This window comes from Salvia hispanica, chromosome 4, assembly GCF_029641045.1.
Source record: "Salvia hispanica isolate PSC_SH4W2 chromosome 4, Shi_PSC_v1, whole genome shotgun sequence".
In the NCBI taxonomy this organism is placed as follows: Eukaryota; Viridiplantae; Streptophyta; class Magnoliopsida; order Lamiales; family Lamiaceae; genus Salvia; species Salvia hispanica.
The window spans coordinates 18,204,037-18,273,526 of record NC_142695.1 but is presented as its reverse complement, the minus strand read 5'-3'; the positions used below and the strand labels follow the sequence as shown (position 1 = coordinate 18,273,526).

At 38.9% G+C, this 69,490-nt stretch overlaps 5 protein-coding genes and 1 non-coding gene across 8 annotated transcripts; 2 read left to right on the top strand and 4 right to left on the bottom strand.

The window, feature by feature from the left end:
• Positions 1-10,175: 10,175 nt before the first annotated feature.
• On the bottom strand, positions 10,176-12,602 carry LOC148927402 (2-oxoglutarate-dependent dioxygenase 19-like). Its single transcript, XM_089069919.1, has 3 exons — positions 12,152-12,602; positions 11,354-11,681; positions 10,176-10,600 (listed from the first exon to the last, which is right to left on the bottom strand). Exons 1-3 carry the CDS (start codon positions 12,583-12,585, stop codon positions 10,367-10,369), a joined length of 996 nt encoding a protein of 331 aa, XP_088926045.1. The 5' UTR covers positions 12,586-12,602; the 3' UTR covers positions 10,176-10,366.
• A 425-nt stretch (positions 12,603-13,027) lies between these two features.
• On the bottom strand, positions 13,028-16,748 carry LOC148927401 (E3 ubiquitin-protein ligase RING1-like). Of its 3 annotated transcripts, none has more exons than XM_089070005.1 (2): positions 15,650-16,748; positions 13,028-13,322 (listed from the first exon to the last, which is right to left on the bottom strand). In XM_089070005.1, the coding sequence occupies exon 1, from the start codon at positions 16,639-16,641 to the stop codon at positions 15,667-15,669; it is 975 nt and encodes a 324-aa protein (XP_088926131.1). In that variant the 5' UTR covers positions 16,642-16,748; the 3' UTR covers positions 13,028-13,322; positions 15,650-15,666. The 3 variants fall into 3 exon arrangements, with proteins under 3 accessions (XP_088926131.1, XP_088926130.1, XP_088926132.1); XM_089070004.1 differs by lacking the exon at positions 13,028-13,322 and adding an exon at positions 14,161-14,676; XM_089070006.1 differs by lacking the exon at positions 13,028-13,322 and adding an exon at positions 14,161-14,672.
• Positions 16,749-28,103: 11,355 nt separating this feature from the next.
• LOC148927400 (small nucleolar RNA R71) lies at positions 28,104-28,210 on the top strand. Its single transcript, XR_016129727.1, has one exon. It is a non-coding gene; the product is annotated as a small nucleolar RNA R71 (small nucleolar RNA).
• A 10,061-nt stretch (positions 28,211-38,271) lies between these two features.
• On the bottom strand, positions 38,272-39,210 carry LOC148927399 (uncharacterized). Its single transcript, XM_089056576.1, has 2 exons — positions 38,812-39,210; positions 38,272-38,673 (listed from the first exon to the last, which is right to left on the bottom strand). Exons 1-2 carry the CDS (start codon positions 39,208-39,210, stop codon positions 38,272-38,274), a joined length of 801 nt encoding a protein of 266 aa, XP_088912702.1.
• A 14,777-nt stretch (positions 39,211-53,987) lies between these two features.
• Positions 53,988-55,492, top strand: LOC125197464 (uncharacterized). Its single transcript, XM_048096203.2, has 5 exons — positions 53,988-54,243; positions 54,334-54,399; positions 54,767-54,849; positions 54,976-55,178; positions 55,262-55,492. Exons 1-5 carry the CDS (start codon positions 54,050-54,052, stop codon positions 55,352-55,354), a joined length of 639 nt encoding a protein of 212 aa, XP_047952160.1. The 5' UTR covers positions 53,988-54,049; the 3' UTR covers positions 55,355-55,492.
• Positions 55,493-61,579: 6,087 nt separating this feature from the next.
• Positions 61,580-62,139, bottom strand: LOC125197453 (uncharacterized). The gene has a single exon (XM_048096190.2). The coding sequence runs from the start codon at positions 62,077-62,079 to the stop codon at positions 61,705-61,707; it is 375 nt and encodes a 124-aa protein (XP_047952147.1). The 5' UTR covers positions 62,080-62,139; the 3' UTR covers positions 61,580-61,704.
• Positions 62,140-69,490: the final 7,351 nt, after the last annotated feature.

Sequence of the window (69,490 nt, the reverse complement as noted above, 5' to 3'; positions counted from 1 at the left end):
GTTAACTTATTGTTCTTTTCATGACTTTAGGTTATCAACAACTCCGTGCACTAAAATTTTCCATTAACCTCCACTTTTTATAGTGTTTTCCCTTTATAGTAATTTAAAATCTTTATCTCTAAGCTAGCACTAAAATCTTTCTTACTCTTAAATTTTTTTTCAAAGTAAACCGAGGTTCGTGGTTGACCAAGATAGCCACGTGAGCTGCACGTGCAGCATCGCGTGCATGAAGGGTGTGCATTTTTTATGCTGTTAATTAGATCTCTTTTATCTTTAAAATTCTCGAAGGTTGTCCATTGGCAACGAAAATGTATGTTGTCCATTGGCAACGAAAATGTATGTTGTCCAAATAATTGATATACCAAAAGTTTGATATTTTCAGTTATTTTTTGGTAAAATAAGGTGATATTTTTTTCTCACCCCAAAACGGAGGGCCGGGAGTATATATATTTGTGTGTGTGCGCCTGCGAAAACTAGATAAATACTCGAAGAATTTTGGATACAATATATACGCATTCTTATTGGGTAAGACTAGTGTGTATTTGATTTTACGTGAGAAAAAAGAAAAAGGACTAATAACAATAAGTCTAATAAATTAATAGTATAATACTTTCTCCATTTGTTATTATGATACTTTGATTTGGATTAAATTTAAGAAAGGTAAAGGAATGTGGTGGAAAAAATTAATTCAGTGTGATTCTTACTTTGTTATAAATATTAAGTTTTAATAAAATATAAGTAAAGAGTTAGTTAAATATAAGGTGCATCTATAAATATATAAGGGGAGTTTTGGAGATATTTACAAAATTGCAATTATAAATATTATAATAAAATAAAATGAAATAAAGACTTCATAATTATAAATTATAAATTATACTCCCTCCGTCCCGGCTAAGATGACACATTGCTTAGCCGGCACGGGATTTTAGGAGTTATTAGTTAAAGTGTTTAATTGGAGAGAGAGAAGGTGGGTGGAAGTGTTAAAATAGAGAGATAAAGAAAGATGAATATTTTAATAGGAGTGAGAAAAAGTGGTTGAGTGTATTAATTGAAGAGAGAAAGTTACCAAAAAAGGAAATGTGTCATCTTAGTTGGGACAGACTAAAAAGGAAAACGTGTCATCTTAAGCGGGACGGAGGGAGTAGTAATTATATGTAACTTCCATGTAGTTGGTTTAGTGGAGTAGTGGAGCACATGGAATCTTCCTATAAATATTTCCTAAGTTCATGTTGGGTAAAAGAGAAGAAGAAAAGCTCTGAAACTAAAGAAGTCGAAGAAGATAGAGAGACTCCAGAGGTGTGGAGGAAGAAGAGACTCAAAGGCGAACGTATTATTCGTTCTATGTGTTAAAGGTGGCTGAAATTCAAGGGCATGGACCGAATAAGTTGGCCTTGATATTTAGCTAATGTAATTGGTAAGATTATAGTAGTACTAATTAATTTGCAAAAATGCGTTTTACATTTTATTATTTTACATGTACTTAATTTCAAGGTTTAATAACGGCCTTGATATAAATGAATCAAATCTCAGTTAATAATATTAGTATTATACTATTATGCATCATTATTGACAACTCCTATTGTTGCATGATTGAGTCTATTCCATTGTATCAAAAGTTATAAATATTAGATAATAATGTTATGTAGTAGTAATATTTAATGCACAATAATAATGATGATAATTAGTTTTTTTACTTCAATCAAATATGTAATATAAATTTAACCCATATTATTTTATAAATTTCAATATTTAAATCATTTATGAATTTTTAATTACAATTTAGGTAGTGAAAAGGTTTTATTTATTTTTGTGATAATTATGAGAAGTAGAAATGAAACTGTTTTTGTAACTAAATTGATGAGAGGTGTAAGTAAAAAGTTTTTTTCAAGATAAATTGATCACCTATTAAAAGTTTTGAAGTTAAATAGTGGTACTCCACTACTAATCTAACGTTTAGTAATAATTTTGGGAAGTAGAAATGAAAAGGTTTTGGAGGTGAAAAGGTTTTTTTGAGTTCGCGTAATAATGGAGATAAGTGAAAAAGTTCTAGAGAAGGTGATGAAATGAAAAGATTTTGCAAAGAGATCTTAATATTTTTTATAATATTAAAATTCGATCTTTTAAAGTTACATTTTGAGATATTTACTTTTTTTAGAAATAAAATATTATATACTTATTACTATACGTGCTTTTTGCAAGTAGTTTTATTAGGTTACATATTAGAGATGTTTTTCTTATATACTTTTTCTGTCCTAAAAATCTGAATTTTTAAAGCGACATTAGTTTTAATACAAAGTTGATAAAATAAGAAAGTTGAAGAGAAAATATTTTACACACATTTAATCAAAATAAAATGATATATAGATATTATATTTTTTATTTCGCACACATTTTCAAATAGAACCACTAGAAAAAAGTTGATGAGTTATAATTTTTTTATTGCTTACATTAAAATCTTGATATAATTTTGCTATCTTTTGTCAAATGTATTATTGTATATATTTATTATTAATACATTTATAATAAAAGATAAATAAAATAATCATTTACGAATGGAACGTTAATACTGGCAGAGGGAGTATTTCATTGAGAATATAACCAAATAATTAAATCTACACATAAAAGCTTCATGATGATTGATGGATTGGAAACAATGTCCATTTCTCACCAATATTTAGGTCATTTCCTCTTCAGCCTTTACTTATTTTGGATAAATATAGAACCTAGATATATTTTAGTCATTGCATATAAAATTACAATATTGTTAATGAATTAATTATCTATTTTAAAATAAAGTAAACGGGTATGAATATTTTACTGACCCTGCATATATATCTCATTTTTCTAATAAAGTAAAAATATAAAAACTGAAGACTGCCGTCTTCAACGAAATTGTTACTGCAACAGCGTATCTACCATAGAAAACATTGGTTGGTATCACTTTGACCGGCCGCCGTTTGAGGATACATTTTTATTTTACAGTAATAAATAGTAAAAATACTACTGTGATATTGTGGAAATACGTTAGAGGGGTGGGGGATGGGGCCATGGGGGACTTTGAATTTCATAAAATCTAGAACAAGCTCTGAACAATTGTAGAAAGAAATTATATACTAGTAGTAAATTCATCAAACATCAGATGTGGTCATAACTAGTAGCTTGATCTAGAAAGGATGTGTGTGTATTCATACATTTCTACATACATATATAGCGACGACAACAAGAGTAGGCGAGGAGCTATTAGTTAAGAATTTGAATTTACTTAACTATTAATTAGTGTTGAATCAATAATTAGCATCTAATTATTTGGATTATATAATTGATGATTTCAGTATCCAGGGCGTATAGTATTACCCATTAATTTTTGAAAGATTACATAAATTATATTTCAACAATGACAATTATAGTATTTGCCTTCAATTAGATCATTAACAACACCGAGGTTGATCTTATTAAGACCATCCACAATGGCGATTAGCGCACCGGCTAACCGATTCGTGTCACTAGCCGGTCGGCTAGCCAAACTATTGTAATCGGTTAGCGGCTTTTCGGCAAAAAAATCGGCCAGCGCTCGCCGATGCGCTGGCCGTCACTGCAGTCTGGCGAACGGCGAGCGATCGTCCAGTGTTATTTTTTATTTTTTTATTTTTAAATTTTTTTGAAACACTATATATACGCGATTTTAGTTTCATTTTCATTTGCACCACTTGTTTTAACGAGTTTTCTCTCTCTCTAACTTTATGTACAAGAGCAACATCGAGCGATGGACAACAACAACGAGTCCAGTCCGGCGACGAGCGGGTCTCAGACTCCCACGGTACTCGTGGGGTTTGGATGGGGGCAGATGGGCGGTGGGCGGCGGCCAGATGGGTGGGGGGGTACAACATGTACCCTTGGCAACAGTTAATGGGATTGATGTGGGCGGGCAGGCGATGCCGGGCGGGGGGCAGGCCAGCGGCGGGTAGGCAATGCCGGGGTGGGGAGGTATGACGCAGATGACGCTGCAGATGATACAACAGATGATGGGGATGATGCCGGTATGGCAGGGGGGCATGCAGCCCCGGGTGCAGGGTCACCCGGGGGGGGGGGGGACACGGTCTATCGTCCCACACTTGACTTTTTGGCGGCTTCGTCTCACACATCGACCCCAATGGAGACGCAGTTCATTGGGGATGACCGTTTCTCATTACATGAGCTGAGGATCGATATCGGGGAGGCGGACACTGCCGTTCCAGTGGGGGGAGTAGGGGGGTCGGGCCGCGCCGAAGAAGAAGAAGAGCAAGGGGAAGAGCAAGGTGGTCGGCGAGTCGTCGAAGCCGACTTTTGACGACACCGCCACACAGAGGAAGTGGACGGAAGAGGAGTACGTCGCCCTGGCCAAGGCGTGGTTGTCGGTTTGCGACGATCCACTGGTTGCGAACAACCAGCGGATCGTCAACATGTGGGCTAAGATTAGAGCAGCCTACAAGAGGAACTGTCCGCATGGAAAGGACTACACCGGGGAGGAGTGCCGGAAGGGGTGGGAACGCATCAGGGCCGTGGTTGGCCAATTTTCGGGGTTGTACGCCAACGCCCTCCGCATGAGGAGTAGTGGGCAGACTGAGGAGGACTGCCGGAGGATAGCGGAGAGTCTGTTCCCCGTGCCGGGGAAATATAAGGAGTTCACCTACTGGAACTGCTATCTGGTGCTGAAGGACTCAGAGAAGTTCCGGGCGGGGGTCGACGCTGGGTGGCCGAAGAAGCAGAAGCTGAACTATTCCGGCGATTACAGCAGCAGCAACGGCGGTTCCCACGACCTCCCCCCGGATGCTGAGGAGTTTTCGTCCCCTCCATCGTTTGCTCGCCACACTCGCCCGGTTGGCCAAAAGCGGGCGCAATGGGCAGCGAGGGGATCCTCCCCCCTATCGCCCCAGGAGGTCCAGTCGGCACCCCCTCCCCCCCCCACCCGTGTACACCTTATTCTCGCGCCAAAAATTGCGGGAACAGATGTACAAGGTCTTCCAAGATTGGAGGGCCGCAACTGACCCCACGGAGAAGAGGTTTGTTTCTTCACTCGAAGCTCGAAAGCATGCGGGTCGATTTGGATGTCGCGAGGGCACAAATGGGGGGCTCAGATGCGGGCTCAGATGCCACCGATGTGGAGGTCCCGGGTGGTAGGGCAACGGCGGCGAGGACGGCGGCGACGGCAGCGACGGCGATGAGGAGTAGAGAGAGGCGGGGCTCATGTGTGGAAGCCCGGTTTTTTTTTTATTATTATGTACCTTTTTTTATCTATGTACCTTTTTTTATTTAAATGAAATGAATGAATTTTCCCGTATATGTCTCGTAAATTTAATTCCGTAATTTATCGTAAATTTAATTCCGTAAATGTAGTTGTTTTGGAATTATTTTTATTGCGGCTAGCCTGTGGCTTGCCTATTTGCTTAAAATGATAATGTGACAGGTGAAATTTTAGTGTTGATGACGTGGCAGAGAGAGAGAGTGGCTAGCCTAAAGCCAATGTGGATGCTCTAATGACGTCTTTATGTACACAACATCCAAGGAGCTATGGGATGGTATCGCTGGATATTTGACACACGAAATATAGGATCACTCAGGATGAAACATGGATGATAAGTATTAATAGCGTTTCTCACGAAAGGATTATACAAAATACAGACAAGTGCTTCAGCACTACACGACACGATTTCTTTCTCTATCTAACTATGAGCTACGGCTCTTCTAACTCTCTCAATTCTTTTTCTTGATTGATAATACAATCAACAACTACACCCTTATTTATACATATCCAAATATAATAAAATTGTCAATTATTGCTGGCTGCTATACACATCTTCATTACGTGGTTGTTTACACCACTAAGATAAGGAGGTGATGCAGTAGCTTCATCACCAAAGCTTAATTGTGAAGTAATTGAGTTAATAATTTCAACATCCTCCTTAAGCTCAATTCTTCATGGTTTTTATGCCTGAGCATAATTTTAATCTTCTACTTGTATCCTTTCGCCACCAACCTCACCTTGTAACTTTGCAATTCATCATTGACATTTTTCTTTGTTTTGTACAACCATTTCACACCAATTGCTTTTCGGCCTTCTGGCAATGTTGTCAACGACCACGTATCATTCTTCTCAGTCGTGTTGATTTCTTAATTAAGACTTTGAACTTACTTAAACTATTAATTAGTGCCGAATCACTAATTAGCATCTAATTAAATGGTTTATATAATTGATGATTTCAGTATTTTATCAGGGCGTGTAGTTGCCCATTCATTTTGAAAGAGTACCGTTACATATATTGAAGATTTTGTTACATATGATGCTCTATGTTCGTGAACCCTGAGTGTCCACTATAGTTGGTCGGACCAAGCCACAAAGTGTGGTCAGGCCACAAAATCGTGGCCGGGCCACCAACGCCCATGTTTTCCACTATAGTGGACATGCCCAAGCCATACAATCACTTATTTTTTTCCATTTTGTTTATATTTTAATTTTACTCAATAAATATTGTTAGACTATAATAATTAAATAAAATGCATAATTTAATGAAAACTAAATCGAAAACCAAATCTTCGTTGTATTATAGAACGGGGTAAAATTATACAACGAAAATTGTTTTAAAACACTCAAACAAAAACTAAAAAAAACACCGCCATCGCCAACTACTCGGTGTCTTCATCAGAATCCGCCGCTTCTTCACCCGTTGCATCGTCACCGCCAACGCCATCACCGCCACCGCCACCACCACCGCTCTGAGGTCCCGTCGCCGCCGCCGCCGTGTCCTCCCACCCCAACAACGCCCTCAGCCTCACTATAAGACCGTAGTACATCCTCTTGGTAGGCAGGTCGGTTGACTTCGCATATAAGGCCAGAGTGTCCTGGAGTTGCTTCATCATCTGCACCTCCAGGGTGTTGTTCAACGCCGCTCGGGCCGGTCCGGGGGCGGATGCAGACGGGCCCGCAGCAGAGTGTTGGGAGGCAGCGGCGGAGGCGGATCTAGCAGCTCGGATTGCGGACTGTTGACCCAGGGGCCGTGGACGTCGGGATAGTGACGAGGGGGGCTCCTCCATAACCTCGTCGTTGAGGTCGAAGGTCCTTGAACCGCCGCTACTACTGTTGTAGTTGCCGGCCCTACCCCGTCATATACGCCTCGGCCCACAATCAGACGTGTTCTCGCAGATGGCTCTTAATTTTGGGGAGTTCCACAGAACGAGGAATTCTGCCCAGTAGGTAAACTTCTTGCCCTCTTGCACATTGAACAACTGCATCGACAGCGATTTTATGTCGACTTCGCTGCGGCCACTCTCAGCAGTGCGCATTTGGTTCTCGTATATACCAATGAACTTCCGGAGAGCTGTAGTGATCTTGCCGAACTTCTTTCGAATCTGGTCGGGTGTACGGTCGACGCTCCCCGGCGGTCTGAATTCATTGTACACCACCAGGACTTTTCGCCAGAAGCATAAGTCGGTCTGATCTGTGCCAACTATGGCATCTGTCGTCACCGCGTCCCATGACCTAGCAATAGCAACGTACTCATTGTCTGTGTACAGAAACCCTCGTCGACCACCACCGCCATCGCCTTCTCCGCGACCACCGCGACCGCCTTGATGCCCGCCGCCGCCATCGCCTTCTCCGCGACCACCGCGGCCGCCTTGCTGCCCGTCGTCGCCGCCGCCGCCGCTTCGCCCGCCGGTGCCGCTGCCACTTCGCCCGCTGCTTCTTCCACCGCCTCCTCTTCCCGTCTCTACACGACCGGGCGTCGGGGTCTCAGGCGACCCCATCAATTGTTCCCATGTGAATTTATCAGATTCATCAAGTGGAGATTGACTGCACTGGAATGGGGAGGATTGGAATTGGGACAGGAAGTTTATCGCGTCCATGTTGGGTTGGTAGTCGCCCGTCCCCGGTTGGGTACGACCCGTATATCTCTGCTGATAAGCCGGGGACTGACCCTGGTGGTGGAAAGCTCCCATGTCCCGAATCTCCATAGTTGGGATCGCCTCCGCCTTGCATTTCACAAAAATTTAAATTGAAAGGAATAGGGTAAATTGTGTGCGAGAGTAGAGTAAAAATAAGAGTTGAATTTTAGGTATATATAGAAATATTTTCGAAAATTAAAAAAAAAATCAGAAAATAGGGGGGCCGCGGCTCAGCCGCGGCCCGTGGCCACTGCAATAGGACCGTCGCGGCTCACGCCCAAGCGCCGCGGCCTGGCCGCGCGAGTGGCGCTCTCGTGGAATGGGGAGGATTGGAATTGGGACAGGAAGTTTATCGCGTCCATGTTGGGTTGGTAGTCCCGTCCCCGGTTGGGTACGACCCGCATATCTCTGCTGATAAGCCGGGGACTGACCCTGGTTTTGGGGTGTTTGTTGCCACGGCGCCGTCTATGGCGGACTCCACATCTGGGATGGAGGAGGGGTGGGACTTGATCTCCAATGTTGGGGAGGTGGAAAGCTCCCTTGTCCCGAATCTCCATAGTCGGGATCGTCTCCGACTTGCATTTCACAAAAATTTAAATTGAAAGGAATAGGGTAAATTGTGTGTGAGAGTAGAGTAAAAATAAGGGCTGAATTTTAGGTATATATAGAAATATTTTTGAAAATTAAAAAAAAAATCAGAAAATGGGGGAGCCGCTGCAATAGGACCGCTGCGGCTCACGCCCAAGCGCCGCGGCCTAGTCACTATAGGGAGCCGCGGCCGGGCCACGCCCGAGCCACGAGTCGCGGCTCTCCTATAGTGGATGCTCTAAACACCATTTTCGTTTAATCTATGTTTAGTAGTATATTTATTTTGTTTTATATATTTTGTTTGTTTATAGTATCTTAAAAAAATTAATTTGACACTTTTAAATTTAACAAATTATATAAAAATCAAATCTCTAGCTATTTGTAATCATTTAAATATTTAAAATTATACAAAAATTAAATGAGTCGAATTTTGATTTATAAAGATGTATTAAATGGGAGGGTTTTTAGAGATAATGTTTATATAAAGTATGTAGCATAATGATAATTATAAATAATAGGAGTATTTTTTTAGTATTTAAAGGAATAAAATGAATGATCAGAAAATTGAATGAGAAAAAAAAAGAAAAGAAAAAAGAACTTTGCTAAACTCTGCACTTAATCCTAATTAAACATGCTGCATTTTGGCATGCCAACATATTGTCATTTTAATATAAAGTATTTATGTAGCATAATGATAATTCTAATTAGTAGTATTTTTTAGTATTTTTATATTTCAATAATGATAATTATAATTAGTATTTGCGTATTCAACTAGATCATTAACACCACCGAAGTTGATCTTGTTAATGACGTCTTTCAGTACGCAACATCCAAGGAGCTATGGGATGGCCTGACCATCAAAAATTGCATGAAAAAAATTGATTTAATCACTTACTCGCTTGAATAGATGCTTAAGGATCCGTTTGTTATGGGATGGTCTGACCGTCATAAATTGCAAGAAAATTAATTTAATCACTTAATCCCTAATAGATCATTTAGGATTCGTTTGTTTATGCACTCTTCCGCTGCATAATCCCCATCAAACCAATGGCTTTAGATATGGTGTGCTTACTTCGGTGTGGTCAGGTTAAACAACGAAATCAATGTCTTGAACTCATCGCCTCTCTTCAACAAAGGTTGAACTATGCCATGGAAGAGGCCCGACCATCAACTTCACTGTCGATAGCCAATTGTATCGTAAGGGGTACAACTTGGCTAATGACATATACTTGAAGTAACCCATATTTTCGAAGTCGATCACTTTCCCAACGAATGAGACATTTATGCATGCATGCATCATCATGCATAACATGATAATTGAGGATGAAGGTGGATGAGTCACGTTCAACCGACCATGCATCGATATGATTGAAGAAATTTGGTCACGTAACCATTGAAGCTTATTTGTACCTTTTTTTAGTTTGTTTCTTGTTGTATCTTTTTTTAGTTTGTTTCTCGTTGTACCTTTTTTTTTAGTTTATTTCTCGTTGTAGTTTTTTCACATCGTGCTCTTAAATCTGAATTATTTTGCCATTTTGTTTAATTTGTTAACACTATTGCATGTGGATGAGTAACGTTAACACTATTTAATTTGTTAACACTATTAAAAAAATAAAAATAGTGGTGAAAATAGGGATATGTGGATTTAAAAGGCAGAATTTAGAACACTATTGCATGTAATTGGGCTTTAAAATAAAACACCGACGAGGCAGAGGAAAATTGAAGATGGACAGAGTTATAGGACTGCTATTGCTCCAATTTGAGTAAATAATCCAATTCAGAGACAGTAAAAAATAACTAGTAACAGTTTATTAGTCAAAATTTTCAGATTTGGATGAGCCTCAAGGGAAATGGATTATCACTAATCGTCAATGCGAACACTTTTGAGAATGGATTTCCCATTGAGCTGGTTACTCTGTTGTGCCAGTATATAATCCCCGTACTTGACCGGAGCATACGCCGGCCGCGCGCAGCCTTGAGCTTCAACCACCGCATCGCGTGACGGCCCGTTCGCCATTGCCACCGAGATCCTCGTCTTCTCACCGTTGACAACAGCCCGGTGCAACACGCTCTTGTATATCCCATTGCTGAATATCTGAATAAATATATGTAAATACACAACGCACGTACGCATGCAGTGACGCATATGATTTATTATAAAGACAAAAAATTGCTATTCAGATAAATTAGTAATTCACAACCACCTGCTGCAGCCGGCTGTGGGCCTAATTTTCAATTATGGCATCGGTCCTCTCCAATATGTATTACTCCACTTCATAGTTCACATGATGATGTTGTGAAATTCCAATTTTACTTCTTATTCAAAATTGCAAAAATATCTTCGCGTAATAGATGATGCATATTGGCTGTACTTCGTAGGTTAAATAATATATTTAATGGTAGGATTGATAACTCATCTCACTATTTGTTCCTCAATTTTGCCCTTTCCAGCCTTAAAAAAACACTATTAACTTTTTCTTTTTATTTCATGTCATGTTCGTGCTCTTTAGGTTGCAAATAGTTTCTATTCACTGAATCATATACTTCGAAATCTGTCTTAGCTCCCTACGGCTAAAATGAATTTTAATCATAAATTAATCTTATCTTATTTATAATTAACCATTGCAATGCTCCTTACCACGAAACAAATACTAGATCTCTTTGTCTCAAGTTATTTGAGACGTTTCATTTAGACATCGAAATTAATACTAGTAGTATTTAAAAGTTGAATGAAAAAATAAAGATTATAAATCTGTTTATATTTTATTTTACCAATATAATATTTTGAAATACTATATGGAGTAACTATCATTTTGAACTCTCGAAACGTAAGGGGATGATAAAGTACCTGAAGGTGATCACCGGTGTTAACCAAGATAGATCCGGGTCGAGCTTTAACATTAATCCACCTCCCATCGTGCTGTATCTGCAGCCCGCCGACGCCGTTCTCTACGAGAAGCGTGAAGAGGCCGTGGTCGGAATGCGCCGGCATCCCCATCGCCGCGTCAGGATCCGGACACCGCGGATACAAGTTCGCGATGAAAATCTGCAGAGTCGAGGCCATGCCTAGCGCCGCCTCCGCCTCGCCTTCTTCAAGCCCTAGGCTCCCCGACACCGCCCTCAACAATGCTCTCACCACCTCCCGGCATCTCTCACAATATTCTACTAATTTCTCTCTATAATTAAAACGATACAATTAATTTCATGATTTTTTTAAAAAAAGATGCTCCTTGTTTATACTTGCATTTGACATTTGGAATTATTTGCAAAATTACACACTTATTAACATTTAATGCTATTAAAATGTGTTTTACTACTCCCTCAGTCAATCAGTTAAACGGTCTTTTTGATTCGTAACAGGTTTTAAAGAATTGGTTGACTTTGTGAAGAAAAGTAAAAGGAGAAAGTGAATGGAATATGAACTCAGTTTTAGTAATACAATATTAGTTTTAGAATGGATTGTGATTGTAAAAGCTACTTAAATATGAAGTCCGCATATTAAAAGTGGAATAAATTACTATAAATGGTTTTATAAATTGTGGACAGGTGAAAATAGCAAAATGACTTTTTAAATGGTGGACTGATGGAGTATAAATAATGTTACACTAATCATTAACTAAAACAACAAGGTTTAATTTAAACTGACCTGAGAGATTCGGGTTTGTCGGGACAATTGAATTTGGGATGCACAAACACCTTCAAGAAATCTCTCCAGCAGAAGACGTCCTCTTTCTCAGTGTTGAAGCTGGTGCCATACCTCACCGGAGTTAGCACATCTTTAGGCTGGAATTCCGGCTTCTCCTCCTCCGGGAGGTCGAAGAATTCGCGCGTAGCCTCCAGCACGCCGTCCACCAGATCCTGTGGTATGCCATGATTTACTATCATGAAGAAGCCCCACTCCCGGCAGGCGCTGTCCAGATCCCGGATGGCTCCAGCGTCTCCGGAGGCGAGAAGCGAGAGATCGACGACCGGGATTGAATCACCGGCATCCAAGGCTTTGGTTTGGGCATTGTGGGCGTAGTTGGAAGGGATAGAGCTAAGATGTGCTAGATGTCTCACGCTTGTGACTGTTGGTGCCATTTTGGGTTATCCATGCACATTTATTTTTATGTCCTTTTATAGTAAGCAACTAAGATGCAAACAACTAATAACAAGTTGTTTTTAGGCAAGTTGAATGATTGCGACAAAATATTAAATACGGGTCAAGTTTGGCTACTATACTATCATTAATTAAATTTTTATTTTTATCATTTGGAGTTATTGTCTATTTGTCATGGTAGTTGCCTACTTGATTTACTGTTTCTCAGCAAGTGTCTCAACTCTCAAACTTGTGTGTGCACTTTTAATAATACAGTGAGGGGAGAAGCATCTGATTAATATCTTGGCAAATGAAAACAAACAAGGTCTCAAACTTGTGTGTGCACTTTTAATAATACAGTGAGGGGGGAAGCATCTGATTAATATCTTGGCAAATGAAAACAAACAAGGTCTCAAACTTGTGTGTGCACTTTTAATAATACAGTGAGGGGGGAAGCATCTGATTAATATCTTGGCAAATGAAAACAAACAAGGTCTCAAACTCGTGTGTTCACTTTAATAATGCAGCGAGGTGAGAAGCATCTGATTGATATCTTGGCAAATGAAAACAAACAAGGTGTAATGATAGAACTAGCTGGAAGATAAGTTTATGGGCTACATTTCTGTCAGGTTATAGAACATGTCTGTTGACTTTGGGATAAAATTTTAACTGGGCTGAGCCGATCCAACCGAGCATGACCCAGACTCGGTATGCATGTGACGATCTAAGCCCGGCCCATCTGTAAAAAGAAATGGACTTGGTTAGGGCTCATTGGTTGAAGCTGATTTCAATTGATCCATTTTCCAAATCCAGTTTTAGGACCGGTATAATTAATGCCAGCAACTATTAATACTCCCTCCGTCCACGAAATAATATTCATATTTGTCATTTCGGTCCGTCCACGAAATAATGTCTACAGTTGCTTTATTTTTATCCAATTTTTGATAAATGGACTATGCTTTCTACTAACTCATTACACTCATATTTTCTCACTCCTATTTTATTCTCTCTTCATTTAACCACTAAATACCACTACCTAAAAACTTCTATCCAAAATAAATGTGTCACATGTAAATATGTAATGGACAGAGGGATATAAAACTAATATTGCTTTTGTTCCAAGCCTTTTTTTTAGTCGTTTTGGAAAAATATAGTAATCAATTGTTAAAGTTGAGAAATTGTAATTAACTGAGAATAATATAGAGAATTCTCTCTTATATTAATACTCCCTCCGTCCACCAGATCCTGTGGTATGCCATGATTAATTGTAGTTAATCTGACCGTTGATACTGAATTTAGAACTGGAAATGCTTCAATCAAAGCCTTTTGTTTCTATGGGCCTGTCTCTTGAGGACCAACAACTTGCTGCACAATTTCAAGAAGACTAAAGTCCCTTTTTGGTCCTTAACATATGACGATTTTTTGATTTTGGTCCATAAAATTATCTTTTGAATTATTTGGTCCTTAACAAATAAAAATCGATCACATTTGGTCCGAAATGGATGGAGCCGTTAAAAATTAACGGTCAACGAAACTTAATTTAATTTTGACCAGATTAGGAGTTTTAATTATATTTAATTAATGTCTAATATCTAATTAATCAAAATCTGAAAAATTACAAAATTTTAAGTAAATAATAATAATAACTACTACAAAATAAAATTAAGATGAAAATAATATAACAAAAGAAAGAGGAAATCGTGAAATCTTCCACTTCTCCCAATTGCGATTTCGCCTCCATCTCCCAATTTGCAAACCAGCGAAAAACCAATCGCCTCCATCTCCCAGCTTAGTTTTTGCCGGCGAATCGGAGTGAGGTTCTCGCCGGAGATTCCTCCGTAGTTTGCGGTGGCGATTTACATACAAATCAACTGTCGATTGGCTCACACCACTTTAAAAATTGGCAATCATATCTCTCAAAAACAAAGTATAGCTTCCCCCTTGTTGGTTTTCCACAGGTGTTGACAATTCAGAGTGAAGCCCGATTCTTGCAATGGCAAAATTCGTGCCGGAATCGGAGGTCAAGTCCACCGCCACTCCCACCGGTCTCTCTACTGTAGTTCGAACGGTCCATGGTTGGAGAGTTGAGCTTACTTGATGGAAGATGAAACGAAACGATGAAGAAGATGGAAGATGAAAAAGGAATTCTAGGGTTTTTAAATGATAGAACCAAATCCTTTTAATAAAACTAATTTAAATAAAAAATAGAATTTATTTGAAAAAGAAAAAGAAATCTAATTTTTAAAAGTCTTAATTTGGTCAAAATTAAATCAAGTTTCATTGACCGTTATTTTTTAACGGCTCCGTCCATTTCGGACCAAATGTGATCGTTTTTTATTAGTTAAGGACCAAAAAATTCAAAAGATAATGTTATGGACTAAAATCAAAAAATCGTCATATGTTAAGGACCAAAAAGGACCTTTACTCTTTCAAGAAATTCCACTCGACCAACTCATGTTTGAGGCAGAGCAGATTAGGTGTAAGTCATTCCTCTACTCAATGGTTTTAGATTGATGTGCTGTCTGATGGTATATTACAACTATCTTACATTTGTGTACAAAGAGAATTTATGGACCTCTCCTCCTATCACCAATTGGTTTTAAGATAAAATCCATGAATTTCTATCACCGTCAACACGTCTTTTATCATATTTTCCTTGGGTTTGGGGTTTGCTTTACATGATATCAGTAGCTATTAGAGACAAATGGGTTATCTATATCATTGCATTTAAGCCTTGCATGATGTTTAAATGTTTCTATTTACCCTATTTAAATTATCATGACTATTTTTCTTATGTGTGATTTATGGTATACCATACATCTAAATAGCATAACTTACAATTTTATCTAACTATTAAAAACACAAATAACTCATAATTTCATTCACTCCAAACACAAAATTAAGATAAATCTGGTTGAAACATATCATAACAACCAAATAACTTAACATTTTCAATCTTGGTATATCAAATGTAAAAATCTCAATCAGAATGTAAACAAACAGAGCATCAGAGAATACAAACAAACGATTGCAATTGAGAAAACAAAATCCAAAACTTTTACTTACATTTTGTAAAGAGAGGCCTACTCTTCGACTACACCTCTCTCTCTTCTCAAAACTTCCCATCTCCGGCTACTGCTGTACCTCGACAGAAACACCTTCGCATTACACGAAGCTGACCTCTTCACCGACGACGATGATCCCGCCCGGATCCCCACATCTCCTACCTTCGCTTTTGAATTCTTATCACACTGCCGCGGAAATGCGTTAGCCACAGCCGCGCTGATCATCGACGCCGACAAAGAGTCCATCGACACCGACCTCCTAACCGGCTGCGCCCCATCCAACTCAATTTTGCACTCCCCTTCTTCAACAGTTTCCCCCAATTCGATCACAATTTGATCGCCCTCAATTTCGTTTGAAACATCCAGCGCCCGGCCCGAGTGATGATCGATCGGGTCGTGGGTGGAGACGATTCCGGCCCGGCACATGGGGCAATTAGTGTGGGAGGCGAGCCACGTGTCGATGCAGGGGATGTGGAAGGCGTGGCTGCACTTGGGGAGCAATCGGAGCGTCTCATCTTCCTGAAACTCGCTGAGGCAGACGGCGCAGTCGGTCCCCTCGACGAGGCCGTCGCCGCTCTTGTATTTCACGATCGTGATCGCGCTGATCACCGACTGCTGCAGCCCGATCGTGCGGATGTACCAGATGGGGTGGTCAACAACCACATCTTCTTCATCGACAAAATCGCCGCCGCCGTCTTCTTCTTCGGGATCGCGCCGCGGCGGAGAGTTGGCGTAGGCGGTGTAGAATTTGTAGATGGTGTAGCAGGTGAAGAGGAAGAAGGCGGTGGAGAGGACGACGAGGGAGGCGGTGAGGGCGTGGGAGAGCGGGGGTTTGTGTGGAGCGATGAGGGGCGGCGGCGGAGGCGGCGGTGGGGATTGAAGGGACGATTGTTTGCAGCTTTCCTGGCAAGCGTTGATGTTCTCAGGGTCAACACAGAAGGTCTGGCAAAACCATTCATCCAGCAGTTTCCTGTGAAGGAAGGCCATCACCATTATTAGAGAGAGAGAATCATACCCAAGGAATTCATAGATCGAGAGAGGATTATTGCGTTACAAACAAGATTGCAGCGTTGATTTTCTTTCTGTTGACTTCACTGTGTGGTTTAAAGTTTAAACTCGCAGGAGAGATATAGTCGACCCGATTTTAGCCCACTTTTTGGCCCGGTTTCGTTTGTTTTTTTTTAATGCTCTCTAAACTATTAACTTTGCACTCTAGAGAGTATAATAATAACACATAATTAGAATCATAATTTTTGGAATATTTTAGTTTTGATTGATTAGTCTAATAATGGGGGATTAAAAATCTAAAATTTGTGTTATAAATGATAATCATGTTATGACACATGATAATATAGATTTGAATGAAATTATTTTAGTGGGAAAGATTGTGACTTTGTGAGACAGAGCATGCGTGAAAGCAAATCTGGTTGGTCACCTAGAAACGAACTTGAGTGATTAGTTTTCATACGTAATCGTACGTTTGCATAAACCAAATTAGCGGGGTAGATTATCTAGCATTATAATATCCAATACCGGCTAATACCCCTTTATCCAAAAATGTTTAGCATTATAATATGCGATGTACGACAATAAATAATCTTCAAGTAAGGATATTTGGCCAAATCACAACTTCTTTATGAATATACTCACAATAGTGGAAATGGACCATATGTGATTTAGATAATTGTTTTATAAAGTCTAATTGAAATCTTCTATACATATATATCATGTACTATCCTGCGAGCAATAAAAACAACATTTAAGTAATAGACGAAATATTTTTAAGAGAATTTTTAGTTTTAGGTAGAAAATTCTACCTTTTAAAAAATAAGATTATTATTAACAACTATGCTTATAAATATTAATACACTCTAATCTAGATGAGTCGAACTAAGGCCAATTTATAGTAGGAGAAACATATATTAATAGGCATGGGAAAACAGTTATCGGTTCTTAGTTAACCGAGAATCGAATCTTATTTTTTCGGTTTTCAGTTAACCGAGAACTGAAAAAATAAGGTTAAGGTTCGGTTCCGATTATTAAATTTAAGTTAATCTCAGTTCCGGTTCTAACCAAGAACCGAAAGGTTAGAACAGAATAACCATTATTTTCTAAATATTTTAATTTTTATATATATTGTTTTAACTTTATTATTTTGGTTTTACAAAAGTAAAAATTAGTTTGATGAATGATGTTGGTTTATATATTGGTTTTGGACTTAGTTTTGTAGACTTTGTTGGAATTTTGATTTTTGATGATGGAATAGAATCATGGTTTTTGTCCTTATGATTTCATGACTTATTACTTAATGTATTATATTGCACTTGAGTTCGGTTCCTTCGGTGGGACCGAAGGCCAAACCGATTGTGTAACAGCCCGCCCTCCTAGGGTACAATAAATGCAGCGGCTGCTACCCAAAACCGACTCTAAAAAAGTAAACATAGGCTAGAGTTTCATTTAAAGAGCCTTGGCCAAAAGATTTGAAAGAAATATCAGATTATTTAAAACCATAACTTAACATAGGAATTTGAAAGAAAAGAGAGGTATCATAAATGACGATCAAAAATATCTTAAGAGTACGACGGAATATCCAAGGCAAAATCACAAGAAAAGGCTAAGGCCTCAAACCGAAGGCAAGATGCAAAGGTTTCAAAAACAAATCCCAAAGGGCATGTTTGTTCGACATGGATTGTGGACCGGAAAAGTAATCTGATTCCCATTTGTTAAATTCTTGTGTTTGGTAAAAATGTGGAAAGTAATATAATTCCCCATTATTAAATTACTGTGTTTGATGAAATTATAAGAAAATAAGGAAAGAAATCTAATTCCTAAAATAAGAGAAAGTTATGTACTAATTTAAGGATTCTTTTTCCTCTAATAAACCTTAGTATTCTTTTTCCCCGTATTAAAAAAAACGGTTCTCTTCCACTTCTCCTCTAATATCTCATTTCTCTCTCTTGGAACGTGTTTTATTTACTTCTAACCCTTTCTCATTCATCTCTCTTTCTATCTATTTCTCCATAACTATTTTTCCCAGTTCCCATAGTCTACAATCTTCAGCAAAATTATTGGTAACTTTAATTATTAGTTGATATATTTCTATTCTCTATTACTGAAATCTTCTTGTTCTCAAAATTAGTTGCCGATTGCTGGTTTTTTATATAGTAAAGTTGAGAGCTATGGAGAAAACTACTATTACTACTTTTTTTAAGAGTTTATTATACACCAATCTCACAGAGAAAGGATTATCAATCCATACGAAATGAACAAAGTCCACTAATTAATTAAACAAATCTGATGCATCATCCCTATTAATCTGTTATTTTAAAAATGATTACTCTTGTGTAGAAGCAAAGTCTATATAAATTGTGATAATGCAACAGACAAATACCTCGTCTCAGTGCATTGTATATTTCTAGGTTTTTGATGTATTTAATATAAATATTGGTTTCAGAATAATCCCGATATGTTACCAAACACATTATTCATATTTCTCGAGAATCATATTCCTTACCAAACACATTATTCATATTTCTCGAGAATCATATTCCTAACAATCATATTCCCAGTAATCATATTCTCAGGAATCATATTTTCAAAAATCAAAATCCTAGAAATCATAATCCCAGAATTCATTTTCCCTATTAACATTACTTTCCCGTCAAACAAACGGGGCCAAAGTGTATCAATAATTCAGCAGAAGACGACCAAGAGAAAGAATAGCTATGTATGAAGACACAACTATACTTGAAGTTCATAACCACCATTCTTAATTAATTAACCAGCTCAACACCCACTACCACTCGTCATCGTTCAACCTGCACATAAGGAAAACACATGCAGGGCTGAGTATTTTGAAATACTCATTGAGCTCATTGCCAAAACGTTTTATAAGTTATGACACCCTTACCAAGTGAACTCGAGTTTTAAGCAGTTATAAAAGAAATATCACGAGTATCACAAAATATATTTTCATAGACTGGCCAGTCAAAATAATCCCCCATTTTCTCATCAAAATAACAATCATAACATTTCATGGTGCGACGAAAGTGTGGCCACACTTTTCGCCCATGAGACCGGCCGACTAGCAAGGACGGCTCCCGATCCCATCGTGTACACAACCTGGTAGGGCTTGCGGCCCATACTCAGACCCGAATTCGTATAAGCATATCAGATATCACATTAAAAACAAACATAGGCATGGCATAACAGTTAAACCACCCTTATAACACCAAACAACATTTAGATAAAAATGTAAGAGAGTTTTTAGAGTAAAGCCCACCCTGCTTAGTTTTCAAGTAGTTTCGCTTTTCCGTTATCCGGCTTCGCAACCGAAGTTTCACCTTTTAATCACATAGGCACATATCACAAATTAGGTTCAATACTACTCTTACTCATGCATGTCTCAAAACCTCTTTTCCCTTTTTCCATTGACTTATCTTATCATTATTAATTAATCAAGATCATGTTTATCACACAAGAATATTTAACCATCAAACACACTCTACACATCACAACACACACACACCACACGACACACACACACGCCACACACACACACGCACACACGGCACACACGCCACACACACACACATGAACATATTCCCACATCCCTTTTATCCCACTTTCACTCAACTAAGATGCATGAGGGTTCAAGAAGACCGATTAATCGGTTAGAAAGAAGAAAAAGAAGAACTCATAAACAAAATACCTTTTTAGAGAAAAACAATCGGTAGAAACAAAGTAGAGGCTTGGTTATTCAATATCCTCGGATTAAACTTTAATTTCCTCTCAAAGGATGAAAGATTAATGGAGTAAGGTAAAAGAAAATTGAGAGAGCATGGTGATGCACTTTTTATTTGCACTATAAATACCTGCAAGTATACAGAGTAGGTATAGTATAGCAAAAGGTTAGTACCGGATATCGAACACGGGGAAGACGTACACAAAGTGTCTATCTCCTACTAGAACTCAATTACTATCTGGAGAAACAAGAATTTTTTTTGAAAATTTTTGAAAACAGAAAATATTAAAAGCAGTAAACAACTAAATGCAAGCAAATCACGGAGAGAAAAGTATAGAGATAAGGGAATTCCAGGGATGTGCTTTCACTTTTATGGTTATACAAATTCCAAACTACAATACCCTAGCACAGTTAATACTTTGAAAGGACGAGTCACCTAGCTTATGCTCATGCGATACAAACGTTGATTACTAACATTAGGGTTGTCAATCCTAATACGTAACTCCAAAAAGCTCCTAAGACCCTTGAAAAGTCCTCACTCTCAATTAACAGTGCCGTTTTAAAGGAAGCTAACTGTAGTGTCTACTAAGTGGATCTAACTCGCTAGAACTCTGTCACAGTTATGAAGCAAGTTATATTAAATCATACATAATTGTGTCACTCAATTACGAAGCATCATGATTAACTTAGGGAAGAAACAACGTAAAAACAAAACGGATATTAAATAGAAAACGGAATTGTATAACCAAAGTTGCTACTAACACATCCCTAGAATCCTATGAGTTTAGTTACACATAATTGAATAAACTAAAAACATAGATTGAAAGGAAAACAATTTGAACATAAAACTAAAGCAAATAAAACCCGTAGGTAGAATCCTTGTCGTTCTTGATGTTCTTGAAATCCTTCTCCAACTCCTTGCACAATTGAAGTACTCTAGCTTTTGATCTCTATGAATATTGCAATTAGTAACTCTCTTTCTCTATGAATGTGTTCTCCTCTTTTGATGAAGCTTGAGGTCCTATTTATAGGGGAAAATTATTCCTCATCATAGAAGGAAAAGATCTTCAAAATTTGGTAAGTCTTGGAGCAAATCTAGGGCTGGTCGGATTCGCCGCCTTTCTCCGGCGGGCCGCCGCACCTTGGCCGGCGGTCGCCGCGTTGGAGTCCGAGACTCTGACCCTTCGGTGGCGGACCGCCACATGTCCTCCGGCGGTCGCCGGGCGAGACTCTTCTCCTAGCGTAAATTTCCGGGGCGGACCGCCACATGGCTCTGACCGCCGGGCGCCGGCGGTCGCCGTACAACTTCGCGGCGGTCGCTGGTCGCCGTCTGACTCCAAATTTCCAGACTATGCGTTTTTACTCCCCTTTTCGGCTCAAATATGCACATTTCTCACAAAACACGTCAAAATACCAAAATGTATAAAATATGCAAATAATGGACATGTAGAGTGATTTTGATAGTAAAAACGGACCAAATAATGGTCTTAAAACAGTGCAAAATCCGAGCGTATCAACTCCCCCAAACTTACATTTTTGTTTGTCCTCGAACAAAACACTAAAGACACAAGAATAGACGCACGGAATGCACAAGGACTAGACGTCATAATTGCCTCAAAAGATGAAAGAATAGATTAAGCATGAATTAACACAATCAAATCAAGCAAGGCTTAATAGTGCACTTTCATTACTAACTCGTGGAACACCTTGAATTCAAGCACTCACATGTGGCAAACTTCCAAAGATGGGAAGTGTTCTTTCTCTCACTCTCAAAGTGTATAAAGGTAAAGTGTATATCACTCAAATCATGCATCATGCAAAGTTTACCATAGGCTTGCTCAAAGTCTAATCCCTCATCTACTCAATGTGATTAAGCATCAAAAGTCCGAAAGGTCTTTCTTTTCGGTTGTAACGTAGGCTCTTTGGTAGGTGAGGAATATTTGGCTAAAAAGTGACTCAAATACAAAAATATCCCAAGTAGAGTTAAGATGACTCCACTTTTCTAAAACTTAAGGCACTTCTAACACTTTATTTTTCTCCTTCAACTTACTTTCAATCCTTCGAATTTTTTTTTTCACAACCTTTCTTTCTCTTTTTTAATAAGCATCCTTTCTAGAATCAAGCACATATTTTGAATTTTTTTTACTATTTCACAACTTGTACTTTTCAACATTTAAGCACACTACTTTTCTCTAACTTTTCTCCTTATCTCTCCAATTCCTTTACAAAAGAAGATAACAAAAACTATACCAACCCAAGGAATTGTCCCCATTTATTTTGGCTTCCAAAGAAAAGGCTTAAAGGCTCAAAATTGGCTCCAAAGGAAAAATTTGAGAGGGTCGAAAATTTTGGATATAAAAGTAGCTAAGAAAAGACGGCCTAACATCCTCCTAAATCAACTTAAACACTATGTAAACTTAGGCAGACTAGGAGCAAGTTCTAGAAACATATACATGCATACAGATAAATCACACAAGAAAGAATTTAAGGCTCAAATCTCACAAGGTATAAGCACGATTCAAGGCGAACAAGCAATTCACTAATTATGCACCTTTTCACCAAACCATCATATCAAAACGTTAAGCCACACTTAAACATAGATGGAATATAATATCATTGGCAACTCGGTCTAATGTGTCCCTAAGCATGCGTGTTTCTAAGTTCTTCATGTTATGTTCATGACATGGATTCAAGAAAACATTTTCAGAACACAAAAATCTCCTACGGGATTTTGAAAAACAAACTAAAAACAAAAAGAAAACCCTAAACTCACGGTCCACCACTTCATCCCCCCAAACTTATTTACAACAAAGTGTAAAATAAGTTTGTAGAGTCGGTAGGGACGTGAGTATACTACTGGAAAAAAAAAACGTACCCTGAAAAATTTCGCGTAGAGGTTGAGCGGGGCGAAAATTCGAAGAATTTCAAAAAATCGCGCTGGAAAATTGTGCCCAGGTGGCGGTCCGCCGCAGCTGTTCGGCGGTCGCCGTACGTCAAAGATGCTTTCCAGCGTTCAGGTGGCGGACCGCCGCAGCGCTTGCGGCGGTCGCCACGGAGAGGTCAGATCCTGAGAAAATTTTTGCAAAGCACAAAATTAAACCAAAACCAAAAATACTTAAAATTAAAGCAAAAATTTTTAAGACAAGGAAATAAATTGTCTCATAAATATCCAAAAACATGGTACAAACGCTCATTTAAAGTCATCGAGCTTGACTTCTTCAATCTTGAGGAGGTGGAGGGAAACGGGCGCTAAGATCCTCGAAAGCTCCAACGAGGTACGTGATATCACTCCTCATTGTCTCTCGTTCCTCTCTAGCTTCGGCGGCCATCCTTCGGAGCTCTTCATATTGTTGACGCCGATGAACGTCTTCCAAACGTTGTTGCTCCCAAAATTCTTGCTCCGCCGTGCGCCAATCGCCTTGAGCCGTCCACCCTTGGCGGTTGTAGGCATTCTCCGCTTGTTGCTCCGCCCATCGATTGTCCCAAGTGTTGGACATGTTTTGCATATAGGAGAAAATTTCTCCTAATTGGGCGGAGGTGTTGGCTTCAAACTCCTCTCCCGGATTTGGCCTCCCGCGGCGGCGGTTCGTTCTTGTCCGGCGGCGATGTCCTTCCACTTCCTCTTCTTCTTCTTCCTCTTCTCGTCGTGGTTGGGGTGGCGGTGGTGGCGGTGCTTCACTCCCTTGAGCTTGTGAATGCTCCGCGCCCTCTTCATAGTTATCAACGGCATCAAACGCGGAATCCTCATCGGGCTCAAATTGAGGAATGCGAGAGGGAATGTTCCTCTTTCTAAATTCCCCATTGACGGGGTTAGCCTCGATAGCTCTCCGGTGGGCGGGTGTGTCGAGCTTCCAATTGGCTTGGTTCGCCCAAACATCGACCTTGGTCAATTGCGGGAGTGGAACGGGAAAGTGATCCCCCGCTACTTGCATAAAATACCCTTGACCCCAATAATCGGTCTTCAAAAGCCCCACCGAAAATAGCACCTCATAGGTGATAAACCTTTCTCCACCATCCTCCGTCATACCGGCAAAAGAGACCTCCAAATGTTCGCCAATTGCCGTAATCAATCCCCCACAACAAATGACGCCCCCGTCTTTCTTCGTGATCCTATCCACATAGTGAGTAAAAAGGGTCCCATAATCGATTCCCTTCTTGTTGAGTAGGCACCACATCACGTTGAGCTCCGTTTGGGAGACACTTCCCCCATCGATACGAGCAAACATAAGCTGAGTCATAGCACGATGGAGGTACCTCAAGACGGGGTTGCGAATCGATGAAGACTTGGCATAGCCCGCTGCATGCTCTTGCTCATTCGTCATCGCCCCCCAAACCTCGGAAAATTCATATTCATTGTCCTCTTCGGGGTTGGGGTCGAAGCAATGGAAGATCCCACTAAGCTCTTCCATGGTGAGCGAGTGCCAACGGTTCCCAAGGCGGAAATCGATGCTAAGTGGAATATTTTGGCGGCGATCCTTAGTGACCTTTAGCGAGCTGAGGAATTCGAGAGTATACTTTCGAAACGATGGCCACTTCCTTTGGAACATGTAGACGAGGCCATTCCCATCACCCACGTCGCACAACTTCCAAAAATCCTCCATGATCCCCAAAGTTTGGAGAGTGGTAATCGTGGGGATATCTAGAAGGTGCCGTTTCTCGGGCCGACACTTTCTTCCACATAGCCTTTTGCTCTTCCGTGGCAAGGCTAATGCCATAGTTCTTCGCTTTCTCCGGTTTCCCTTTTGATCCCATTATCCTACAAAAGAAATTACACTCTTAAAAGAGCACCAACAAGTAGGAGATCAAAAGTTCCCCCAAACTTGCATTCAACCAAGTAAAAATCAAGAGATAAGAACTTATATGTAAGCTTGGGTAAAATAGCATCCTAATTTTTAGCATAATAACATGTTAAGCAAAATCAACAAAATTAGGACACAACAAATCATCCCCCAACGTGAATTCATCCCCCATGCAGAGACGTATCAACCAAATATCCATAAAAACCAACAATCTCTACAACATCACAAATATTGCAATTCATGGAAGTAATAATAGCCTCACAATGCTATGAACATGATTGCAACTTTTAAACTTTAAAAACCAAGAGAGAATCATCATTCACAACTCAATAATCACCAACCAAGCAAAATTTAAACCATAGAATTCAAAAATTCATACACATAATCATCCCCCATCATGAATTAAGAGATTCTACCGAACAATTCACCCAAAATAAAGCACAATCCATGGAAGAAGTAAAGCAAAACTCAGAAATTGAGTTAGGATTCATACCTTTTTGTGGAGAGAATTTGTAGAAGAAGAGCTCTAAACTTGGAGAGAATTGAGAGAATGATAGTGTGGGTGTGTGAATTTGGTGATTTATATGGGTGGGGGTTGTGTGCAAGGAAAGAATTTGAGAAGGAATGGGAAAAAGGAATGGAAAACATACCTTTAATGGAGCAATCCTGTCTCTGGACTGCGTGTGGCGACCGCCGCGTCTCTCGTGGCGGGCCGCCACACGGGCCTTCATAAACAGCAATCCTGGCGGGCCGCCGCGGCCCGTGCAGCGGTTACTCTGGCCCGCCCTAAGCCTGCCCTAGGCCCGATCCTTCCTGCACATGTTAACACACGAGTGGCGACCGCCGTGCTTTAAGTGCGGCGACCGCCACCCGTATATATTTTTTTTTATTTTTTATTTTTTTTTTATTTTTATTTTTTTTAAACAGAACATAAATAAATAAATAAAAACGAGAAAAAAAATAAGTAAAAGAAAATTGGGTTGCCTCCCAATAAGCGCTTTTGTTTAAAGTCGTTAGCTCGACTTGAAGTGGCCCACTAGTTGGGCGGATAAAAAACTCGAGTGTTGAAAATTGGCATAGGGAGCAACTTGGTCCCTAGCTTCTTCCACCACTTGTACTTCCCCTCTTTGGTTTTGATGACGTATATCTCGGGGTCCTCTTTGGGTGTTTTCTTTCCCTTCTGTTTCTTCTTCTGTGGAGCAGATGTAGAAGAATTAGCATCACCCTTTTTAGAAGAATGTCTTACCTCTTTGACAATGTAGATAGTGGAGGTAGAAGGATCCTCCGCTTCAAAGGGATCTTTGGACTTGGTCAAGTCGGTAGCCATGACTGCTCTGCACTGTTGTTCCATTTTTGCCCGCTTTGCCTCCTCAAATTTTAGCATCTCGCTCTCAATCTTATAGGTGGATTGACTATGATTATCACTGATTGTGATCTCGCCACGGCCTACATCAATCAAAGCTTTGCAAGTGGCAAGAAAATCTCTCCCTAAGATTAGAGGGACGTTCTTGTCTACTTTCATGTCAAGCACAATAAAGTCGGCGGGAAAAATAAAATCATCAACTTTAACTAGGACATCCTCAATCATACCTACAGTCTTGATGGACGAGTTATCGGCCAACCTGAGTGTTACGTCTGAAGATTTGAGTGGCCCGATGTTGAGCTTTTCGTAGTACTTCAGTGGCATGAGATTGATGGACGATCCTAAGTCGCACAGTGCTTTGTCAACTTTCCCTTCTCCAATCCGGCATCTTATAATGAACTGGCCCGGATCCCTTTGCTTTACTGCCCTCTCTTTTTGGATGATTTCGCTACAATGATGCGGTAGTTTAAGGTCGGCTTTGGTCGGCTTCCTCTTTCTCATCACCGCTTCCCTCAAAAGTTTTGCATATTTTGGAATTTCCTGCAATGATTCGACCAAGGGAATATTAGTATGAACTTTGCAAAACATATTCAAAAAATGTTTGAATTGCTCCTCGAGTTTAAACTTCCTCCTTGGTTGGAAAGGGAGCACAATTCCATTGTTCCGAACAAGCCCCTTCTGCGTGGTTGACTCTGTCGTCTCAGTGGCGGGCCGCTGCGGGGTGTGCGGCGGTCCGCCGGCGACTGGGCAGTCCCCAGATTTCTGCTTCGCCACCCACTTCTTGTTAATATCATCCACTCTTGCTGCTGCCTTTGCTCTATCCTCATCTAACTTCTTCTGAATTTGCTCCATTTGAGTGGTAATGTTGGTTATAGCTGTCGAGATCGTGTTCATTCCTTGCTCGAGGTTGTTTATCCTTGCTTCGACCACTCCGATCTTGGTGTCATTAATCTTCCTATCTTGCGTAATTACTTCCAAAATCTTCGTGATTCCTTGATCATACTTGTCTTCCTTCTTCATCGGCTCAACCACTCCTCCTTTGCTAACATTAAATCCTGCAGGGGGTTGCAAGTAATTATTGTTAGAATAAGAAAGATTTGGGTGCGGACGGTTCCCATTATAATTATTGAAATTACCGCCCCCCTGATTAGGGCGATAATTGTTATTGTAATTTCTGGGACCGCCTCCTTGCACGTAGTTGATTTCTTCCACAGTTGACACGGCAGTTTCGGGTGCCGTGACCGCCACTATGGAAGTTGCCGGAATTGGATCTTCCTTCCTCGAGACGTCCATTTGATCAATCCTGACTCTAAGTTCTGCTAGCTCCTTAGCAAAAGAACTTTCTTCGGCCTCTTCTATGGCTGCTACTCTTCTCGTGGCATGCCTTTCCTTCGACCACCCCCGACTGTTGGTGGCGAACTCCTCGATCACCGCCATGGCATCCTCTCCTGTCTTTCTTAGAAATCCTCCATTTGCCCCTGAATCAAGCATAGCACATATTTTTTCATTAAATCCATTATAGAGGATTCCTACCTGATAGTCTATGGAAAAACCATGGTTTGGGCACTTTCGAAGAAGAGCTTTGAAACGAGCAAATGCCTCATAGAGGGGCTCGTCATGGCCTTGTATAAACTGAAAGATCTCACTCTTGAGCTTCAAAATAGTGCCTGGCGGGTAGTATTTGTCGAGGAAGGTAGCTACGATGTCCTTCCATGTGGAGACCTTTTCTGGTGGCATACACTCAAACCACTCCTTAGCAGAATCAATCAATGAGAATGGAAAAAGTCTTACCCGTATGGCATCGTCGTCGACACCATTTAATTTCAAAGTGTTTGCGATTTCCACGAATTTGGAGAGATGGCGGTTAGCATCTTCAGTCGCCCTACCTGCAAAAGGAGTTTGCTCGACCCTTTGGATAAGGGGCATGCGTAACTCAAAATTGTTAGCATCAATACGAGGACCGTCAGGAAAAGTGATCATATTCCCATGATTGAACATGTTCATCACAGGTAATGTTTCTCTGTTCTTCTTTTCCATGGCTTCTCGGGCTGCTCTTTCCGCATCTCTCTCATCCATCAGCAACTTCACCATCTCCTGCAGCTTCTCAATATCTGTTCGGTCACCCATTGTTCCTGATCCTTTTTCACTTCTTATTATTCTACGAGTTCTTTCAAGTTCTAAATCAAGCGGCTCTAAGATGTACTTCCCAGAACGCGTTCGCATACAAAACCTGCAAGACTCGAAAACAAAAACAAATTAAACTAAAAAAAAAATTAAAACAGAAAGCAATAAAAATCCAAAGTAGTAAAATTATCCGTTTGAAGATATCACTCCAAAGTGAATTGTCTTCCCCGGCAACGGCGCCAAAAACTTGATGCACTTTTTATTTGCACTATAAATACCTGCAAGTATACAGAGTAGGTATAGTATAGCAAAAGGTTAGTACCGGATATCGAACACGGGAAAGACGTACACAAAGTGTCTATCTCCTACTAGAACTCAATTACTATCTGGAGAAACAAGAATTTTTTTTGAAAATTTTTGAAAACAGAAAATATTAAAAGCAGTAAACAACTAAATGCAAGCAAATCACGGAGAGAAAAGTATAGAGATAAGGGAATTCCAGGGATGTGCTTTCACTTTTATGGTTATACAAATTCCAAACTACAATACCCTAGCACAGTTAATACTTTGAAAGGACGAGTCACCTAGCTTATGCTCATGCGATACAAACGTTGATTACTAACATTAGGGTTGTCAATCCTAATACGTAACTCCAAAAAGCTCCTAAGACCCTTGAAAAGTCCTCACTCTCAATTAACAGTACCGTTTTAAAGGAAGCTAACTGTAGTGTCTACTAAGTGGATCTAACTCGCTAGAACTCTGTCACAGTTATGAAGCAAGTTATATTAAATCATACATAATTGTGTCACTCAATTACGAAGCATCATGATTAACTTAGGGAAGAAACAAAGTAAAAACAAAACGGATATTAAATAGAAAACGGAATTGTATAACCAAAGTTGCTACTAACACATCCCTAGAATCCTATGAGTTTAGTTACACATAATTGAATAAACTAAAAACATAGATTGAAGGGAAAACAATTTGAACATAAAACTAAAGCAAATAAAACCCGTAGGTAGAATCCTTGTCGTTCTTGATGTTCTTGAAATCCTTCTCCATCTCCTTGCACAATTGAAGTACTCTAGCTTTTGATCTCTATGAATATTGCAAGTAGTAACTCTCTTTCTCTATGAATGTGTTCTCCTCTTTTGATGAAGCTTGAGGTCCTATTTATAGGGGAAAATTATTCCTCATCATAGAAGGAAAAGATTTTCAAAATTTGGTAAGTCTTGGAGCAAATCTAGGGCTGGTCGGATTCGCCGCCTTTCTCCGGCGGGCCGCCGCACCTTGGCCGGCGGTCGCCGCGTTGGAGTCCGAGACTCTGACCCTTCGGTGGCGGACCGCCACATGTCCTCCGGCGGTCGCCGGGCGAGACTCTTCTCCTAGCGTAAATTTCCGGGGCGGACCGCCACATGGCTCTGACCGTCGGGCGCCGGCGGTCGCCGTACAACTTCGCGGCGGTCGCTGGTCGCCGTCTGACTCCAAATTTCCAGACTATGCGTTTTTACTCCCCTTTTCGGCTCAAATATGCACATTTCTCACAAAACACGTCAAAATACCAAAATGTATAAAATATGCAAATAATGGACATGTAGAGTGATTTTGATAGTAAAAACGGACCAAATAATGGCCTTAAAACAGTGCAAAATCCGAGCGTATCAACTCCCCCAAACTTACATTTTTGTTTGTCCTCGAACAAAACACTAAAGACACAAGAATAGACGCACGGAATGCACAAGGACTAGACGTCATAATTGCCTCAAAAGATGAAAGAATAGATTAAGCATGAATTAACACAATCAAATCAAGCAAGGCTTAATAGTGCACTTTCATTACTAACTCGTGGAACACCTTGAATTCAAGCACTCACATGTGGCAAACTTCCAAAGATGGGAAGTGTTCTTTCTCTCACTCTCAAAGTGTATAAAGGTAAAGTGTATATCACTCAAATCATGCATCATGCAAAGTTTACCATAGGCTTGCTCAAAGTCTAATCCCTCATCTACTCAATGTGATTAAGCATCAAAAGTCCGAAAGGTCTTTCTTTTCGGTTGTAACGTAGGCTCTTTGGTAGGTGAGGAATATTTGGCTAAAAAGTGACTCAAATACAAAAATATCCCAAGTAGAGTTAAGATGACTCCACTTTTCTAAAACTTAAGGCACTTCTAACACTTTATTTTTCTCCTTCAACTTACTTTCAATACTTCGAATTTTTTTTTTCACAACCTTTCTTTCTCTTTTTTAATAAGCATCCTTTCTAGAATCAAGCACATATTTTGAATTTTTTTTACTATTTCACAACTTGTACTTTTCAACATTTAAGCACACTACTTTTCTCTAACTTTTCTCCTTATCTCTCCAATTCCTTTACAAAAGAAGATAACAAAAACTATACCAACCCAAGGAATTGTCCCCATTTATTTTGGCTTCCAAAGAAAAGGCTTAAAGGCTCAAAATTGGCTCCAAAGGAAAAATTTGAGAGGGTCGAAAATTTTGGATATAAAAGTAGCTAAGAAAAGACGGCCTAACATCCTCCTAAATCAACTTAAACACTATGTAAACTTAGGCAGACTAGGAGCAAGTTCTAGAAACATATACATGCATACAGATAAATCACACAAGAAAGAATTTAAGGCTCAAATCTCACAAGGTATAAGCACGATTCAAGGCGAACAAGCAATTCACTAATTATGCACCTTTTCACCAAACCATCATATCAAAACGTTAAGCCACACTTAAACATAGATGGAATATAATATCATTGGCAACTCGGTCTAATGTGTCCCTAAGCATGCGTGTTTCTAAGTTCTTCATGTTATGTTCATGACATGGATTCAAGAAAACATTTTCAGAACACAAAAATCTCCTACGGGATTTTGAAAAACAAACTAAAAACAAAAAGAAAACCCTAAACTCACGGTCCACCACTTCATCCCCCCAAACTTATTTACAACAAAGTGTAAAATAAGTTTGTAGAGTCGGTAGGGACGTGAGTATACTACTGGAAAAACAAACGTACCCTGAAAAATTTCGCGTAGAGGTTCAGCGGGGCGAAAATTCGAAGAATTTCAAAAAATCGCGCTGGAAAATTGTGCCCAGGTGGCGGTCCGCCGCAGCTGTTCGGCGGTCGCCGTACGTCAAAGATGCTTTCCAGCGTTCAGGTGGCGGACCGCCGCAGCGCTTGCGGCGGTCGCCACGGAGAGGTCAGATCCTGCGAAAATTTTTGCAAAGCACAAAATTAAACCAAAACCAAAAATACTTAAAATTAAAGCAAAAATTGTTAAGACAAGGAAATAAATTGTCTCATAAATATCCAAAAACATGGTACAAACGCTCATTTAAAGTCATCGAGCTTGACTTCTTCAATCTTGAGGAGGTGGAGGGAAACGGGCGCTAAGATCCAACGAGGTACGTGATATCACTCCTCATTGTCTCTCGTTCCTCTCTAGCTTCGGCGGCCATCTTTCGGAGCTCTTCATATTGTTGACGCCGATGAACGTCTTCCAAACGTTGTTGCTCCCAAAATTCTTGCTCCGCCGTGCGCCAATCGCCTTGAGCCGTCCACCCTTGGCGGTTGTAGGCATTCTCCGCTTGTTGCTCCGCCCATCGATTGTCCCAAGTGTTGGACATGTTTTGCATATAGGAGAAAATTTCTCCTAATTGGGCGGAGGTGTTGGCTTCAAACTCCTCTCCCGGATTTGGCCTCCCGCGGCGGCGGTTCGTTCTTGTCCGGCGGCGATGTCCTTCCACTTCCTCTTCTTCTTCTTTCTCTTCTCGTCGTGGTTGGGGTGGCGGTGGTGGCGGTGCTTCACTCCCTTGAGCTTGTGAATGCTCCGCGCCCTCTTCATAGTTATCAACGGCATCAAACGCGGAATCGTCATCGGGCTCAAATTGAGGAATGCGAGAGGGAATGTTCCTCTTTCTAAATTCCCCATTGACGGGGTTAGCCTCGATAGCTCTCCGGTGGGCGGGTGTGTCGAGCTTCCAATTGGCTTGGGTCGCCCAAACATCGACCTTGGTCAATTGCGGGAGTGGAACGGGAAAGTGATCCCCCGCTACTTGCATAAAATACCCTTGACCCCAATAATCGGTCTTCAAAAGCCCCACCGAAAATAGCACCTCATAGGTGATAAACCTTTCTCCACCATCCTCCGTCATACCGGCAAAAGAGACCTCCAATTGTTCGCCAATTGCCGTAATCAATCCCCCACAACAAATGACGCCCCCGTCTTTCTTCGTGATCCTATCCACATAGTGAGTAAAAAGGGTCCCATAATCGATTCCCTTCTTGTTGAGTAGGCACCACATCACGTTGAGCTCCGTTTGGGAGACACTTCCCCCATCGATACGAGCAAACATAAGCTGAGTCATAGCACGATGGAGGTACCTCAAGACGGGGTTGCGAATCGATGAAGACTTGGCATAGCCCGCTGCATGCTCTTGCTCATTCGTCATCGCCCCCCAAACCTCGGAAAATTCATATTCATTGTCCTCTTCGGGGTTGGGGTCGAAGCAATGGAAGATCCCACTAAGCTCTTCCATGGTGAGCGAGTGCCAACGGTTCCCAAGGCGGAAATCGATGCTAAGTGGAATATTTTGGCGGCGATTCTTAGTGACCTTTAGCGAGCTGAGGAACTCGAGAGTATACTTTCGAAACGATGGCCACTTCCTTTGGAACATGTAGACGAGGCCATTCCCATCACCCACGTTGCACAACTTCCAAAAATCCTCCATGATCCCCAAAGTTTGGAGAGTGGTAATCGTGGGGATATCTAGAAGGTGCCGTTTCTCGGGCCGACACTTTCTTCCACATAGCCTTTTGCTCTTCCGTGGCAAGGCTAATGCCATAGTTCTTCGCTTTCTCCGGTTTCCCTTTTGATCCCATTATCCTACAAAAGAAATTACACTCTTAAAAGTGCACCAACAAGTAGGAGATCAAAAGTTCCCCCAAACTTGCATTCAACCAAGTAAAAATCAAGAAATAAGAACTTATATGCACGCTTGGGTAAAATAGCATCCTAATTTTTAGCATAATAACATGTTAAGCAAAATCAACAAAATTAGGACACAACAAATCATCCCCCAACGTGAATTCATCCCCCATGCAGAGACGTATCAACCAAATATCCATAAAAACCAACAATCTCTACAACATCACAAATATTGCAATTCATGGAAGTAATAATAGCCTCACAATGCTATGAACATGATTGCAACTTTTAAACTTTAAAAACCAAGAGAGAATCATCATTCACAACTCAATAATCACCAACCAAGCAAAATTTAAACCATAGAATTCAAAAATTCATACACATAATCATCCCCCATCATGAATTAAGAGATTCTACCGAACAATTCACCCAAAATAAAGCACAATCCATGGAAGAAGTAAAGCAAAACTCAGAAATTGAGTTAGGATTCATACCTTTTTGTGGAGAGAATTTGTAGAAGAAGAGCTCTAAACTTGGAGAGAATTGAGAGAATGATAGTGTGGGTGTGTGAATTTGGTGATTTATATGGGTGGGGGTTGTGTGCAAGGAAAGAATTTGAGAAGGAATGGGAAAAAGGAATGGAAAACATACCTTTAATGGAGCAATCCTGTCTCTGGACTGCGTGTGGCGACCGCCGCGTCTCTCGTGGCGGGCCGCCACACGGGCCTTCATAAACAGCAATCCTGGCGGGCCGCCGCGGCCCGTGCAGCGGTTACTCTGGCCCGCCCTAAGCCTGCCCTAGGCCCGATCCTTCCTGCACATGTTAACACACGAGTGGCGACCGCCGTGCTTTAAGTGCGGCGACCGCCACCCGTATATATTTTTTTTTATTTTTTATTTTTTATCTCCCAAAAGTCCATGGGTTCGAAATTCACAACAACTAGGTGGCTAGAAATTATGGAAATTTTCTCTAATATTCTCACTCACCCTTAACAAAATAAATTGTCACATAATCTCATAAATCAACATGTCACATGCCACATCATTAAATCAATAAGTTTGACTTTTCAAACTTTCAACGCAAACCCTAGACTCAATTCGGCCATAGCATCACATGCAATAAATGCATTCACGACTCCACGTCATCACTAATAAATTCTAGGGTTCTAAATTCCGAGATGTTACATCCTACCACACTTAAAAAAGATTTCGTCCCGAAATTTGGTACCTTTATGGAAAGAGTTCCGGGTGTAGTTCTATTATCTTATCCTCGAGCTCCCACGTGGCTTCCTCGGGCCCGTGGTTTCTCTATTGAATTTTCACGAAGGCAGTGGTTTTATTTCTCAAGGTTTGGACCTTTCGATCTAAGATTATCTGGGGTTGTTCCTCGTAGCTCAGATCCGGGCTTACAGCAATATCCTCGTAACGAATCACATGCTTCGGATCGAACACGTATTTTCGCAACTGCGACACATGAAAAACGTTGTGCACATTCCCAAGGCTGGGCGGCAACGCTAATCTATAAGCTACGGGTCCTACTCCTTCTAGAATTTCGTACGGCCCGATAAATCACGGTTTCAGTTTGCCCTTGACTCCAAAACGCGCTATCCCTTTCGACGGGGATACTTTGAGGAAAACTTTATCACCAGCGTGGAACTGTAAGTCCGTCCGTCGAACGTCGGCGTACGACTTCTGTCTGTCCTGAGCTTCCTTCATTCGCGCGCGGATTTGTCGAACGATTTCGACCATCTCTTCGACTGCATCGAGTCCAAGCGCTCTTCGTTCGCCAACTTCATCCCAATAGAGCGGAGATCTACACTTTCTCCCATAAAGTGCCTCATATGGCGCCATGCCGATCGTTGCTTGAAAGTTGTTGTAGGCGAACTCGATCAAAGGGAGTGCGGTCTCCCAACTTCTGCCTCGGTCGAGCACCACGGCTCTTAGCATATCCTCGAGAGTTTGTATCGTTCTTTCGGATTGTCCATCGGACTGTGGGTGGAAAGCGGTGCTAAAGTTTAATCGGGTTCCTAGTTCGCGTTGTAAACTAATCCAAAATTTTGAGGTAAACTTCGGGTCACGATCAGACGTAATTGTCACTGAGACTCCATGTAATCGCACGATCTCTTGAATGTAGATCCGAGCTAGTTTATCCGATCCATGGGTTACGGGGATTGGTATGAAATGCGCACTCTTGGTAAGTCGATCGATGATCACCTAGATCGCGGTGTTCCCTTTAAGGGTTTTTGGCAACGCAGTCACAAAGTCCATTGCGATGTGCTCCCACTTCCACTCGGGTATCTCAAGCGGTTGTAGCTTCCCGTACGGTCGTTGGTGTAAGGCTTTCACCTGTTGGCAGGCTAAGCAGCGCTCCACAAAAGCTGCGACATCTCTCTTCATGCCGTTCCACCAAAAGGACTTCTTCAGATCCTGGTACATCTTCGTGCTCCCGGGGTGAGCAGTGTATGGGGTTTCGTGGGCTTCGCTCATGATCTCGTTCCTAAGTCCCTCGTCGTTTGGCACACACAGTCTCCCTTCAAAGGTGAGAGCGTTGTCGGAAGCCTCGCTAAAATTTCCGGATTCACCGGTTCTCACTTCGACTCGAATCTCCTCTAATCTCACATCTAGTCGTTGTGATGCAACGATCCTCGTTCTTAGATCAGGTTCTACTACTAACGCGGCGATTCGACCTTCCACGGTATCGGGTGTTCTAACTACTTCTATCCGCAACTTACTCAACTCTCGTACTAAACTTTCCTCTTCTGTTAGAAAGACAGCGAGTTGCGAATGGTCTCTACGGCTTAAAGCATCTGCTACTACGTTTGCCTTGCCAGGGTGGTAGTTGATACCACAATCGTAATCCTTCACTAGCTCGAGCCATCTCCGTTGTCGCATGTTCAGGTCCTTCTGCTCGAAAAAGTACTTCAAACTCTTATGGTCCGTAAAGATTTCACACCTAACTCCGTAGAGATGGTGCCTCCAAATCTTTAGGGCATGCACTACCGCGGCTAACTCTAAATCGTGGGTGGGGTAGTTCAACTCGTGCAGTTTCAATTGTCGCGACGCGTAAGCGATCACCTTGTTGTTCTGCATCAACACGCATCCTAATCCGACTTTCGAAGCGTCGGTGTAAACTACGTAGTTCACTCCAAGCTCTGGCACAGCTAACACTGGTGCGGTGGTCAATTTCTCCTTCAAAAGTTGGAAGCTTGCTTCACACTCCGACATCCAGTTCACCTTGATTCCTTTCTTGAGCTGCTGGGTCATTGGTCTCGCTATCTTGGAGAACCCTTCTATGAATATTCGGTAGTATCCTGCCAAACCCAGGAAACTCCGAATCTCGTTCGGCGTCGATGGCGACTTCCACTGTTACACCGCCTCAACCTTGGCGGGGTCCACTCGGATTCCTTCTGCTGACACGATGCGTCCTAATAAGTTGACTTCCTTCAGCCAGAATTCACACTTGCTGAATTTGGCGTACAGCTTCTCCTTCCTCAACGTCTCCAGCGCGATTCGCAAGTGTTCCGCGTGCTCCATCTCGTCCTTCGAGTAGACTAAGATATCATCTATGAATACTAAGACGAACGTATCTAGGTACGGGTGGAAAACTCGGTTCATCAAGTCCATAAACAAGGCCGGGGCATTCGTCAGACCGAACGGCATCACAACGAACTCATAGTGACCATATCTGGTTCGGAATGCGGTTTTGGAGATATCCTCCTTTCGCACTTTCAGCTGGTGGTATCCAGACTTCAAATCCATCTTAGAAAACACTCCGGCTCCTCGGAGTTGATCGAACAGGTCGTCTATCCTCGGCAAAGGGTACTTGTTCTTAAGGCTCAATGTGTTCAACTCTCTATAGTCGATACACATTCTCATTGACCCTTTTTTCTTCTTAACGAAGAGCACCGGTGCGCCCCATGGCGAAACACTGGGCCTAACGAAACCTAAATCCATGAGCTCTTGCAGCTGAATCTTTAATTCCTCTAACTCCTTAGGCGCCATGCGGTATGGTGCCTTTGATACGGGTGCGGCTCCAGGTTCGAGATCGATCGTAAACTCTAACTGCCTATCTGGCGGCGGTCCAGGTAACTCCTCGGGAAAAACGTCTGAAAAGTCTCGTACGACAGCAACGTCTTCAAGCCTCGCTTCCTCCTTCTCTTCTCCGTGGAGATAGACAAGGTAGGTCGGGCGTCCTTTCTTTAACATGGCTGTGGCTTGTAACGCGGAGACTATAGCGATTCGTCGGTTCATCGAGATTCCGTGGTACACGGCGGGTTCCATACCCGGGGTTTGTAGGGTTATTAGCCTTTCCTTACAGCAAATCGTCGCAAAGTTCGCGGTTAACCAATCCATTCCTAAGATTACGTCAACGTCTCTCATCGCTATAACTCGCAGGTCGTAGGCAACTAGTTTAAGCTCTCCTAGCGTGATTTTTATGTTCGGGCAAAAACAGGAAATCTCTACTATCCCTCCTACTGGTGAGGACACCATCATCCTATGTTAAGACTTCCTAGTAGGCAAGCTTAAGGTATGCACACATAACTCAGAGATGAACGAATGAGATGCGCCCGTGTCAAACAAAACAACAATAGGGGTATTGAGGATTTCGCCTATACCTGCTAGATTTCCACTCTCGGGCTTTCCTTGCTCAATCGTGGGCTACTTCTGACTAATGGCGTAAACTCTAGCCGGGGCGGGAAGTCTTGGGCGGACAGGCTGCTGTAGCCGCAGTTGCTGATTCTGGTTTGCTCCTGAGCTCGTAGGTGGCGCCCTCGGCTGCTGACAGAAGCCCTGCTGATTCTGCCTCGACCCGGTTCCTACGTTCCTACTCGGACACTCCCTAGAGGAATGACCGTTCCCTCCACAGTTGAAGCACCTATTCGAGTTCGGTCCTCTACACTGCCCGAAATGGTACTTGGCGCAAACGCTACACTGGGGTGGTCTGGCACTGGGGTCGCTCCTTGGATTGAACGAAGTCTGTCCTCCTCCGTACGGCGGCCTATTCTGGGTAGGGCGGTATCGCTTGTTGTCGTAGTGAGTCCTACTCTCCTCCCATCTCCCCTTATCATGGTTAGGGCGTGACGGGGGTAGTGCCAGCGTAGTGTTCCCCGCGCTCCTCTCCTTGGGCATTGCTGCCTCAACATCGAGCGCGAGGGCTAGCGCCTCGGCGTACGTAAGGGTTCCGCGGACTGCCAATGCCATCCTAATCTCGTGCCTAAGGCCCTCACGAAACTTATCAGCCAGCTTCTCATCGGTATCGGTCTGTTCCGGCGCATAGCGGGTTATGTCACAAAGTGCACGGTCATACTCGGTTACGGACAGACGTCCTTGGGTAAGGTTGTGAAACTCGGCGGCTTTTGCCTTGCGGTAGCTCTTGGGTACGTACTTGTCGTAAACCTCAGTCTTGAATTCTTCCCAAGTCATCTCGTCTATGCGATCCTGGGGCATGGTCTTTAACTTAGTGTCCCACCAAAAATCGGCGGATCCGGTCAGCTGATGCGTCACACAGATCATCTTCTCCGCATCGTTGCACACTAAGGTCTTGAAGATGCGTTCTAAGGCACGTATCCAAGTTTCAGCTTTCGCAGGTTCACCCATCCCGTCGAAGGTAGGAGGCTTTTGGTCAAGGAACAGCTTCACAACTTCCCTATCTACTCGTGGGGGTGGTGGAGGTGGTGGAGGTGGTGGTGACGGCGGCCTAGGTTGCGTCACGCTTTCTTCTACCGAAGCCTGGGAGGTAGGTTCCTCGTTCCTCACGTTGCGTCTAGGCGGCATTCTGATTTATCACACTCGAGTTGTTAGCGCACTTATTTAGAACTCAAGGCAGTGATAGGGTACTTTGAAAGGAAAGGAAAAGAAATTTTCAACTAATTCACAAGTAGGGTCTAAAGAAAGACCACACAATAATAGTTGTAAAGAAAACAGTTGTGCGAACATAACAAAGTTGCACCACAAGGTGGAAAACACTTGGAAGATAATAGAACGAGCAAGTATATTTACACAATAGGGGTAGAAAAGAGTGAAGACGGCTCGTTGCAAGATGATAAAACAAAAGGTGCGAATTTCCCATTAAATCTCAAAAGGATCTCAAAAGGTCTTGGTACAATGAACGAAAAAGAAACGATACAATCGCTGAAGAAATAATAACGTAAATAGAAGTTCTAGAATTCAAAACATGGGGAAAGGAAAAACAAAATCGCTATTCGAGCACTAGACATCTCCGCCCTCGTCCTCTTCAGGTTCTCCCGACTCTCCGACACTCTCCGCGTTCGAACTTTCTCCTCTCTCGAACGATCCCATCTCCTCGTCCTTCTTCTCGTTGCTTAGGGGCGAAGGAATCGAAGTAAGCATCTCTTCGGCCTCTCTTATGATCTTTCGAGGGGCCGAAACGCGCATCCTAAGGGTCCTTCTACGGGGAACGCGAGCAACGTGCGGTTCCTCGTCATCGCGATACTTCATCTGACGTGTTGCACCTGGCGAGTACCTTTGCGTTGGCGGATGGAGTGGAGGTCCGTCAACGGCGGCAGACATGGCCGGATGTAAGACTCATATTAGGCCGACGAAGTCTCCTCGAGGCGTGTATTTGGGAGGGCTAAACCAAGTGTAGGATACTGAGGCGTGAGCGGTCCACTCGCTCCAAGGGGAAGGCAGTATATGGATAAGTCGCATGATTCCCTCGTGATGGGTAGTTCCGTATGCGTAAGCATCCAGCCAATGGCCGTAGAAATCGGTGACGAAGTTCAAGAGGAACTGGTTCCCGTCCCATTCCAGCTCCCTATAGCGTTCTACGGAAAGTTCCTATTCTTGGCGTAACGGCGACGCATAAGGGCGTGATAGGGTTGGACCATCTACAAAAAAGGGGAAAGGAACAAGTCAGCACCGTCACAAAGGTGGAAAAGAATAGAAATTGCGTGATCTCAAAGGGTGCTGCGAAAGTGTATAAAAGTCAAAAGATGGTGGTACAAGGGTAACGTCGCGTCCAAGGTTCTCGTTCTTAAGATAACTATTCGTGCGCTTTCCATTCATGTTTCGTCGAATCTCCACATACACTAACGGCCTTATACTAGTTCTTCCACGTTTCTAGTGTTGGTACAAGCGCTGTGATAGTATAGCTAAAGCATGCTAGGTTCAAAGTCCAAGTCTAAGCATCGCAACATTTCAACATAGTCCCATGTAATCACATTCGCATTTAAAAAATTCTCACCAGTCCTTGTACAACATTCAACAATTCAACAATTCAAGAAGCATCGCTTCACATTCATAATATTTCCAAGCTCCTAGGGATCATCATTTAAGAAGCATCGCTTCACAAGCACAACAATATTGCAACACTTATGGCATGCTTCTCACAAAAGACACTTTCAACATAGGCATGGCATAACAATTAAACCACCCTTATAACACCAAACAACATTTAGATAAAAATGTAAGAGAGTTTTTAGAGTAAAGCCCACCTCGACTGCTTAGTTTTCAAGTAGTTTCGCTTTTCCGTTATCCGGCTTCGCAACCGAAGTTTCACCTTTTAATTACATAGGCACATATCACAAATTAGGTTCAATACTACTCTTACTCATGCATGTCTCAAAACCTCTTTTCCCTTTTTCCATTGACTTATCTTAACATTATTAATTAATCAAGATCATGTTTATCACACAAGAATATTTAACCATCAAACACACTCTACACATCACAACACACACACACCACACGACACACACACACGCCACACACACACACGCACACACGGCACACACGCCACACACACACACATGAACATATTCCCACATCCCTTTTATCCCACTTTCACTCAACTAAGATGCATGAGGGTTCAAGAAGACCGATTAATCGGTTAGAAAGAAGAAAAAGAAGAAGTAGAAGAAGAATAAGAAGAACTCATAAACAAAATACCTTTTTAGAGAAAAACAATCGGTAGAAACAAAGTAGAGACTTGGTTCTTCAATATCCTCGGATTAAACTTCAATTTCCTCTCAAAGGATGAAGGATTAATGGAGTAAGGTAGAAGAAAATTGAGAGAGCATGGAAAAGATGAGAGGGGCGAAAATTAGGGTAGGGGGCGAAAATTTGTGATGGCTAGGGTTAGGTTTTTGGCTCCTTATTTATAGAGTCCAACAAGATCTTTAGGTAATTAGAATAGAATATTTGGTAAGATCTCATTCTCCACAATTAAATAAATAAATATTGTGAATTAGGGAAGAAGAATTAACAAAAATAGATCCTAGGGCAATTCTCCCTAGTTTTCGAAAATTAGGCTCCCCAATTAGCCAAGATTTTGTTTTGGTATATTTTACGGAGTAGAATAAAATATCACGGAGCAAAATAAAAATAAGGATTCTCCCAACTTGGGATGGAAATAGGCGTCCTTATGCCTAATTAAATAAGGCATGGATTTTTAATATTGCCTAGAATAAGTTAAGGCAAGATCTCTTGAAGTATGAAAAGATTTGGTAGAATAATTAAATTCTAGGTATGGAAGGAAATCAAATAAGGGATTAACTAAAATAAAAATAATACTCCCTCCCTTATTTTGGAGATTTTCGAAAATCACAAGGCACAAGGGGGTGTCGATTTTTTTCTCTTTAAAAAGGAAATAATTGGGTCTTGGATTTAATTTGGATAAATATCCCAAGGATTAAATTAAATCCGGACAAATAGAATTCCCTCTCCCAAAAGTCCATGGGTTCGAAATTCACAACAACTAGGTGGCTAGAAATTATGGAAATTTTCTCTAATATTCTCACTCACCCTTAACAAAATAAATTGCCACATAATCTCATAAATCAACATGTCACATGCCACATCATTAAATCAATAAGTTTGACTTTTCAAACTTTCAACGCAAACCCTAGACTCAATTCGGCCATAGCATCACATGCAATAAATGCATTCACGACTCCACGTCATCACTAATAAATTCTAGGGCTCAAAAATTAGGGTTCTAAATTCCGAGATGTTACAGATTGGTTCCTCGACGAACCGAACCGACAAAGGGTCCGGTTTCGGTTCTGGGTTTCGGAAAAAATGGGAGTCGGTTAACCGACTAATTGATTCGGTCGGAAGCGAACCGACCGAATTCCCACCCCTATATAAGTAAGTAGATATACCTATCTTTTAAAATTATTATTATTATTATTATTATTATTATTATTATTATTATTATTATTATTATTATTGGTTCCTTGAGGAACCGAACCAACAAAGAGTTCGGTTTCGGTTCTGGGTTTCGGTAAAAATGGGAGTCGGTTAACCGACTAATCAATTCGGTCGGAACCGAACCGACCGAATTCCCACCCCTATATATTAATTGTACGTAGGTAAGTAAGTAGATATACCTATCTTTTAAAATTATTATTATTATTATTATTATTATTATTATTAAGTAATAATAAGATCTAATGCTTCACCTTATGTCATAGCACACATTAAAAATTAGTCTTACTTATGAATCTTAGATTTCATCGAATGACATACCAATAAATTAGCCTCATTGTACACATCAATTTATTTATCATTTCTACTAAATGGTCCTATCATTTTCTCTACTCACAATACATTTATTAATATTTATCATTTCTACTAAATATTTTGTTGATCATTTTCTCTACTTACAATAAATTTATTAATCACTATATTAAAACTACCCATAACGTAAGAACTTTTTTAAGGACGGATTTTGAACATAATTATAAAGACAAATCACTGGGTGAAAAGGCATAGACGTGAACAGTTAAGAGATAAACGGTTTTTTATACTATAAAGAGGAAAACATTGTAATTCCACAACGTAAGTTTAATAAAAATCTCATAACGATGTTACTTGACATTTTCTTAAAAAACCGTTATGCTTAACCGGGCAATCATGCCTTTTTGGCCATCCCTAAGATTTGACATTGTTAAGCACAAATGGGGAGAATATTGTGAAGTCCATAATATCCCTACTTTTTGTGAAAGAAAAGACTCATAAGCCCTTCATCGTCCTTGCAAAAATGACTGGTTGGCGCGGATGGTTTTCCATTTTGCCGCCAGTTGATCTTCATTCTCACCATATAAGCACCCCCCTCTCTTCATACTTTCCATCACAAATCAACTCTGAAATCTATTCGGCAATTGAAGAAGCTTCGATGGCGTCCAAGGGACAACGCAAGGTCATAAGCGAGGGAAGCCCACCTGGTATACTCTCTGTGTTGCACCTCCCCGCATACGTAGTTCGTGTGTGTGCACCCCTTTAATAAGAACTTATTTTTCAGTTGTTGCAGGTGCTGGGCCGGTTGAGAAGATGAAGGGCGACCGAACGCGACGGTCTTGGTCCAAACGCGAGGGAGAAGCGTTGTTGGTCACGCTCCATGACTTAGTCGCCGGTGGCTCGAAATATGATAACGGTTTCCGCAATGGATACGCCACACGGGTGTATCAGGTCATGAAGCATGAACTCCCCGACACAGAGCTGAAGTTTAGTCCACACATTAACTCCAATATCACCATGTGGAAGCGTGAATACGACGCTCTGTCGCTCATACTTGATTATAGTGGTGTGGGGTTCAACCCCGATAATGACTACAAGATTGAGTGCAACGACGAGCAGTGGGCGCAAATTGTAAAGGTGGTTTTTAATCTTTGATGTAAACCTACATACGTTGCGTACTTATAGTGTCCCAAAGTAACCACCCTTTTTATTATCATAGGCCGACAGCAGTGCCAAGACGATGCGCAATAAGTCGTGGCCATACTGGGAGGATTGGAAGTCCATATTCGGGAAGGATCGTGGTAACGGGGTTCGCGTCGAGGATCTGACCAAGGCCGATGAGCAGCTGAACGGGAAGGACACATTTTTGGTTGACGAGTCCCAGCCAAACTTAGCTGCATACACCGTTGACGACTTCTTCACTGATGTTCAGATCGACGAGGCACTCAACTTTGAAGGCACAACTGATGTTCTGCTTGCTGAAACTTACACGAAAAGTGTCAGGAGACCGAGCTCTGCGAGGAAGGACAATCGCAAGAGGAAGGCAGAGGATATGATGGAGTCTATGTTGGAGGTGATGACCAAGATACATGAGGATACCAGTGACCGCCTTCAAAATTTATCCTCTCGCATCGGCTACGACTTCGATTTGAGTGCGAAGCGAGTCGAGATTAGCAAGATGCATGATGATATCCCTCTTCTACCGCGGAAGCACCGATTCAAGGAGCTAGACATTCTCGTGAAGGAGCCGGAGTGTTTGGATCTATTTACCAGTTTCTCGATCACTAACAAGTACAACTACATCCTCCATATCTTGGAGGAAAAGCACGGAATGTGAAGGTTTATGGGCATAGTATACGTAGCCATGTTGGTGTTTCACCCCTTTTTTGCATGCTTAATGGGGTGCTATTAATAGTAGGGTTTAAATATATCTTAATCAACCGAATTCCCAGCTTGGTTGACTTAGTAGTTGGATGTATTGAATGCTATTATATGCAAATGTAAGCACGTGTTTTGGTTGTGTAGTATGCTTCCCGATTCTATGTTTATTCCTTTGTTGGCATGATGCATTTAATGTGATTACTATATCCACAATGGCATCTCAAAGAGAACATCTGAAGCAGTGTGCTTTGGTATTTTGTACAAATCACGTGAGACATGAAGAGGAAATTATGTTCAGCATCATGCATTTGCCAAATACACAACCCAACCCCAAAAAAGATGATGTTTAACACTTACCATTATCGGTTGTTTGTGAACATGTCCCGCTATGTACTAAGGCAAAAATTGAGCAGCCACCATCTACTATCGGTGTGTATGTCGTCCTCAACACTCCATCGTTGCCAAAAATGGCCTCATCTTTGCATAGTATAATTGATTGTGTGGGACATTAGATATTGGTCATCTGATCATCTAGATTTGCCATTACACAGCCTTACTTATACCCCAATTGTATCTAGGCTACCATTTAACTTGATGTTGATGCTTAACCACACTCATTGACTCACACCCACTTGGTTTGATGGTAGTGAATATACACGGCCAAAGTTTTGAGTATAAATAGTGGGTGGTATGCGCCTCTTTCTTCACCCTTTGTCTCTAAAAAAAAAAGTATCTATTTTTCAAGGAACCACTCCTCATCCGAGAGCATCAAATGCTCCAGTCATTCCAGGACCAGAGGCTCGTGACTTTATCAGGTGAGATACCTCGTCTCCTACTTGATAAGAGCGAGTTGTGTGTTTGTGTTAACTCATGTCACTTTTTTGTAGCGCTATCAACGGCTTACCCGTTCTGTGACCCTCCTTCGTGTCCACATAACACGGCCCCCTCAACCGTACGCGAATGGTATGAACTCTCTTTTCATCATATTTGCTTAAATTCTATTTTTACTAAATTTTATTTTGGAGTCACGTTTTTCTGCACTAAACAACCGTTGCCCGCATCGTGGGTCTTTGTGTATGGCGTGATCGTCCCTATCTTTTGTCGTGTTGCCCTTCCCGACGAAGCTCATTGGTTCGTTGATATGTGTTTGGAGGGAATCACTTGGTGTTTTGGAAGATGGTTGGAAGGTTTTGCGCTACATGCCGATTTCCAACCGAGAGACTGATAAGGCTCGTTTCATGCATTGGTTTAAGGTTAAAATTCTGTGCATTTGGGGCGCTAATGTGCGTTTATGAGTTCAGGTGCGTAGTAAATATGTTGGACCTAGGAGTTGCTGTTACCTGACCTGGCAGATGCAAAAGAGATGAAATTGAAGCAAAAATTAGAAGTCGTCGTTCGGACCTGGGAGAATTAAAAGTTGGCGACGGGAGAAGAATGGAGCATGAGCATATTATTTTAAAGAGTCTTGTTCAAGGGCAAAAGCGTCTAATTACCAGAGGGATACCCTAGGGATCAGAGCCTCACATATATAAAGAGCTCAACCTTGAAGAACAAACAGCCACTTCTACACACTCTCTTAGTTCAAGCTCTCATTCCATTACCTAGTTCCACACTTCAAATTTCCCATTTACGTTTGCTGCGCACTTGGAAATGGAGGATTCTGGCCACCGTGGTTCTCATCATCGTTATTTTGCTGTTGTGTAACACCGCCTTGTGAAGGCAAAGAAACAATCTTTACTTGCTTTCGTTTAGTACTTGTTCGTTTTAAGTTTCGCAACTCTAGTTTCTGACTTTGATCTACTGGATTTGAACCTATTTCTCGTTATTATGGAAGTTTATGTTGGTTTTTGTTGGATCTCGCTGAGTTGACCTTTATTTCTTGCTTTTTACTTTCGTTCTTTGTTTATTGTTGGATGTTTGGAGCTGAATTCTGTTGGTTTGTTGATGGAGGCTGTGGATTTGCGTATGGAGATGTCTGGAATTGTTGAATCGTGGTGTATTTGAGTTGGAGTTTCGCGTATTTGGTGTTCGCTGTTTACGTTGTGCATGATTATGGTTGTTCACTTTCTGTTTCTACATCCTCTAGGTCCAGTAGCGTAGATCTTCTAGTTTAGGCTTTAATTTCTCATTTTTAGTTTAGATCTGAAGTTGCTATGTTTTCATGGTGTTCAATACTCTGTTTTATCTGCTATTCTCGTTTGATTCCCGAAGAAGATGAAGTTGTTGGTAGTTAGAACTAGATCTGCTTTTGTCAGTACTTTCTGCACATGTACTTTGTTTTTTTTGCATGCCCCCTAGACCCTGTCAGTACGATCTGCTTTGTCTTTTTACTTTTCTGCATACTTTTCCAGACCCTGGTAGTTTAAGGAAACTTGTCTTTACTTTTCACTTTATGCTTGTCTGTCCAAATTAGAAAAGTCTGTTTGGTTGAGTTTACTCCAGTTGTTTTAGAACTTTAAAATATCTCATTTCTCTAAGTCATGCATGTTCCGTACGCTCTTGTTTCTTAGACCCAGTAGGTAGAGTAAAGTTTTTCTATCTCTAAGACCCAGTAGTTTTAAGTTCTCGACCCACAAAATTGCGTGGCAGCAGCCAACCCCCCCCCCCCTCCCCCTCCCTTTTTCCCAAAACATCCTCAAATGCAGTTTCGTAACACCTACGTCCTCGTGCGATCGATCATTTACTTCCCTGTGCTAAGTTGTAGTATAGTGGGTTGAGGTTTTTGAAGAAATAGAGTGCATCCAACGACCCCTTTCTGATAGTTTCATGATCTTCTAGCCTCTGAAGTCTAGTTGAATCCTCTGGACCTGTTAGATCGAGTGACATATATCACACAGTACCGCACGCATCACTCTATAGGCTCTTCAGAGACGAACTAATTTTTGCTTATCAAAGTGATGGCCTCTTCATTGTCAGCGCCATGGTCAACGGACCTCAACTGATGATTTACGATGATCAGGGTATGTTGTGGATGGTGTGGGTGTCCTTTCGCCATGCTATCCCGGTTATAAATGTTTCATAAACTAACCTTTCGATTGATATGGTTGTCGCAGTTCCAGATGTTGATTCACATATCCACCACGGAAGTTAATCCAGACGATGCAGTCCAGCCAAGCCCCAAAATCCCGGCTCCGGATACATCATCCTCAAAGCCACGGGTGCCTCGCGAGGCTTTGTCTGATGATATGGTAGTTCCCGAGACGTCACTTGAATCGGATGGTTCCTATGTACCCTCTACCACTACTTCCGGTCCCTCTGCTGTCGATGGCGAGGGAAGTGGAGGCGCCCCTGTCCGTATTCTCTTCCCCAGCGACGAGGGAAGTGGAGGCGTCACTGACGACGGCAAGGGAAGTGGAGATCACCCTGCCGAAAGAAGTGACACTGGAGCTATAGCCATCAGTCTTATCAAGAACGAATTCTCCTTTAGAGGGGAAGATGATAATCAATTGTTTTCTGAGTTGGGCCACGAAGCTGTGAGCTGCTTCTATAAACGCTTGGTGAATCGGGCGACGACGTCGGACGAAGTTCCTACCACCCATGCTGACTCTGAACCCCCCGTTCTAGATGCCCAGGTTGGAGAGAGCTCTGTCCCATCCCCGGACCTCGGCCTGAAGTTAGGTGCAAGACAAAGGGTCTCCCCAAATTCATCAAAGCTAATTCCATTGGTGTTGGAACTGTCCTGAAGTTCGAGCTAATGGGGGCACGGTGGAGTGTGTTTATGGTGATCGTGGATAAATAAGCACGACCCTCATCGTCATGCACCCTTGATTTTCCAAAAGCGAGACATCATGTGTGGCCGGGTTTTGTGGTTCGTTTATGTGTTTGTTTGTTGTTGGTGTATAGGTCTATTTCGGCTTGTTGAACGTGTATTGTTGTGGTATGTTGTGTGTGCATGGTTCTGTCTCATCGCGTATGGTGGCACTATTAGGAGATGGATTAGTGTAGTGGGTCAATAATATTGTTTATTGTACAATCGGTGTTTATGTCAGTGTTTGTAATGAATCGCCAGAACCTAGTTTATGAAATGCAATCATTGTGTTTGTTTGAATCGTGTGTCGCAAGTTACCACAACCCCCACTCCTAAACAACCACAAGTTTCTATACAAACGGCAACCCATGCCAATTTAACTGGTATAACAGAATATGAACACAACATACTCCACCGGTTTAACATGTGGAACTCATCCATAGATAATCAATATTTCTCGTGTCCAAATAATTTAAACAGCAAACCAAAACACAAGCGACAAAAAATAAAAAAGTTCGGTAGTACTACTTCGAAACAACATTAAAATAATTACTGGTTCTGCCACATATAATCGGCTAACTCTTGCCGCATCTGGTTTCACTCTGGGGACTCAATCGTGTCAATGTAGTCCACCTCATTGATATCCTCCACGTGCCCAGGCGGTCCACCTTCATCCTCAATGCCTTCAGCCACCTGCCCCCCTTCTCCAACGGCATCCAGTTCTTGTTCGACGGGGTCCTCCGGCATCTCGCCTCTTATGTAGTTGTGGAGGAGAAAACACGTCATGATGAGCCGCGATTAAGTCTGGATGGGATAAAATAACGCGTTGTGCAATATCCCTCACTGCATTTTTAATATTGCAAACGCACGCTCGATTACATTCCGCGTCATGGTATGCCTCATGTTGTAGAGTTCTCACGGCCTACTTGGTTGCTGATGTTGTGGCCCTCATTCCTTAAGATGGTACCTCACTCCCTTAAAAGGAGTGAGGAATCCTTCACTGTTGGCATAGCTGTTGTCACACAAGTAGTAAGATCCTGCATGGTATAAGTGATGAAGAAATGAGGACCACGTTATGGAACTAGATAAAGGTAAATAGAGTAATCCACAAGGCGTGTATTCTTCACGTCCAAACATCTCAACACTTAAAACGTTAGCGAATGATATGAAGAAGTAAGTAATTAGGACACTGATGTTCATATATCATCAGATTTGACCTCAAGGGACTTTTATTGGGGGCGAGTCACAGCATCACGAAGAACGCGGGAATCAGCCACTGATCCCTCCCAAGACGTAGAAAAATTTTAGGAACCTGTCGGCTGTCGCAGATTGCAAGTGTGTTCGTAGAGATCTGCCCTTTGCGTGACCGGTACCTAGGTGCATCAGCTACGCTAAGACAGACGTTAATGTACGTCCCATCGAGTACACCAAGCCATGCAGGGTAATATACAAGATTCATGAATATTTATGTAAATAACATGGCAACATGCAATATTATGTCAACGGATTCAGTTTACCTTGAACCATTTCCACCGTGGATCGTCACACTATTCATCGATTGGACTCGGCTTCACCAAGAGGACACTGTGGAGATAGATTACAACACGCTTGACTTGGTGAACGTAATGGTTGGCCGTATATCCAGACCTTATGAAGCCAAACCCGAAAATTCGATTTCTCTTGTGGTGAGCAATGTGATACGCTCGCATTTTGCACTATTTTAAGGCCGTTATTTGGTTCGTTTTTTATGTCAAAGTTACTCTACATGTCCATTATTTGCATATGTTGTCTATTTTGGTATTTTGACGTGTTTTGTGAGAAATGTGCATAACTGAGCCGAAAAAGGGAGCCAAAACGCAAAGTCTGGAAATCTGGAGCCAGACGGCGACCGGCGACTGCCGCAAATGTGTGCGGCGACCGCCGGCGCATGGCGGGCAGATCAATGCAGCGGTCTGCCTCGGAAAAATATGCTTGGAAGAGAAGTCTCGCCGGGCGACCGCCGGAAGTCGTGCGGCGGTCCGCCGCCAAAGAGACAGACTCTCTGGACTCCAACGCGGCGCCCGCCGGCCAAGGTGCGGTGGCCCGCCGGAGAAAGGCGGCGAATTCGAGATGCCCTAGATTTGCTTCAAGATTTACCATATTTTGAAGATCTTTTCCTTCTACAACAAGGATTGGCTTTCCCCTATAAATAAGACCTCAATCTTCATCAAAAAAAGAGAGCTTCTAGTTGCAAAATAATTCATAGAGATCAAGAGCTAGAGTACTTCATTTGTGCAAGGAGTTGGAGAAGGATTTCAAGAACATCAAGAACGACAAGGATTCAACTTACGGGTTTTATTTGCTTTAGTTTTATGTTCAAATTGTCTTCCCTTCAATCTATGTGTTTGGCTTATTTCATTATGTGTAACTAAACTCATAGGATTCTAGGGATGTGTTAATAACGATTTTAGTTATACAATTCCACTTTTCTATTTAATATCCGTTTTATTTTTACTTTGTTTCTTTCCTAAGTTAGTCTTGATGCTGCATGATTGAGTGACACAATTGTGTATGATTTAATATAACTTGCTTCATAACTGTGACAGAGTTCTAGCGAGTTAGATCCACTTAATTAGTAGACGCTGCAGTTAGCTTCCCTTAAAAAGGCACTATTACTTGAGAGTGAGGACTTTTCAAGGGTCTTAGGAGCTTTATGGAGTTACGTGTTATGATTGACAACCCTAATCTTGTAATCAACGTTTGCATCGCATGAGCATAAGCTAGGTGACTCGTCATATCAAAGTAATAACTGTGCTAGGGTATTGTAGTTTGGAATTTGTATAACCATAACTGTGAATGCACATCTCTGGAATTCCCTTATCTCTATTGATTGTCTTTGTGTTTTACTTGCATTTAGTTGTTAACTGTTTTCAAATATTTTCTGTTTTCAAAAGTTTTCACAAACCTTCTGTTCTTCCAAATAGTAATTGAGTCTTAGTAGAGGATAGACACTTTGTGTTTGCCTTCCCCGTGTTTGATATCCCGGTACTGACCTTTAGCTATACTATATATACTTTGTATACTTACAGGTTTATTTAGTGCTAAAAAATAGTGCATCACAATGGTGCTCAAAAACATGGCAACCTGCTCCTCCGCGCTGACATATCTTTGATCAACCAAACCTGCTCCTCCACGCGGTCCATCCTGAGGTTGCTTACGCAGTCGATGTCAGTTAAACCAACAAGTCAGTCCATGCGCTAAACTTGGGTGGGGACTTTAGATTTCATGTTGTATCCAACTGCTGCACGACCACCCCATCCCCTATTCTGCGAAGATATCATCTCGCGGACCATGTTCAACAGTGCAAGAAAATCGTGTTGCTGGGTCCGGACAATGTCCTACACCATAATGACAACAGCATCTGTCTCCTTTCTTTTTTTCTGTCTATCGTCAAGTATCCTATACGCCCAGGTTACGAATTATAAGATAAGACAAGGAACCACACACCAACAGAGTCTTCGTGTGCACCAAAAGAGCATCACGAAGTCGGACATCCCACACAAGCATAAAAATTTATAAAATTTTAAAAACAACAAAACCAAACACAACATCGGCAATCGCCAAACAATCAAACTATCACAAGGTCATTGTAAAGACAGAACCAGAGCATCTCAAACAGCAACAATCAAACACACAATGTTATCATCATCAACATCACACAGTGCAGGGTCATTTTTCAGCCAATTTACCCGACAATTTTTTTATCATTCCGAACACAATTTGGACCTCGTCCTAGAGAGTACTGTGCGCAGTAAACAGGATAACAAGCCCGTGAATTTGAAAGCACAGATGTTCGCATCTGGGAGACACACTGGGTAATATACCTTGTATACTCGATATGCTGGGTACTGGACAGACGTCAACGAAAGAACGCAATAGATCTTCCAAATCCTCTTCAAAGGTATGCAGTAATACACTCAACAACAATTGATAATTGGAATTTGGTAGATCTGAAATAATTGACTACATATCACTCTGTAAGTCTAACAAATTAGAAACTTGAGGTTGCAAGTGTACAGGCTTACTTTGTGCACACTCTGTAAGTCTAACAAATTAGAAACTTGAGGTTGCAAGTGTACAGGCTTACTTTTTGCACAGAAGCGGAAATTGGAATTTTGCACCGCTGAGGTCGGACTCAAAAAATGTGTAACTAATTATGTTGGGTAGAGCTCCAAAACTACGAGGGAAATTTGGGCATAAAACATGAGACGACGAAATGACCGGAGCCGAGAAAAGCTTTTACCACCACTTTGCTCCGATAGTGTTTTGCCAGAGTCGCTAAATTTTTTGCGGATATCACCGAGATCCGGAAGTGTTTTGCCGAGTTCAACGACAAATTCCGCTACCAAATGGTGGAGAAGAGGGGAAAATGACAAGTTTTATAGCCTTTTATGTAGTAATATGAGTTTATACAAGCTACCAAACATACCCTAGGAGGAAGTCATATCATCTTTGAAGACAATATGTCAATCCAAAAGCACTAGCTGAGACATAATTTGTTTTGTGAGAAAAGGAATTTTGCTGACTCGACTTATATTTTGATTTATTTTATTATTTTTATTGTAACTTCTATTTTATTAACTGTTCTTTCTCATTTAATTAAAGTACTAGTTAGAGAACCATATGTACACGGCTTGAGAATTTTATCTGATGTTTCTAACAAATATATGTACTAGTTACTTTCTCAACTCACAATACATTAACCACTTTTACAAAACTTGTGTCGCATTTATTTAGACCTATTTTTATGGGACATGTCCGGATTATTTTAAATATTACTCTTGGATTATCTCATGAGTTCCTTTAACATCCAAAAAATTAAAATTAGGTAGTCTAGTCGAAAAATCATCCAAATTAGTTTGAGATTGTGTTGCTTCCACATCTTTTATTTCCCAAATTATTTCGCAACGAAAGCATGATGAAAAGACTCACGTATAATCTCCACGAAATTCATAACTTTAAAAGTGTCAGAAACGCGCAATATATACTTGCAAGGAACATGTGGGTGATCTAAATATTATCTTTCTTTCTAATTACAACACATTATTTTGCTTTAAGAATAGCCAATCAAATTCGGCCACGTCATTTCTTGGCGTCTAAGAATCTTTATCCTAGCACATATTTTTTTTGCTTGTCGTAATTGGCAAGTGTTTAGTCACATTAGCATCATCAAGCTTGCTTATCAAATTTCTTATTGCATGTTATAATGAATCAAGTTTCTTACAAAATACAAATGCTTTCTCATTTTAGCAATTGTAGATTTGTAGTTATAATTGAGTCTTGTTCAGCATGGCTGCATCATCATCCTCATACAAGCTCAAGGCGCTGGCCACTTTTGTCTGCCGTTATAGAGCCGTATCGGGTGGCTCATGGCGGAGCCACCCTATGCGCCACCGCGATCTCCCGCCTTATAAGGTGGGAGGTGGTGGTGGCTCTCTTGATCAGGGGCTCAGGATGATAAGTAGCAGCTCCAAGTTGGGAACGTTAGTTCGTGCTTGAATTATTAGTACTTCTTATTTTTTGTGATCGCTTCATTTATTTACTGAAAAATAAATTGGATTAATTTGTTCAAGGGAGAAGAATCAAAGTGAAGAGAGAACGCAATTGCCGGATCAGCCAAGGGTTGGCTTCTCAAATTGGTATAATATCTTTCCAAACAAACCATTACTCCATTCCATTGTTATCACAGTACCTAGTTAGTAAAGACAGTTCAAACCTTGATTTTCACTGCATGATTTTCAAATACAGAATATAAGAGAATAAAATTATTTAAATAGGATAGGAATCAGGCCCTAATCATAAGCCCATTACTTGAGCCAAAATAAAGTGAGAGCAAAAGTTTGGTTTTATTGAGGTTCTACACTTCAACAATAAGTACAAGATTTGATGGTAACATCTTAACTCGAATTAAACGGTTATATCATGAAATCAAATTTTGGATAATAGTTTTAGGATAACCAATTTTAAAGTTTGTCCATAAATATTACTCCATTTGAATTTGTGCAGGGTGAAATGGCTTCTGGGATATGTAGTGACATTTTTGCTACCATTTTGGAAGACCAAATGGGATAACTTGCTGATTTTGGAAGGTAACATATCTCTGGAGATCCGTAATGGTTTTTGTTTACGTTATGGTGACTCGAACAATGTTCTAATCTTAAAGTGTCGTAAATTGACTTCCGACTTGAATATTGCATGTATATATATATGATCAGGAAAGGTGGCGAGAGTTGTGGAGGAGGTGGAGGTGGTAGCGGAGGTGGTGGAAAAGGTGGCGACCACCGCAGATAAGGCGTTGGAAGAAGTGGCAAATCAATTGCCAGATAACAGTAAGCTCAAGGAAGCAGCTCAAGCATTGGAACATGTCTCCAGTGTAGCTGCCCAAGATGCTCAACAAATTGAGAACATAATCAATAAGGTTGTTATATTTTTTTATTTTATTTTATTTCTACTTAACTTGTAGTAGTACTTTCTTAAGCATTTTCTTTGTATCGGAGACAGGTTAGTGATGTGAAACAAGATATGGAAGAGCTGGAGAGCATTGTTGAACCAATTGTTGACAAGATTATTCATGGGAAGCACACAAAAAGTTAGTCGAGAACAAAATCCAAAAATTGTAAATTTTAAAGCCTATATTTTTATTTTTATTTTTATCGTAGTCTGAAGAAATTATGAAATAAAAGTGTAATATTATTGCAGTCTGAGAAATTGAAATAAAGTGTATGTTCATCATGGCATATCTCATTAAATGGAGAATGTCAAGACAGATTTCGGTGAACCAGAAAATTGAAGGTTCGTAATTTGCTATAAATGCAAATTAGAATCTTAATTATTAAGTATAGTCCAAAATTTTCAAAAATCAAATGAAGTGAATGGGGTGAGGTGTCTTCAAAAGACAAGGTGCGGTATTAATACTACTCAACAATTAAGTCACAAGGATCAATATTACACTTTTCTGGGCAAACCATTTGGACAAGTAAAATTGAGGCCAGGGGAAAACAAATGTACATTGATATATGTAAATGTATCTAAAATTTTAAATAGAACATAACAAGTTCATTTAAACATAACGTTAAAAATGGTTTGACTTAAAAATTATTCATGATAAATTCACACATGATTTCAAATTTATATGAATATACTTACAATATCCAATGAAAAAGTTAATTATTTCAAAAATCTCCAATTTTTTATTTGAAAAAATTAATCTTATTCAAATTACTTAATTGCAAAAGAAATAAATATACAATATAATAATTAATTCTAAATAAAAAATACCTATAAATCTAACTTTGCATAAGAAATTTTGGTTGGGGAATCACAAATTAGTTTTAGGAAAAAGATAAATTAACAAAAATTGTATATACAATATACCCTTTAATTTTGGTTCTATCTTTTAGGATATAATTTTAGAGTAAAGATAAATTAATAAAAATTGTACATACAAAATGCCCCTTCTTTTTAAGCCGGTTTTTATTTAAACCGGTTTTCTTATTAACTATTATTTCTTCACGTAATTACCCTTTTGTTATATTTGTAAAGTTAAATCACTCTTCAATTACATAGACTATATATGGAAAATTTGAAAATATGGAAGATCACTAGCAACAAAAAATATGAAAACAGTAATGCATTAGGTTTTCTCCACCATTTTAATCCTATGTATTTGGTGTTTTTATTTAGCGTGGAATCATATTAGTTTCAAAATTCTAATTGTTTCTTATTCTTAGATTGTACTCAAACAACTTTAAAATTAAATGTAAATATTATTATTCAATAATTGTAAATTAATCTTTTACAGAAATTTATGAAAAACCCAAAAAAAAATTTATTTTTTTTATTATAAATTTATGAAAAGAACGAAACATAAAATAAATAATTTCCTACTTGTTAACATTAAAATTTACAAAATGATAAGAATATAACAAAATGAATACAAATGAAAACATTGTTACTTTTAATTTAAATTAATTTCATATGTAAATTTAAACGGAAAAAATAGTACTGTAGTAGTATAAGTTAAAAAGAGAAAATGGGTATCCCAGACTCTAAGTCTCCAACATGACTTGTGCTATTACATTACTATAATAATGTTAATTCTAATTTATAGGAATAATATAATAAAGACTACAAATGTTTGCAAATGCCAATATTTATTTTGTGTAATGTTAGTATTACGAAATCAAGTATGCATGTATATACTCATTTTATACTTTAGAATTTTAAGAATTAAATAAAATAATTAGATTCGAACGACTACGATAACTCTAAGATTTTAATTATATACATATGTAGTGATCATTTTTATAACTTAGAATTTAAAGATAGTTTAATAATAAAATAATTGGATGCAAACGGCTATAATTATTTTGTAATTCATTGAATGTAACACTAAGAAATTAATTATATGCGTATATAATCGTTTTGGTAATTTAGAATTGTAAAGATGAGTTAATAATAAAATAATTGGATGCGAATGGACATTACTATTTTTTATTTCATTGGAGGATAACACTAAAAAATTAATTATATATGCGTGTAGTCATTTTTATAATTTTTAATTTTAAGAATTATTTAATAATAAAATAATTCGATGTAAATGACTATAATATTTTTTTGGATGACAATACTAAGAAATTATTATATACACATGTAGCTGTTTTTATAGTTTGGAATTTTAAAGATTGTTTATTAATAAAATATGTGGATGGAATGACTATGATTATTTAGTTCGATGATAACACTAAGAAATTAATTATATACACATGATGTTGCTTATATTACTTATGATTTTTAAGATGATTTAATAATGAAATAATTGGATGCGAATGACTATTATTATTTTGTATTTAATTGGATGAAAACACTAAGAAAATAATTAAATATGCATGTAGTCATTTATAACTTAAGATTTTAAGAATTATATATTAATAAAATAATCGGACGTGGATGACTATAATTGTTTCTTTGGATGATACACTAAGAATTATTACAATAGTTAATTTTATATTTTTGAATTTTAAAGATTATTTATTAAGAAGTATATGGACGTGAACGACTATGATTATTTAGTTAGATGATAACAATAAGATTTCAATTGCATATACTTGTAGTCGTTATAACTTAGATATTTAAAGATGATTTAATAATGAAATAATTGGATGTGATTGATTATTATTATTTATTATTTTGTTAGATGATAATATTTAAAAAGTACTTATATATATATATATATGTAGGTAGTCATTTTTATAACTCAGAATTGTAAAATTGATTTAATGATAAAATAATGAAATGCCGAAGTTAATTTAAAAGATATAATTCAGTTGGTATGGGAGAGTTTAAATGGAATGAAGAAATATCCTTTTTGTTGTTAATGGAAGAAGAAATTATGCAACTAATATTATCTACCTAATTGAATAGATCGATTCAACATTATTGATAACAAACTATGCCATTGATTATGTAGTAAATCAATTACTAAATATATAAACGTTGATGAAGGATAACGCTATCCTAAATTATTATAGGAGGGTAATTATGTAATACAGCAAATTAGTTAATAATTATAATTTTATTTTGTATGTAAAATACCTAAAATGTCCAACTTTGTACATACAATTTTTGTTAATTTATCACTACCCATAATTTTATGACTAATTTATCCTTATTTAATGTTCGTTATTTTTAACTCTACTAGTTTAGAAACGTATATCATTGATTTAGATTATGAATTAATTATGGTAATACTTATTAACACACTACATGGTTAAAGTACTATATCTAATCATAAAATAATTACTAGTAGTACTATATAATTTAATATAGTACCGTAAATCTTTTGAAAGAAATTCATATTTGATCATTTATACTTTAGTATCTAGTTTTATAGTATCATTTATATTATTTTTCATAACTTGTTTGATTATTTTTTATTAATTTTTTATTTCAAATTATCATACGATATAAATTATCAATGTTGTGACAATATAATAATTTAATATATGAATAAATTGTAGTAGTAAAGCATTTCTAATATGTGGACTACATGAGAAAATATTATAGCCATAATGATTTAACATTTCTTGCAATATCTTTTTTATTTTTGTGTTATTTTCCTTTAATGCTATTTTTCCTTAGCTTGTTCCCCTTTTCATTATATATCCAAAAGCATATATATGAATACTTTTTATTTTAATTTACTTTTACTTATGAGTATTTTTATATTAAGGAAATATTAATTATTATTTCTTTTTTAATTAACATGAAGGGTGTTAATAGTAGAAATTTACTATTAGTTGCATACTTGCATTTATATTTATAATTTTTAGAATCATTCAATCATAAAATAGTTCGAGGCAAATAATTTTTTTTTAACTTATTTTTTAAATTATATTAATTTTAATTTCATTGCATGATTTTTTTATTCTGGATGTAGCGAATAAAATGAAATCAACTTAATGATGATTAATTTGTTGAATGAGGGTACTCATAAGTTAAGTACATATTCTTATACTATCATTTTTATAGTTTACAGTTTTTATCGTAGTTATTTTATAATTTATAATTTTTTGATGCAAATGACTAATATATCTTTAATGTATTTTTTAAGTAGTACATATTGAATTTATTTATGTTCCATGGCTTTTAAAAATGTCGAGTCACTTGAAAGTTGATTTAATGATTATTGACTAGATGGGCGACGATAAAATATTAAATATATATACATGTTTGTCACTTTTTAAGAATTACTCAATAATAAATTAGTTGAATGTGAATGACTATTATTATTTCAATTCAATATTTATTATTATTATTTTTAATATTATTATTATTATTAGTATTATTATTATTGCTATTATAAATAAGTAAACCGACTTAATTATCATAAATTGGTTGGATGATAGTACAAGAAATTAAGTACTTAGTATATATACTATAATTATTTTATAATTTACAATTTAAGAGTCATTCGATTTGAATGATTTTATCATTATATTTAAGAGTCATTCGATTTGAATGATTTTATCATTTTAATTTATATTTGATCATACTCTATATAAGTAGTCATTTTGTTAATATTTATTTTTTACTATTTTATATTCATTTCAAAATTTTGAGTAATGATATACAATACTCAAAGAAATCGATGATATTTAATTAGTTGGATGAGATACTAATCAATTAAGTATATTTACAAATAGTTATTTTTATAATTTATGTAATTTTTATTACACAATGAAATAGTTTGTTTTTAATAACTATTATTGTTTTAGTTTAACTTTTTATTACTGATTAATCAAAATAATAATTTTCAACTAGTTGGACGGTAATGCTAAAAATTAAAATGAAGGGTGTTTATAGTAGTAGAAATTAAGTACATATACAAGTAGTTGCATTTGTATTTATAATTTTTAGAATTTTTCAATCATGAAATAGTTCGATGCAAATAAAAATTATTTAAATTATTTTTTAAATATCATGTCAATTTTAATTTCATTGCATGATTTTTTATTCTGGATGTTGAGAATACAATGAAATCAACTTAATGGTAATTAATTTTTTTTTCATGGTTTTGAGTCAAAATATTGATTATACAAAAAAAAACACGATTAAATGATCATCGATTAGTTTGATGACAATACTAACAAATTAAGTAAATATACGTGTGGTTGTTTTATAATTTACAATTTCAAAATTTACTAATAAGAGTATTAAAATTGTTGGATATAAATGACTGTTATTTGTTAATATTCATTTTTTTACTATTTTATATTCATTCCATAATTTTCGAGTAAAGATATACAATACTCAAATAAATCGATGGAATGATATTTAGTTAGTTGGATGGCAATACTAATTAATTAAATATATTACAAGTTATTTTTATAATTTATAATTTTTACTACGCAATGAAATAGTTTGTTTTGAATAACTATTATTAATTTTGTTTATTTTTTTATTACTGATTAATCATAATAATAATTTTCAAGTAGTTGGATTGTAATACTAAATATAAAAATAATAATATTTAATCAATTGGATAACAATACTACAAATTAAAAACATTATGTGACTTTTTTCTATTGACTACTAACATTTTATATGTCAATTTATTCATTAGATTTGATTGCATATAAGGTACACGTATTTGAGTGTTGAGAAAATAGAAGAAATTTAATATTCTTCAAATACTTGCCCAATATTTATAAAATTGCATGGTGAAGAACGTGGTAAATTTATCTTTTTAATTTTGATCTAGCTATAATTATGTGGCTTTATAATAGATTGAATTATCTTTAGTAAATGTGCAGTTATTAAACTTAGAAACTCAACCTTCTATAAATAGTTATAAAAGGGTAAATATGTAATGTATTAACTACTATTGTGAAGGTAAAATACCTAAAACGTCCAATTTTGTATATACAATTTTTGTTAATTTATCACTTCTCTTAGTTTTAAGTCAAGTTTATTTGACAAAAACTTTATTTTTTTTACCTGATTTTCTTTTATCTCTTTCTTACTTTATTATCTGTCCATTAATGTTATAAGTTACAGATATGTGTATCAATTTAATCATAAAAATGAATCCCCTTATAATATAAAAGAAACACAAAAGAGTATGAAAAATATTTCAAATTTCCACCGCCAAACCAAATTTTAAGGATCGAATACTTAATAAAGGAAGCATGAAATCTTAGGATGTGCTGTTACCCGAATAGCTTTAATCTCGATTTTATATATGTAATTTATCTAATCATAAATTTTAAATTGTAAGATATAAATAGACGTACATAAAAATTTAAAGGTGAAAGTAAATCTTCAAAAAAATAAAATATAATAATATATCATCATAAACACATGAATCAATAATAGCGTACAATATTAAAATTGAACAAAAGAATATATTAAAACATAATAAAATTAGGGTAAAATGGGAGAGTTCAAGCAACCAAAATGAGGGCGAATAAACCAACAGCAGCGGCTGCGGATCCTGCTGCGTTGAGTACAGCAGCGTTTTTGGAGGGCGATGGAGCGCCACCGTCGGATGGAGACACGGTGAAGGATGGCGAGGGAGAGGCGGTCGACGGCGGGGGAGCTGGCGGTGAGAAGATTCCCGCTGGAGAAGGAGAAGGCGACGATGCCTTGGGAGGAGGAGGAGCCGTGAAAGTCGAAGGGGCGGGGCTAGGGATCGGAGCGCTGGAAGGCGTCGAAGCTCTGGAATTGGAAGGCGACGGAGCACTGGAAGGAGACTGCGCCAAGGCGAAGCCTAGCAGGAATGCAAACATCACCATGGATAAAACTTTAGTAACCGCCATTGCTGCTATGAAATTTTTGAAAGAGGGAAATGATTTCAGAGGAAATTAGAGAGAAGTGAGATTTTGGGATGTGATGGAAATACGAGGTATAGAGAGGATATTTATAGTGGAGAATTGGAAGTGACCGTTGATGGTTGCTTTTGTGTTGACAGCTAATGTTTGACACGGTCAGATATGAAGTGAAACGTTTCGAGTCCTTTTTGGGAAAATTTATCAAACTTTTTCCGAAATTGGAATTGTAAAAACGCGTGTGAATTTAATTTTAAAACAACATAAAACCTACGCGTTTATTCTCCTAAAGATAGATAAAGTTTAGAGAATAACACACACTTAATATGAAATCATAAAATATGAATAAAAAGAAAAAAATTGTTGACATTTGTTATCAGTAGATAATGAAAATATTATTTATAGTGTAATGTGTGCTGAATTTTTTTAAAAAATAAACTAATTTTATAGGATGGATAAAAAAGCAAACTTGACTTTTTTAGGGAGGTAAGGAGTAATAAATGTACAATTTGAAGCCCATCCCTATATATATAAAAAATTAAATCTAAAGGGATTTTATACGAATTTGACAAAAGTTTTTCATAAAAAGGTTCACCTTAAAGGAAATGATAATGATAATTAAAATGTATTGTTATTGGTGAAAATTGTAGATGTAACAAAAAAAGATAATATGGAATAGTAGGGGAGTGTTATTTTGCTAGCTTATAACTTAATTTTTAACTACAACTAAATAATAGTCATTAGATATTCAAATTAAGGGCTTAGATCATTAATTTCTAAATGTCAATACGATGAACGAAAAACGTCAATAAGATCATAGGATTAATTCCAAAATATATCAATAGGGGTATTAATGTCAATTAACTACATGTTCAATTATAATTAACTTTTAAAAGAAATCCCAAAATTTGAAATTCATATAACATATATCAAATTACAGATAATTTCATAAGGATTCCAACGATGTCCTACATGCATATATTCCGACGTCAAAATTTGAAAAAAAATTCAAAATTTTTTAATTTTTTCGTACAAGCAGAAATATCAACATACTATATAAAATATGTCAATATAAATAATGGGTTAACATTCTTAAAGCATTGTGTTGACATTCTCAAAGCATTGTGTTGATATTTTCGAAACACTATAATGACATTTTCAACTAAAACCCTAATTTGGAGTTTTTTTTATCTTTTTTTATTTTATTAATAAAAATGAAAATTACACGTGGCAAATTTTAGACCACACGTTTTCTAAAATCCTATGGCTTTAAATTAGTTGTAGTTAGCAATTAAATGATGAGTTAGCAATTGATCACTCTCCATGGGATGGGATAGTATCTGTACAAAATACTACTATGGGATAGTATCTGTACAAAATACTACTAGTAGTAATTTTTATTAACGTACGCCTAGTAAAATTGAAGTACTAGTTTTTTGTAAAGGGAGAGAATATACTCACTCTGTCTATTTCCAATAATTTTAATACAAAATTATTTAGGTGATAGAAATATAGTAAAGTTATTGAAATATTTTAGTATACAAAATAAGGCCATTTTGTTAATAAAAAAATTACAAAAGATCAAATATGATTAATCTTTGTAAAAACTAATTGTGAACAAAAGTTTTATTGGAATTTTGTTTAGGTGCAAAAGTTTTGTTTTAGAGATTGATAACTTATTTATGAGATGTGTGGCTCTGGCTCATTATATACCTGGCCCAGGTAGTCTATTAGTGTGAATTATCGTCGCATTTGCCGCGGGGTGGTACGTACAATTCAATTAAACTCTAATTAAGGCTTAATCAAGAGTTAGTTATGAACAACTAAAACCTTAATTACTAGTTAATCAATAAGGCCATGATGGTTAAGGTTTCTACACTACAGTTTGATTTAAGTAGAGTTTGATTCGATTCATTGTTTCTTGAAATTGATTTGCACCGATCAAATTGAGGCGATTATGGTTCATTGGTACTAGACTGAGCCTCTTCTATTTAGCTTTTTTGCTCGATTATTTGATTATGTGACTCAGTTTGGTTGTGATCTGCATTTTTATTCGATTTTTAATTTTTTTCTCAGGTTGAATTTGCTATGCATTTCTGCACCAATATTATTCAATTTGGGTAGAGTGTGATTGGAACTATGGACTGTATGATAGAAGTTTTCAGTTCTTGTTTCATTATTTTGAATTTGACTATATAACTTATTAATTTAATTAAATTAACCAATAATTATTTGTAACGACCCGCCCATCTAGGGTATAATAAATGCGGCGAGCGTTAACTAGGCAGACTTAAATGCATCAAAGATCATACGCTAGGGTTCCATTTAGAAAGGGATTTAACCAAAGCATTTAATGAACAATTAAATAGGAAAAGAATAATGCCTTAGCAAAGAAATCCATCAAAGGACTAAAAGCTTAACCAAGTTCTTCAAAAGAGAATATTCCTAACTGTTCATATTCCAAAACATACCCACGAAAATAAAAGTATTTATCCCAACCAAAAGATAACAATTTTTCATAATATAGCGGAAGCGACCAAGAAAGAAGTGAGGCTATGTATGAAGACACAACGACACCTTAAGTACCAACAGATCATCTTATTATTCTCTACTCAACACCGCCGCCCGCTCGTCACCACTCAACCTGCACATAAGGAAAACACATGCAGGGCTGAGTACGATAATCATACTCAATGGGCTCATTGCCGAAAACAGTTTTATCACAAATATAGTCATTATCATGCCATTTTCAAGTGTCCGTCGGGGTTTTAACTTTAGAAAGACCCGAGGCACCAAAATATCTTCTTTCTCAAATATCACGGTCGCGCAACCATTTTTCACATCGACGTTTACCATATCCTCATTCTACATGACAAGGAATGCGGCCGCAATCCAGGTCACTAGACCGGCCGACACGTACGCTAGCACTCGGTCTAACATTGGTGTACACTAATCCAAGTAGAGTTTGCGGCTCTACAAGGATCCGAATTCGATTAAATCAATAGTGGCATAGCCACGAGGGATAGGCACGACAAAACAAATCAAGGCATGATAACACATATCTCATTCTCATCAATATCAGTTTAGGACAATGTCCTTATTTTAAAAGAAAGCCCACCTTGTCGGCTTAGCTCGCTAGTATTATCTTCTCCTCGTTTATCACGCTGAGAGCGCGAAATATCACCTTTAAATTAGGCGTATCACAAATCAGTTTCAATCTTTGATCTCAAATCATGCATGTCTCCCATATTTCCTTTTTTTCCATCGATTATTTTCAAAATCATCAATCAAAATCAAAGTACGATTATCATATTATTTTTATTCAAATAACAACTTCAAATTCACCATTAAAATCGTGTCACGCATGAGTGTTCCATACACACAACATACGCACACGATCACAACACATGTGCACGCCTCTCAAGGCGTGCACACACACACACACTCTCGGTCACACACACACACATCCATGCATCCCAATTTCATCAATTTATTTCCCTTTCACTCAATCTAAATGCATGTGGACTCAAGAACACCGATTAATCGGTAGAAGAAGAGGAGATCAAAATTAAAGTACCTTTTTCCAAAAGAACAATCGGTAGAAACAAATTATAGCCTTGATTCTTCAATAAACTCTTGGATTTCAACTTGAATTCTTCTCAATTGATGAAGAAATATTGAAGAAAAGTAGAAGAAAATTTGGAGAGAGTGGAGAGAGAATGAGGAACGGTTTTCAAGAGTGGGGGCGCTTTTTTTTGTAGCTATGGTTTTGATTTTCTCTCCTCTTATTTATAGAGGTTAAGATATACACCAATAATTAAATAAATCAAGATTTGGAGAAGATTTGGGAGGAGTAATGGCGTTAAAACCGTTGAGAAGAATGGGGATTTCGAAAATTATAGGCTATTTAATTAGCCTATAATTTAAATTCAAATATTTCACGGAGTAGAATAATATATCACGGAGCAAGAAAAATAATAATTAAACTCCCCAATAATAGCCAAAAGTGGCGTGACTTTTTCAACTCTTCCAAGGGATTTGAATTTCAAATCCTAATTTAATTAGGATATGCAATATCTTCTTAGATTTGGCAAGATATGGTAGGATATTCTAGCATATTTATATTTATTCATGGAGTAGAATAAATAAAGGATCAAATAAAATAAATAATCCATTCTCCCACAATATATGAGATTTTCGAAAATCTCATAGAAAATCAAAGGTGGAGTTCGAAAATTCCATGTAGGAATTATAGAGTATTTGGACTTTGGATTTAATTTGGATAATTATCCCAAACAAATAATTAAATCAAAGAATAATATTATTTCTTCTCCAAATAATAATAATGGCCGAAAATTCCACACATTTAAATAACGCTCCTATTTAATTCTCACTCATCCCTTAGGAAAATAATTCACCCACAATTATATTTCTCCGCATCAAATATTCACACCCAATCAATCATTTCTTCACTTTCTCTTCTTTTTCTCAACGCATTGACCTTTCAACGGCCACGTCATATTTTTTTCCATCTTTGACTATTCAATAGCCACGTCAACATTTCAACAAGTTGACTATTCAACTCAATCTAAATTCTCATACGCAATTAGGTCACAAAGACACTATGCAATTAATTATTCATCAAATAATTCACATATCATAGCATTTAAGGCATTTAATGCAAAAATTTTATAACCCGAAAATTAGGGTTTGAAAAAGTGGGGCGTTACATTATTAGATTCCAACAAGCGGAATAAAGGAATCTGCATTCTTTCATTTTTTATCTATGCAATATCTTATGGAGTACTATACAAATACAAAATTTTATCTTGGACTAACCCTGACTTCTGTTCATGTTTCAGTCTGAGTTAATAATCTTGCAATATTCGATCCATCAAAAAAAGGTCCTAAAAGAATATTTCAAATGTAATCTTGTGGAATGAATATAGATAAATAAAGTGGCACATTCGAAGAATTTACTAGCACGATGCATTTGTCATAATTAAATTCTTCTTATTTCAAATAAATTAATAAACTCATATTAATAATTGGTAACCTTAATTAAATGAATTTAATTAAGATTAATCGTATCCAAATACATGACACAAACTTTTGTCATAAATTAATAAACTTTTGTCAGAAACGTGACAACAGCTTGTAAATTGTACTCCACCAAGGAATTTAATTCGACCCAACCACCATATATACTTGTTGTTTCCAAATTCAGATTCCCTAATAATTTGAAATTTTCAAATCCATCGTTATGCCAATTCATAATCCCCAGGGGGAATAAAAATAGAAACTTAATCATTTTAAATTTCAAATCCATCGACATCAAATTAATCTCTCGAAGGGGAATAACAATCGAAACTTAATTAGATAGGTAGCACATTAATCAAAATATCAAGATAAATTTGTATTGACATTTTTAATATAATGTGTTGATTAGTGAGCCAATAGCATATTAAGATAGTTAGCACACTAAGCTGATATGCTTATATAATTTTTTATCACCATAAACAAAGAACAGAAAAACAGATAGTATAACTTTTGATCAGCATAACAAAGAAAAATAGCAGATCGAATGATGAAGCTGAGCTTGTTAAGGATCTTCAAGGCTTACACATTTATTTTAGAAAAATAAATTTTGGAAATATTAGTTTAGAGGTATTAAATTGATTTTTTAAGTTTTAATCATAAGTTAGATGAATATTAGTCGGTAAAAAAATGACACATTAAGAGCAAATAGAGATTGGTGGCCATTTATAAGATTTTGTGTACACAAAAAATCTAGTGTTTAATAAAGGAAAATTGTACCCATTTCATGGATGTCTAATAAGACAATTGTTGCACCATCTGGACAAAATGAGAGGAGTAGGGGACAAATCGTACAGATTGAGTCGTTATCGAATCTTAGGAAAGTCTTCCGACTTCACAAGAATTGAAAAGACACTGCCATCACCGAAGGATGAACATCAAAACACCAGCAAAATCTTAGAGCATCCCCATCCGTGCTCTTAGCTAAGAGCACGGAGGTGGGCCCGGACCCACTTTTATTCCTTGTCCTTAGCTAAGAGCACAACACCCACATCCGTGCTCTTAGCTAAGGACAAGCTCAAGGGTCCCACCATTCTATTATTCAATTTAAATACTCCAATTATTAAAAACATTTCTACATTATAAAAATACATTATAAAATAAAAATTACATAATTAAAATCCTAAAAAATACAAATTACATAATTAAAATACTAAAAATAAAAATACATAATTAAAATAAAAAATACATAATTAAAATCCTACAAATTAAAAATTACAAACGTGGAAGACTATTCCTCTAACCCCAATTGCCTCTTGAGACCCCGGATCAATTGCTCATGTGTTGCAAGTTGTTCCGGAGTCATGTGAGACGTATCGGTCATATGAAGTTGACTCAAGATGGCCCACAACGAGTTGGTCGGGGGTGGAGGAGGCACAAAGGGAGCGGGGCGGCGGCGGCGGATGGAGTCGGGGCGCGGCGGCGGGTGGTCGTCGCCTTCTTCCTTCCGACCGGCCGGCGGGAACCGCTCGGGCCAGCGTCGGGGCTACCCAAGTTAGTTCCGGCAAGCTGGGTAGCCACATCATCGGAGGAGGATAGAGCTACCGACCTCGACCGTTTGCTGGAGGAGCTGGAGGAGGATGCTGCTATGCCGCCCCTATACTTCGGATGTTGGCGCCCCTCCTGCCAACAATTGAGGTACTTGAACGGTTTGTACTCCTCCCGTTGGTACGCCGCCAAGGCGGCAGTGATGATGTCGAGCTCGTTCGTGCCGCTCCCCGCCGACCGCTCTTCCTGGAGGTAAATCCCCTGGAACTTCCCGATTGCCTCGTTGCATCTGTAGATGCAATTGTGAACCATACTATCATTGCGATATATGGTTCCCTCCGGCCGGGTTTCATTGTAGAGGCGAGTGATGCGCCACCAATAAGTTTCCCCGGTTTGGTTCGTGCCGACGTCCGGATCTTCGGAGACTGCCAAGTAGGCTTTGAACATCGCCATCATCTCACCCGGAGTGTACGGGGTGCGGGTGCCACGAACAGGAGGAGTAGGACCAGAAGTAGGAGTAGGAGTAGAGCTGTTGCTCCCTCCCGATCCGGGTTCGGGTGCCCACCCGAACCCAGGGGCGTTTAGGTCGTGCACCGGGTAAGGACGGTAGCCACCCGGAGCTTGCGAACCTTGGGTTTGAGGAGGGGCCGTAAATTGGGTTTCCGGACTATATCCGGCCTCGGAGTCGAACCAATCGTGGTTCCAACCGCGATTGCCGGAGGGGTGATCGCCGGAGCCGGACATTGTGTAGTGTGGTGGGAATTTAGATGATAGAGTAGGAGGAAAAAAGATGAGAGAATGTAGATGATGATAGTAT

Coding starts and splice junctions, on each gene's coding strand:
- LOC125197464 (XM_048096203.2), top strand. CDS start 54,050: ATGGCTGCATCATCATCCTCATACAAGCTCAAGGCGCTGGCCACTTTT. Junction 54,244..54,333: donor AGCAGCTCCAAGTTGGGAAC/GTTAGTTCGTGC, acceptor AATTTGTTCAAG/GGAGAAGAATCAAAGTGAAG. Junction 55,179..55,261: donor TTGAGAACATAATCAATAAG/GTTGTTATATTT, acceptor TATCGGAGACAG/GTTAGTGATGTGAAACAAGA.
- LOC148927401 (XM_089070005.1), bottom strand. CDS start 16,641: ATGGTGATGGCCTTCCTTCACAGGAAACTGCTGGATGAATGGTTTTGC.
- LOC148927399 (XM_089056576.1), bottom strand. CDS start 39,210: ATGGGTGAACCTGCGAAAGCTGAAACTTGGATACGTGCCTTAGAACGC. Junction 38,674..38,811: donor TTAGGCACGAGATTAGGATG/GCATTGGCAGTC, acceptor AACCATGATAAG/GGGAGATGGGAGGAGAGTAG.
- LOC148927402 (XM_089069919.1), bottom strand. CDS start 12,585: ATGGCACCAACAGTCACAAGCGTGAGACATCTAGCACATCTTAGCTCT. Junction 11,682..12,151: donor GACAAACCCGAATCTCTCAG/GTCAGTTTAAAT, acceptor TTTTAATTATAG/AGAGAAATTAGTAGAATATT. Junction 10,601..11,353: donor ACACCGGTGATCACCTTCAG/GTACTTTATCAT, acceptor ATATTTATTCAG/ATATTCAGCAATGGGATATA.
- LOC125197453 (XM_048096190.2), bottom strand. CDS start 62,079: ATGGCGGTTACTAAAGTTTTATCCATGGTGATGTTTGCATTCCTGCTA.